Consider the following 72089-nt stretch of genomic DNA (forward strand, 5'->3'; position numbering starts at 1 on the left):
TATCATATCTTCTTAGTCATTATACTACATTTCTACGTCCATCATAATCAACACTACCTATGATCACTGATTATCCACCACACCTTATAACCTCTCCCTTACAAAAGTGAGCTGGAAGCTAAGCATAAGGAATGCTTTCTACTATTAAGCTGTCATTATCTTGTTTTTATTAAAACTTCATATTATAAAACATCTTTAGGTATTGTGTGGTTTGAGAAAAAATAAAAAATGAAAAAATAATGAAAAAATTATTTTATCTTATTTGAATAATAAAATTACAAACAAAAAAAAACAGAAATAAAAATGATAGGAACTTAAGTACAGAAACTCAAAAAATAAAAAATAAACAAAAAAAATTATAACAAATAAAGAGCTAAAATCCAAAAGACAATAAAATAGAAAATAATATATTGAATTCGAGAAAATCAGCTTAAATAATAGTACACTAAACCATTAAAATTGTACATAAGTAGGTAGAAGATACATCACCAAATTATAACTCTCTCATCTAATATATAGAACTACTACACCAGTTAAAAGAGAAATTACTTTTAACCCCTTCTTTTTATTATACTTTTTTTTATATCCTCAATATCCCCCTCCAAACTCAAGTTATGTCGAGGAACAATTCTGAGTTTGGTCTTAAATCTTTCAAACGATGAGGTTAAAAGGGGTTTAGTAAGTATATTAGCTATTTGCTCAATTCCTGGTATTAGGGATGTCAATGAGGCAATGGGATGCCTCCCTACTCCTCATCCTCGCCCCATATTTATTCTCCGTCCCCGTCTTCGTTTTCCGTCGTGGGGGAATATTGCTCCACATCCCCATTTTCTACAGGTCCCCATTCCCCGCAGGGACCCCATTTGCTAGTTATCTGATAATTCTAACTAATTATTAATTTCCATATGAATAGAGGTGTAAGTATCCATTCTATACAAAAACAACAAGATTTTATACAAAAAATCTAAACAACAAGATGGTGACTTCTTTCGAAATGACGCAGTGGGGGGACGCAACGGCGAGCCAGAGGATAGAGAAGTGGACAAGGTGGGAGACGCGGCAACAAAAAGGAGAATGGACACGACGACAAAGTTATGGAAAGGAATGCCACAAATAGAGAGCACGACGCGGTGAGGATCATGACACGGTGAGGTGTGACGATGCGATGAGAAGGGAGAGCGGCGAGAGGGTGGCTATAGAGAGGTTGAATGGAGTATGGACAGCGTTAGGGATTTCGAATTGAAGAAGAGTTATTCAAATGAAGATTAGGAGTTTGGGGTTTCTGTGTGTATGTGTGTGAAATGACTAAAAAACATATATGAGAAAATAAACTATTAAGGGCAATTCAATAAATTTATGAACTTCGGGGATTAGCGGGGATGGGGCGGGGATCCCTGCTTGGGTCCCCGCACCTGCCTCGGGGGAATTTCGTCCCCCGTCCCCATCCCCACAGAAAAAATTCTCCACAGTCGGATCCCCATTTGGGGCAGTCTCCGCAGGGATCCCCGCGTCTCGAGGAGTTTTGCCATCCCTACCTAGTATATGGACAATTTGTAGTTGCTTCGAATTGACTTTGTCTTTGACGAATTGAATGTCTACTTGAAAAGGAAAAGTATAGGTAAACAATGAAAATACTAAATAATGTAAACAAAGATATATCAGATGTTCATTTCACTAGGTGTGCGGATAGTTATTCTAATATTAAGATTTAGGTGGGTAATTTAGAGATGTAGTATCTTTTAATTTGATTGGTAGTTGTTCATGTTGTTCAAAAAAATTATTAATTACCTAGCATAACCCAATTGAAAATGCTTTTTTTATCATACAATATCAGATTGGTTGTGAGAAGCACAATGCTTAAATTGTTATAGTAAATAACTGGAACTGTAAGTATTTCAATCTATAATTCCAAAAGAAAGTTTTTGATCTAGACAAGTTCAGCTTCACATGCAGTAAGACTCTAAAACTCAATTTTAGTGGAGGGTCTGTTGATATTAGTTTACTTTTTGTATGACCATGAGATTAGATTAGTACCTAAGAATGCACAATAACTAAAGATTGATCCTCAATTCTTCAAAAATTGGTTTCGAACTGCTGTCAATACTTATTGTTGTCAAGTCTTGTGATTTCTTTTTCCTAATTTGTCACTAATCGGAATAAAAGATCGGGAGTTGAACAACTAAGATGAAAAAGAAAAGGAATTGAAATTAGTAAAAATATTATTGTTGTTGTTGGCAAAATTTTCAATTGAATTGTTATTGTTGCTAGGAGGTGAATTGCTAGATGAATGTAGAAATGCATCCATGATTAAAAAAAAGTCAGAAGTTTTTAATATCATATAAAAACGTAAGTACAAGAGCTCAAAAAACAAGAAATGAACAAAAAATTCATAACAAAGAACTAAAATTTAAAAGACAATAAAACAAAAGAGTATATTAAACTCGAGAAGATTAGTCTGAATAATAGTACACTAAATCATTAGGGTTGTACATGAGTAGATAAAAAATATACATCACCAAATCATAATTCTCTTTTCTAATATATAGAGCTGCTACATCAGTTAAAACATAAAATTACTTATAACTCTTGTTATTTTACTTTTCTTTTTATATCTTCAATAAAAATATTATTTTTTACATATTTTTAATAATATCCTTAATTATATTGTTATTAACGATTATTAATATAAATTTAGTTTTAATATATTATTATAATAAAAATTCACATTTAAATATTATATATACTAGATAAATAATTTAAATTAAATATATAAAATTATAATATCTTATAATATTTGATGAGTTTGGAAAACTTCAAATTAATTTTTGTGATGAACAAACATTATTAAAATATTTAATTACAAAATTATTAATTCAATCTTGATTAATGTTAATTAATAATTTTGTGATGCAGGTTTTTATATGGGCCGAAAATAAAATAAAATGTTGCAGCCCAAGTGTGAATTTGCTTTCCAATTCAGCATTAATTCAAAAATATTCAATGGCTGAATTATTGTGATGATTAACTGGGCTAGATTAATATTGTTGCTACAAGCCCAAAGAAAGCTTCCTATGTTTGATCCAAATCCATCAGGAAAGCAATTGTTACTAGTTGGGCCAAGAATAATCCTTATTGCAACCAAGCCCAAAATTATTGAATGCTTCCATGCATTACCCGAATCCATGAAGCTTCCAACGGATTCCAACTCACTTTTGAAGGATTTGAAATTTAATTAAACTAGCATGGGGAACATGAGAGAGAAGGTGTGATTGACATGATGGTGATCATAATGATACACGCCACTCTAAGCTAGGGAAGTGGGACTTTAATTTCATTTTGTTATTACCCATTAGTTTGAGTTCAAACTTCTCTCTCCTCTCTCTTGTCTTTGCTTCTTCTCTTCGGTTATTACACAGGAAGCCATGGAAGCTACTTGGAGCTACCAAAAGGAAAGAAAAACAAGGCTAAAGACCATCGAATTGATGGCACGAAAAAGAAAAAAAAAAGTATGTTGTGGCTGAGATAATCACCAAATGTGGTAAGATTTGGTGAGGTAATCTCGGATCCTCCATACACAAAAAGAAGGAAGAAGATTCGGCCAGTAGGGAAGATCCTTGGAGGCATGGCTTGTCTTTGATTCTGCTCAACCACCACAGGGAGTAGCTAGAGTGGCGAAGTGATGGTTGAAGGCAGAGATTGAAGCAGATGAAGTCATCATCATCATGAAGCATCAAGGGCCAGAAATCCATCTTGGAGAGGAAGCCAAGGATGGAGCGCTCGGATTGATGAAGAGTGATGACCAAGGAAGGACTAGAGGTATTTGCATGTTGGTTCTTGAATTAGTTACCTCTTCTCTCTGTGTGGCCGAACCGGTTTTTGTTGAAGGAAAAGAAGCTGAGCTTGGGTTTGTGTTTCAACTGTGAAGGTTTCACTTCTCTATAAAAGAGGTGAACAGTCATGGTTTGATTCAAGGAGTAAGATTTGAGAGTGCAAGGCACAGAGTTCTCAGAGCTACCTAAGCTAGCAGTTCTCTTCTCCTTCAATGTTTTATGTTTTGTATTTTTCTGTTTAATTTTGTCATGTCTTGAGTCTCATGGAAAAAGGCAAACAGTGAGGTTTGTAGAAAAAGCCATAGAGCGGAAAAAGGCAGAGAGTGCAAAATTAAAAGAAAAAAAGCCATAGATGTCTTAGAGTTCCTTTGTACATCTGTGTTGTGTTTCATGATTCTGTGGGAATCCCCTTGTAAGTTGGGTTAGCACTTTACAAGTTGTAATCTGGATGATTATAGTGAAATTCCATCATTGTTGTGATGGAGACTGGATGTAGGCTGCACTGCACTTAGCAGCTGAACCAGGATATATCTGGGTGTTATCTTCTCTCTCTTCCTACTTCAATTCTGTTTTTACTGTTCTGATGAAAAATAAAAAATGTCTCGTGTCAAGTGACGAGACAAAATGAAAATGTCTCGTGACTAGGGACGAAATAAAACAGAAAAGTCTCCTCTAAAATCCAGCAAGTGTCAGCAAGCAAAAAGGGGGCTAAGATTCAACCCCCCTTCTCTTAGCCACTGAAACCATCAATTGGTATCAGAGCTTGGTCTCAAAGAGATCAAGCTTTGCAGCTTGGAGTAAAGATCCTCATGGAAGAAAACAGTGGCGCAAACGTGGTGTCTTACAATCTGGTTGAAGGTCAATCAAGCAATAGACCTCCTCTTTTCAATGGGAAAAACTATACCTATTGGAAGGAAAGGATGAAGATATTTGTACAAGCCGTGGATTACAGACTTTGGAAGATCATCTTGGAAGGTCCTAAATTTCCAACTACCACAAATGCTCAAGGAGTAACCTCCCTTAAACCAGAAGCAAGCTGGACCGAGGAAGATAGGAAGAAGGTGGAGTTAAATGCCAAGGCAACCAATCTGCTCAATTGTGCTATCAGCTTTGAGGAGTACCGACGAGTATCACGATGCACAACGGCAAAGGAAATCTGGGACAAGTTGCAAATCACTCATGAAGGAACTACCCTTGTAAAGAAAACTCGGACTGACATGTTAAACAGGGAATATGAGATGTTTGCAATGAAGGAAGAAGAGTCCATTGATGAACTGTTTGAACGGTTCAATATCATCACCGTTGGCTTAGATGCTCTTGGAATCACACATTCAGAATCTGTGCTAGTGAGAAGAGTGTTGAGATGTCTCACAAAAGAGTGGGAAACAAAAGCTTTAATCATTTCTGAGAGTAGCAACTTAGATTCCATGACACTTGATGATTTGAGAGGAAATTTACTTGCTTTTGAACACTCCTATTTGAAAAAAGATTCAAAAAAGAAAGGAATTGCATTTTCTTCTGTAACTAACCCTCTGGATGATGAATCCAGTGATAACTCTTCTGAAAATGAGTTTGTGTTGTTTGCAAAAAAATTCAGGAAAATGGCAAAGTTTAAAGGCAAAGGCGGCCGCTCAAGGAGGATAAAGAAAGATCTTAGCAAGGTAACCTGTTTCAATTGCAAGGAAATGGGGCATTTCAAATCTGACTGTCCCAAGTTGAAGAAGGAAGAAAAGCCGAGAAAAGGAAAGAAGAAAGGACTAATGGCCTCATGGGAAGAGTTGGAAAATGACTCAGATGATGATGATGAAAAATCAGAAACCAAGTCCCAACAGTGCCTTATGGCAGATCATGTAAATCAGGTAGTCTTTCATAACCCTGACACTGAAGATCTTCATCTTATGATAGACCACCTTTCTGAAAAAATAAGATGCTTTCTGCTGGAAAATCAAGAACTTGAACAACAAATCACCATTCTTCAAGCTGAAAACAGTTTTCTAAAAGAAAAAGTGAGAGAGGCCGAAACTGCTTGTGATCTTGTTGAAGAGAATAAGCAGTTAAGAGCCCAAGTTAGAAGTTGTGAAAGTGACCATTCAGTCCTTGCATATGTGAATTGTTTTAAGCAAAATGAAGAGTTGGTTAAAGAGGTTAAAAGACTTAAAGAAGACTTAGCCAAGTTCACCCAAAGTTCTGAAAATTTGAATCAAATCTTGGCTAGTCAAAAATCTCTTTATGATAAAGCTGGGTTGGGTTTTTATAAATCTGAAAAATCACATTTTGAAAACATTGCTTCATCTTCAAATGATACAAAGTATCAAGACCCAACTTGCTTTAACAAAACAGCAACTCCAAGATTTTGTAGACTATGCAATCGAAATAGACACTTTCCTATCCAATGTTTCTTTGGTGAAAGAATGATTGGTGACAAAGTTTGTAAAGTTGTTTTTGATTACAATGGCTTAGGACATAGAAGATGGTTTAACGTTAAAGGATCCAAAAAGATTTGGATACCTAAGGTCTCTTAAGCATTGTTTTGTAGGTGCCTAGCATCCAAAGAAAAGAGAACACGTGGTACATGGATAGCGGATGCTCTAGGCATATGACCGGAAAGACAGCCTTCTTCATAAAGCTTGATGAATATGATGGAGGATTTGTCACATTCGGTGATGATGCAAAAGGAAAAATAGTAGCTGTTGGGAAAGTGGGTAAAAATCTCTCATCTTGTATAAATGATGTCCTTCTTGTACATGGATTAAAACATAACTTGCTTAGTGTTAGTCAATTGTGTGATTTAGGTTTTGATGTTATCTTTAAGAAGTTTGTTTGCTTGGTTGTTTGTGAGAAAACTGGGGATGTTTTATTTGAAGCTAAAAGATGCAACAATGTGTATGGATTAACTTTTGAAGATTTAAAAGAACAAAATGTAACATGCTTTACATCTTTTGAATCTGAAAAATGGCTTTGGCATAGAAAGTTGGGTCATGCTAGCATGTACCAAATTTCTAAGCCAGTCAAAAAGAATTTGGTTAGAGGAATTCCAAACATCAAGTTTGATAAGGATCTTACTTGTGATGCTTGCCAATTGGGCAAACAAGTAAAATCCTCTTTTAAATCAAAAGATGGAATCTCAACCAAAAGGCCATTGGAAATGTTACATATTGATCTTTTTGGTCCTACTAGAACTCAAAGTTTGGGAGGTAAACACTATGGTCTTGTGGTGGTAGATGATTACTCTAGATTTGGTTGGGTACTTTTCCTTGCTCATAAGAATGATGCATTTTATGCCTTCTCTACCCTTTGTAAGAAAATTCAAAATGAAAAGGATTTGAAAATTGCCCATTTGAGAAGTGATCACGGAAGAGAATTTGAAAACCAAGACTTTGAAAAATTCTGTGATGACTTAGGGATTTCTCATAATTTTTCATGCCCTAGAACCCCCCAACAAAATGGGTGGTTGAAAGAAGGAATCGAAGCCTTCAAGAAATGACTAGGGCCATGCTATGTGAGAATGAAATTCCCAAATTTTTATGGGCTGAAGCTGTGAACACAGCATGTTATATTTTGAATAGAACAATCATTAGAAATGGTTAAAGAAACTCCTTATGAGCTATGGAAAGGAACCCCTCCAAATCTTAAGTACTTTCACATTTTTGGATGTAAATGCTTTGTACTTAACAATAAAGAAAACCTTGGAAAATTTGATCCAAAATCCTATGAAGGAATGTTTGTTGGATATTCCACCACAAGCAAGGCCTATAGAGTTTATCTCAAAGAGCATAGAACCATAGAGAAATCCATACATGTTACCTTTTGTGATTCTAACTTAATTCCCAGTATTGTAAAGGATAGTGATTCAGATGAAGGATGGAACAAGTAAAGAAAATTCCAAAACTGTGGAGAATGAAGAATCTGTCAGCCCTGTTTTATCTCGTCAGATTGAAGAAGAAACTTCCATTTTGTCTCCTGAGCAGACACGAGAAACTGAAACAGTGAGACCATCAGAAGTTCATCAAAGCTCAACACCTGTCCGAAAGCCTAGAGAATGGAAGTCCATGAGGGGTTATCCTCATGATTTCATCATTGGTGATCCCTCTCAAGGTGTAACCACAAGATCCTCCACCAAAAGGCAAACCGAACCTAGCAACCTTGCTCTCTTGTCACAAATGGAGCCCAACAATGTCAAACAAGCTCTTGAAGACCCATCATGGGTCAAGGCCATGCAAGAGGAGCTTGCTCAATTTGACAAGAATAAGGTTTGGACTTTAGTACCTCATCCGGATGGTAAGAAGGTAACGGGTACTAAGTGGGTATTTAAAAATAAACTTGGTGAGGATGGACAAGTTGTTCGTAACAAGGCTAGATTAGTGGCCCAAGGTTACGATCAAGAAGAGGGTATTGATTTTGATGAGTCTTTTGCTCCGGTAGCTAGAATGGAAGCAATTAGGTTGCTTCTTGCCTATGCTGCCCATAAGGGTTTCAAAATGTTTCAAATGGATGTTAAGTGCGCTTTCCTTAATGGCTTTATTGATAGGGAAGTGTATGTGGCTCAACCCCCCGGTTTTGAACATAAAGAGTTTCCAAATTATGTTTTTAAACTAACTAAGGCTCTTTATGGCCTTAGACAAGCTCCAAGAGCTTGGTATGAAAGGCTTAGTGCCTTCTTGTTAGAAAATCATTTTCAAAGGAGAACCACCGACACTACTTTGTTCATTAAAGTTTCTAATGATGACATTCTTCTTGTTCAAGTTTATGTGGATGATATTGTGTTTGGATCAGCCAATGAGGCCTTGTGTGAAGAGTTTGGAAAACTCATGACTAGTGAGTTTGAAATGAGTTTAATGGGAGAGCTAACTTTCTTTCTTGGCCTCCAAATTAAACAAACTCCTAGTGGTACATTTATTCACCAAGGCAAGTCTGCAAAAGAATTGATAAAGAAATTTGGCTTAGAAAATTCCAAATCAATGGGAACACCAATGCATCCTAATACTAAACTTGATAAAGATGATGATGGCCTAGATGTGGATGAGACACGGTATAGAGGAATGATTGGTTCACTAATGTATCTTACATCCTCTAGACCGGATATTGTTTAAAGTGTGGGTGTATGTTCAAGATTTCAATCTCACCCAAAAGAATCCAATTTAACGGCTGTTAAACGCATCATTAGGTATATTAAGGGAACATGTGATTATGGTTTATGGTATCCAAAATCTGATGATTTTTGTGCAGTAGGGTTTTGTGATGCAGATTATGCAGATCGAGTGGATAGAAGGAGCACTTCGGGCATGTGTTACTTCCTTGGAAGCTCACTCAACATGTGGTCAAGCAAGAAAACAAGCCACAGTGGCTCTATCCACAGCTGAAGCTGAATATATCCGCATCTGCTTGTTGTTCGCAATTAATTTGGTTAAAAACTCAATTGGAAGATTACAAATTAAAGATCAAGCATACCCTTATTTTGTGATAACATGAGTGCAATAAATATTTCAAAAATCCTGTTTTGCACTCAAGAACAAAGCACATTGAAATTAAATATCATTTCATTAGAGAACATGTGCAAAAGGGTACTATTGATATTCAATTTGTAAAATCTGAAGAACAACTTGCTGATATTTTTACAAAACCCCTCTGTGAAGATAGATTCTGTTTGTTAAGGAAAAGTTTGGGAATGATTGATTTAAATCATGTTGAAAATTTGTGAATTTCTGATTCTGTCCAATTTTATCTCGTAGGAATGGACGAGATAAAAACAAGGCATGATGGAGGAGCTATGATTAAGGGGGAGGCTGCGCAGACTTAGCTTCTAATGGGCCCCACATAATCAAGTTTGACCCCTCATTGAATTTTTAATGGTTCCTCACTTTATGGTGATCAAATCTTTTGATTGTCATTTCAAATCTCATTGGAAGTAGTTATTGTCAAATCAAATCTTTCTCTCTCCATCTAATCCCTTGAAATTAGGAAACCACTTTTTCAAAAACCCCTTGGTTAATAACCGCACCATTATGGTTATTAACTTCCCCATCATCTCTCTCCAATCCTCATTAATTGCACCACTAACCTCCTCTCTCCTCACTCTCGATCGGACTCCCACCCTTTCATATTCAACTTCCTCACTCTCCTACCATGAAAAAGAAAAACGGCACAAAAGAGAAGTAACCGAACCCCCATTCCAAAAAGTCCACCATTCTCATCACCTCAAACTCATACACATATCCATCTTCATTCTACCTCCTCTTCTACACCATCACCTCCTTCCAAAAGGGCCGACCATGCGTCGCAAAGTCATTGCTCACAAATCATCCGGGAGGAAAGAACAAGGAGCCTAGTGTTCAAGAAGAAGAAGAGGAATCACATACTTCTCCACCTCCATCACCGCCGAAAAGACCAACCTCAACCACCAAAAGCTCTCAAAAAGGGCCGAAAAGTTTTGTTTTGCATGACACAAGGGAACCGGCAAATTTGGAGTCTCTCGACTTCAAGAACAAATTTCACAAAACTCACTCCCATTTTGATCCCTCCAGGTTTTACTCATGTGCCTTCTATGAATTTCATAAAGAGGTTTTGCTGAAACGCCCTCTTTGTCTTTCACATCTGGTAAATCTTGAGAAACTGGCAACCAAAGGAATCAACTTCTCTGCCATGTTTGATGCTCTGAAATGGACTCCACTGCTTCACATTCAGAGACTTGTGTACCCGGGGCTGGTCCGGGAATTCTATGCAAATATGCGTTTGATTGATGGCTCAATCCACTCCTATGTCAAACGTGTTTACATGACTCTCAATCCTCAAATAATAGGCGCTGCTCTTGGATATGAAGAAGAAGGGCCAAAAGTTTACATGGTTGACAAGTGGGATGATCAGGTTGGCATTGCACAACAAACGGTCTTACAACACATCTGTGCAAATCTCTCTGGTTTGGATGGCCTAATTCCTACTCATCGAGCACTAGGTCCTGAGAACTCTCTGTTGCACCGTATCATCACTCACATTCTCACTCCACAAGGCGGTTCTCACCATAGAGTAACAGTTTCTGACTCTGTTATTTTATTTGCACTTCTTACTTCTTCCCAAATTTCATTTGCTTATGTTATGATACGTCATATGTGGGAAGCAGTGAAAAGTACCAAAAAGGCTAACCTTCCATATGGCATGTTTCTCACATGTATATTTGAGTATTTTAAGGTTGATTTGACTAATGAAACTGTTGAGAACAAGATTTCAATGATTAAAGGAGGAGGAATTTCTGGCAAAAAGGGTAAGAAATCTGTTCCCTCTGAACCATCTCTCAGTGATCTGGAGAGCCATCCTGAACCCTCAAATGTTACTGCATCAATCCGAGAGGTTCTCAATGAGATGCGCAACATGTCAAAACTGATGTTCAAATCCCACAAGACTGCCAGAAAATTGGAACATGAACAGGAAAGGGCTTGGAAGAAATGTCATGATAGAGTTGGTTTCATGATAAAGACCTTTGATGAAGAAATGGGGATAGGAGATTTTGAAGTCGATTCCGGTTCAGAATTCAACCTTTCTGATGATTGATGGCTGTTGTTTACCTTTATTTTGATATTGGCTCCATTAGACTCAATCTATTTTTTGTATGAGCATGACTTGATACTCCCTGCTCTGTGACACTTTGATACACTCCTGTTATTTCTTGTTGTTGCTTTGCTATTATGGTTATTTTGTGGTATTCTTCATATTTTGTGCAGGTGCCCCTTGATGACAAAAGGGGGAGAAAAGCTGAAAATTGAAATCTGAAAAACAGGGGATGAAATCTGAAAAATAGGGGATGAAATTTTCTGTTGAAAATTTATGATCACCCTTGTTAAAAGATATATTTTGATATATTTTGATGCTTGATGATAGCATTGAAACTGTTCTTGCCTCATTATAATTGATGCTACTATTTTATAATATTTTTGACAATGAATAAATGACTGGTTGTTAATTAATCTTGATGAATATGCATGATTGTATTGAATATTCTGTTTCATCCTGGTTAACATGATTGATATTTTTGGCAGTTCCTCTAAATTGTATAAAGTATCAAAAACTGCCTTATTTTGCTCTACAAATATTTTCCTTCATGTTATTTTGCTCTGATATATTGAACAGGAAAATGTTTGGATTTTTTTTGAAGTTTGTAATTTCTTTTTGAGCAGAAAATCAGATTACTGATAACAAATAAGTTTTGATTATCATTCAAATCTGCTCATAAATCAAGCATTTAGCATTATGAATAAATATGCTAAATAACATTGTTATTTTTGAAGCTTGATTAAAATGTTACAGGTTTATGCTTCTTTTGGTAAAATAGCATATATTAAGGGGGAGCCATGTGACACTTTGAAAGGGGAGAAATTCAATTTTCAAAGGGAGTACTCGTACTCTAAACTTTAATTTCTTTCCATTTCAATTTAAAAATGTTTGTCATCAAGGGGGAGATTGATGAGTTTGGAAAACTTCAAATTAATTTTTGTGATGAACAAACATTATTAAAATATTTAATTGCAAAATTATTAATTCAATCTTGATTAATGTTAATTAATAATTTTGTGATGCAGGTTTTTATATGGGCCGAAAATAAAATAAAATGTTGCAGCCCAAGTGTGAATTTGCTTTCCAATTAAGCATTAATTCAAAAATATTCAATGGCTGAATTATTGTGATGATTAACTGGGCTAGATTAATATTGTTGCTACAAGCCCAAAGAAAGCTTCCTATGTTTGATCCAAATCCATCAGGAAAGCAATTGTTACTAGTTGGGCCAAGAATAATCCTTATTGCAACCAAGCCCAAAATTATTGAATGCTTCCATGCATTACCCGAATCCATGAAGCTTCCAACGGATTCCAACTCACTTTTGAAGGATTTGAAATTTAATTAAACTAGCATGGGGAACATGAGAGAGAAGGTGTGATTGACATGATGGTGATCATAATGATACACGCCACTCTAAACTAGGGAAGTGGGACTTTAATTTCATTTTGTTATTACCCATTAGTTTGAGTTCAAACTTCTCTCTCCTCTCTCTTGTCTTTGTTTCTTCTCTTCGGTTATTACACAGGAAGCCATGGAAGCTACTTGGAGCTACCAAAAGGAAAGAAAAGCAAGGCTAAAGACCATCGAATTGATGGCACGAAAAAGAAAAAAAAAAGTATGTTGTGGCTGAGATAATCACCAAATGTGGTAAGATTTGGTGAGGTAATCTCGGATCCTCCATACACAAAAAGAAGGAAGAAGATTCGGCCAGTAGGGAAGATCCTTGGAGGCATGGCTTGTCTTTGATTCTGCTCAACCACCACAGGGAGTAGCTAGAGTGGCGAAGTGATGGTTGAAGGCAGAGATTGAAGCAGATGAAATCATCATCATCATGAAGCATCAAGGGCCAGAAATCCATCTTGGAGAGGAAGCCAAGGATGGAGCGCTCGGATTGATGAAGAGTGATGACCAAGGAAGGACTAGAGGTATTTGCATGTTGGTTCTTGAATTAGTTACCTCTTCTCTCTGTGTGGCCGAACCGGTTTTTGTTGAAGGAAAAGAAGCTGAGCTTGGGTTTGTGTTTCAACTGTGAAGGTTTCACTTCTCTATAAAAGAGGTGAACAGTCATGGTTTGATTCAAGGAGTAAGATTTGAGAGTGCAAGGCACAGAGTTCTCAGAGCTACCTAAGCTAGCAGTTCTCTTCTCCTTCAATGTTTTATGTTTTGTATTTTTCTGTTTAATTTTGTCATGTCTTGAGTCTCATGGAAAAAGGCAAACAGTGAGGTTTGTAGAAAAAGCCATAGAGCGGAAAAAGGTAGAGAGTGCAAAATTAAAAGAAAAAAAGCCATAGATGTCTTAGAGTTCCTTTGTACATCTGTGTTGTGTTTCATGATTCTGTGGGAATCTCCTTGTAAGTTGGGTTAGCACTTTACAAGTTGTAATCTGGATGATTATAGTGAAATTCCATCATTGTTGTGATGGAGACTGGATGTAGGCTGCACTGCACTTAGCAGCTGAACCAGGATATATCTGGGTGTTATCTTCTCTCTCTTCCTACTTCAATTCTGTTTTTACTGTTCTGATGAAAAATAAAAAATGTCTCGTGTCAAGTGACGAGACAAAATGAAAATGTCTCGTGACTAGGGACGAGATAAAACAGAAAAGTCTCCTCTAAAATCCAGCAAGTGTCAGCAAGCAAAAAGGGGGCTAAGATTCAACCCCCCTTCTCTTAACCACTGAAACCATCAATATTTATAAAATATAATAAAAAATAAATAAAAATATTTATATTTTATTTTATAATAAAAATAAATTTATTATTTCACATATAATGCATACTTTAATTTAAATATAATATAGATAAAGGTCTTAACGTAACTTTGTTGTATTATAATTTATTATCTTTTTATTTTTTTTATTTAAACAAAAAAATCTTCGCTTCATTTTTTTATTTATTTATTTTTTCATTCAAATAACATAAAAAATTTACTTTTTTTTTCTTTCATTTTTTAATTTTTTATCATCTATCTAAATAAAGTATTAGTCATAAATTCATTAAGCGTGATAATCAAAGAGTTTTAGAAAAAGATCTTCTCTAATGATATGATATGAAATTGTCTTGCCCATATAATGATTTAGAACATTACCGAGAATAGAGATCTTATTATTAAAATTTTTCGATTTAACAACTACACTAAATGTATTAAAAAGATTTAATTCTGTATTACTTATTATAAACCTTGTAATTTAACATGCATTCTTAAAATATAAATTAGCTAAACACTTTAAAAATTATTAACCAAAGTAATGATAGTAATAAGAATGATATTCGATAATGTGGATAATAGTTAATATGTTTTCAAAACATAATAATTATTTATTATTAAAAAAAGCATGACAATGATGAAATATAATTCTTTTAAATAATCAATTTTTTTAACTTTAGAGTAAAAACTAAAAATAAATTAAAAATATTTAATAATTAAAAGGAATTAATCTAAAAAATTTAAAATTTATCTTATTTAATATTTATTAATTATTATAAAAATTAATAAATATTAAATAAAATAAATTTTAATATTTTTTTTGTCTTTCTAACTATACCCAATTAACAAATATATTTGAGCTTAAGAAAATAGAAGGAAAGAGAGTATAGGTGTTAAAGACATGTAATTGGTCCTCGTGGGGATGCATTAAAGAGAAGTGTGTCAGTTATTGAGGGCACCAAAAGTGATGCCAGAAACAAATATGTGACACACGCAGATCACATATTGATTTTATTGTCCTCTCTTCTAACTACTAACAACTAAGTAGCATATCTTACTTTATTTTATTTTTATGATTTAAAATTTTAAAACATAAATTGGGACTCTTAATACTCTATTTTATGACGTGTTTTAAATTATCGTTATGCTCATACAGAAAAAAATGGAAGAAAAAACAGTTTTACTAAAATAAGGAATATAAATTTCGAATTAAAAGATTATAGGAAATATTATTTGTGGTTAAATATTAAATTTTAGTAACTGTAACAATGTTTTGTGATAAATACAAAATATGTTCATTTATTTTTATCATGATTCAATGTTAAAATATGGTGGCTAAATTTTGTTTTTTGGTAGAACAAGTGTAATTTTATTTTTATAAAGTCTAATTAACTATATATATTAATTCAGAAATGATAAAAAAATATTGAATTAAAATAATCTAGGTATATATATTTTGTAGCCTTATTTAAGTATTTCTTTTCCTAATTCTTTTGATAAGAAGGATTTTTTTTTAAAGAACATAATTGATCTTGTTTAAATTTGTTTTAGTACACAATTATTTGTAAAGATTTTTGTTTTAGAAAATCCAAATTGAATAATTATTTTACACTGCTGGATGTAAAACATTACAATAATGAGATCAAATAATAATTCTAGGACAACTATTTCTTATTTAATATTTTTAGTGATAATGGAACAAACATCTTAATTATTTTTTCAAAACCTCACTAATTTCAAACTCCAAAAAAAAAATCTAAATATATATATAATGGCCAATGTACACTTTGTGATTTGATACTTTCCAAGTTGCCATGCAAAAATTGTCAGAACAAAGATTAAAAGTACAAATTATTTTGAACCAGTACACCATGGGAAATTAATTAATTTCACTATTTTTCAAATTAAAAGCCAAAACAGATTCTTTTTGAGTTCTTACAGCTTTAATTTCTATATTCACAACTATGCCCATTAAAAATTACAAAGTATCTATTGAAAGTAGGGTTTCTCAGGTTTATGTTTGAAATTTGAAAATTAAAGACAATTAAAAAGAGAATGCTTGACTGGTAGCTATAGATTGTTCTTTCATTTCGGTAATAATAATACTAATTTCTTTCTTTTTCGTTTTGTAACGTTATGGGAATATTTCTTAGTCAGTGCTTTAATGGTTAGTTCCAAGTAAGAATATACATTGATAAGAACAAAACATATAAAGTTTTTTTTTTTTATATCCCTAATTAAAAAAACACAAACCAATTTGTTGGGTTTACTTTTGGGGTAGTATCTGGAAATATTTTGGTGTCCTTTTTTCTGGTGCCTGAAATTTGCAGAGGGTAAGATTTTCAATTTGTCTCATTGATAAAATGAATCAAAGACTTGTAGTTGGAAGATTCACACTTTATTCTTAGTTGGTAAGGTATCATTTAGCTTTCACTAAGTTTGTGTTGACTTATAACTCTGTCATGCAAACATGTACATTAAATTTTAGGATAATGTTTGATTCTTATCTCACATTTAAGTTTTAAATTTACCAATTCCCCTCCCCCTTCCAAAAAATTTTACAAAAATATTTCTTACTCCATTTTGATTGTTAAGAGGGAGAATCAAATCTTTTACTACCATGCCATATAGTTCACTATTGAAAAGGACAACTTAATTTTAAGGGTAAATTAATTATAATTGAGGGCTCAGAATTTTAATTAGTTATGAGTATTAAGTTGGTTTATATTTTTTATAACTGAAATTGTTTCCTTGTAGCAAAAGTTGATCATTTATTCTTGATTTAGTAAAATTTTTTGAAAAAATATTGTAATTTTTTTTAAAGCATAAATATTATGTTTTGTGTTTGGTAAATATAAAAAAAATCATATATTTGTATTTGTAATTTTTAAAAGTTAGCAGTAATTTTGGAAGCATTTAAGAGAAATATTTCAAAATTAAATTGTACTTATTAAAATAAAAAAGTATAATATAATCTCATACATTAATAAATATCTAAATTTACTCTTTTATATATATATATATTATATGATATATCTATTGTGGTATTTTTAATGTTTTAAAAGTTATTTTATAAAAAATAATTATTATTGTTTATATTTATTAAAAGACATTTTTAATTTGATTTATTAAATATAGATATATTTTTATAAAGATATCTTTTAAAAGCCAGGTTTAATAAGTTACTTAAATAAAGTTTCTTTTTTAGTATTAAAAGGGGCTAAATCCCCATAAGAGAACAAAAGAAAATAAAACTAGATTCAAGTTTTTTTTTTTTTTTTTTTTGGTATACAAAACTAGATTCAAGTAATTCGGAGCAATGTGTTGTTTTTTTTTTTTTTTTGGTATTAGCAATGTGGTCTTTTTATCATCCTCAAGGAGGATCCTAGTAATTTCCTTGGGAGAAGAGTCCCATGACAAAAAACCACCCTCTAACTCCAAGCCCAAATGCATTATCAGAGCCCAATATGGAATGAGTTTATTTTGGGCCTAGAAAGAAGAAAAAGCGACAGACAACTGAGCGAGCCCATATCTATTGGGCCCACGAGCCCACTGACAAAAAAATTAGAAGCCCACGAGAAGATGGGAGGAGGATAGTGGGAGCGCCAAACGAGCATTTTCGTTTCCTTTTCAAAATTCTGGGTTTCTTCTTCTTCTCCGTTTACAGATTGGAGTGCTTTGGATACCTTCTTCTTCTTCGTCGTCGTCGTCATCATCATCATTATCAACATTGTCTTCTTCATAGATAGGATAAAGTTACCACTTGCTTTTTGAGTAGTCGAAAATCAATGGAATGGATCCGTCGAAATAAGTAAGGGGGTGTTCCCTTCATCAGCATGCGGCGGAGATTATTGCTCCATGGATGGGAAGGCTAACCTTCCGACCAACTCCGCCACTGGAACCGCAGCAGCCACCACCACCACTTCCACCTCCACCTCCACCGCTACCTCCTCTTCATTTTCCTCTTCTTCCAACTCTCCTACTGACTTCCTCCGCCATGTTCAAGCTGCCTTGAAGCGCCACCGCCCTCTCGGTAATCCTCTTTACTATTCATTGTTTAATTGAGCAGTAGCTTCGTTGATTCTTAAACTTCAAATTTTTTTTCTCTCTTTGAGTTTAATGTTACTAGAGGTTAAGTCTAGGGTTTATGTTTTTCTGTTTTTTTTGGGGGAATTCTCTCAGGTTCAATGCAGTCCAATTGCATAAGGCCGAAGCGCTCAGTGCTTCCGCAACAAAACTTGTCTGGAACTGCAACTGCTGCTGAGGATGTGAACAAGCCTTTAGATGTGTCGTCGAAGCAATTGCTTCCGCGCAGAATAAAGAAAGCAACTGCTGCAGCTGAAGGTCAAAACAGCGCCTCTATTACGCCTCCTTTGATTTCAGGGCCTTGCAACGATACCTATGATGGCGAAGGTTGTAACTCGTTCAATGCACATGTGCAACAACATCAGGGGAAGGGTGTTAACACTGCTGGTGTGGCTTCCCTGCTTGCAGGATCTTCAAATGTGGATGGTCTGAAGAAAGTTCAGTTTTCGATTGACACCAACACTAGCGTGCAGGGTAATTTTTGCTAATTTTTCCCCCTTAAGGGATTGTTTTTTGGAAAGTTCATTTTTGCAGTGTCAAAGAATTTATTTTTCTTTTTCGGGTTGGAATTAGTTTCTGATGTTGTGCATACACCAAACATGTCGGTATTGCCTGCCATATATTTTCTCCTCGTTTAACATGCAGGGGCCCATGTTGCAAAGGGCACTGAGTTGGAGAACTTGTCATCTTATATGAGTTCACTTGGATTGACAGAAATGGATTGGGTTGAAAGCAGCCAACATGATCCACCAGTTGGATTCAAGCAAGATTCGAATCACCAAAGGGTAGAATGTGACATGAATTTGAGATCCGAGGGAGGAATAAGTTCTATGTTGCCTAAGAGAACTACTGTTTCTCAGGACAATCTCCAGCAATTCAGAAACTTTTTAAGTCAGCCAGCAACTCAATCTTCAGTTGTGGGACCTTCTTGTGCTACAACTACCTCAGTCCATTCAACTTCTGCTCCCATGCTCAATTCAACAACTCGTTATTCTCATTTGCTTGTAGATAGTGGTTCATGTGGAACAGCGGAACCTATGGGGGAGATTAATGTTAATCCTAAATCTATAGCTGAAGGGGTTATTGAACCTCCAAATACTTCCCTGAAGGACATTAACAGAATGTCAATTGATAAGGCAGCAACAGCTGCCCAAGCTCCCCGTTCTGCTGATGCAGAGTTGGGACTTCAGGAGCACAACCAATCTAAGGAGCAACAGGGAGGCAAGGTAAAAGAAAATAACATTTCAAAATATTCGTCATGTCTTGACAATAAGTCAACTATATCAAAAGAGCCTGCAGAGATTTCCAATCCACAAACCCAGGCTCCAGGTCCCCAAACTTCATGTTCAGATGTGAAGTCAGAGTCTTCTAACTTAGAAAAACGAGAGAAGGGTGCAAGTAGTAAAGTTCCAACATCTCGGAAAAGGACCTATGACCCTGATTTGTTTTTTAAAGTCAATGGCAAGCTTTATCAAAGGCTTGGCAAGATAGGCAGTGGAGGAAGCAGCGAGGTACATAAGGTGATCTCTTCAGACTGTAAGATCTATGCGCTTAAGAAGATCAAGCTCAAGGGTCGGGATTATGCTACAGCATATGGGTTTTGTCAAGAGATTGAGTATTTAAATAGGCTGAAAGGAAAGGATAACATTATACAGCTTATAGACTATGAGGTACTCTATTAAATTTTTTATTTTTGAAATGTGGCCTGCTTCTAGGCTTCTAGCTATTGCTATTGATGTTTCATATATCTCCAGATGTCTGAGTGTATGACAAGTTACAGTTGATGATTTTTGTGATTTTACAATTCTGGAGTTGGGTTTGTAGATATTATCTTATTTGTGTCCTGATGTATGCTGTATTAACTCAATCTCGTAAATAGGTGACCGACAAAGCTTTGCTAGCAGAAGTCATGAAAGGATGCTTAAGTAATAAGGATGGGCGAGTCAAGGATGATGGATATATATACATGGTACTTGAATATGGGGAAATTGATTTGGCTCACATGTTGTCCCAGAAGTGGAAGGAACTGGATGGATGCAACCAGACCATTGATGAGAACTGGCTGCGATTTTATTGGCAGGTTTCAAATCCTCACTAGCACGTTTTATAACTACTTCTGCTATGCCCACTCACTAAATTTCTGAATTATCTAAAACAATGTGTGTGCAACTGACTAAAGTGAGAGATATTGCAGAGGGTATGATAACATTGCTTATGTGCATATGCTTCAATCTCAATTTGTTCTTGTTTGAGAGTGTGATAGATATTCAATCATTCATGTGTCTATGGTGATCCATCTAACGTTTTGGGATAGAGTTTGTATCGTTTTGGAGCTTTCCTATGCTTGGCGAGTTACCTAAGGATTTTATTGAATCCTTTTTGCAGCAAATTCTTCAGGCTGTCAACACCATTCATGAGGAGCGTATTGTGCACTCTGATTTGAAGCCAGCCAACTTCCTCCTTGTCAAGGGTTCCCTGAAACTAATTGATTTTGGCATAGCCAAAGCAATAATGAGTGATACAACTAACATCCAACGGGAGTCACAGGTACTGCTTACCTTCCTTTTTATTCACGTGGTATGCCTGACCTTTATTTTTCTTTTATTTATTCTGTTCGTATTGAGCTATTCCTACATGCGGTGAATACCTGCATACTTGTGATGTTACAAACTTCTTAAGCGGTTTTATTAAAATGGGTAAAGTCCGTTTTGGTCCCCAAAGTTTGGAGTGAATCCTATTTTGGTCCCTAATGTTTTAATCGTCCTTTTTTATCCCAAAACGTTTAAAATGGCATTAATGTTATCCCACTGTCAAATCCCTCACTAACACTTAACGAAATTGATGTACTATTAACAATGCTTTTGTTAAAGCTATATTTGAGCAAACTTAGCTTTAACAAAAGCATTATTAATAGTACATCAATTTCGTTAAGTGTTAGTGAGGGATTTGACAGTGGGATAACATTAATGCCATTTTAAACGTTTTGGAATAAAAATAGGACGATTAAAACGTTAAGGACCAAAATAGGATTTACCCCAAACATTGGAGACCAAAACAATACTTTATCCTATTAAAATTTAGGTCATATTTTATGAGGTCTTGATTGCAGTTTTTATAAAAATTTACTCATATAATCTTTATAGACTATGTTCCAAATTACACCTTTTTTTTAAAAGAAAAATAAGAGAAGGGGGAGGGGGTGTTTAGGGGGTTTAGGGGGAATGTCAGTAATTGTTTACTGAGTTGTTCAACTCTTGTAGGTGGGAACTCTTAGTTACATGTCTCCAGAGGCATTTATGTGTAATGAGACCGATGCAAATGGAAACGTAATTAAGTGTGGACGGCCGTCAGATATCTGGTCCTTGGGCTGCATCCTTTATCAAATGGTATATGGGAGAACACCTTTTTCTGAATACAAGACATTTTGGGCAAAATTCAAAGTCATAACTGATCCAAACCATGAAATTACCTATGAACCTGTCCCAAACCCATGGCTTATGGATCTTATGAAGAAATGCCTTGCATGGGATCGCAATGAAAGGTGGAGAATCCCTCAGCTACTCCAACATCCTTTTCTTGTTCCTCCTGTACCAAGTATTCCATCTTTGTCCCAAGACCAAGGCTGTAACTTGCTTCAGCTTATTGCTGAAACTTGTAAATATGACCCTGTAACATCCCAACTATGCTGTCAGCTCCAACAGGTCCTTGATGATCCCGCAAATTTGGTAACTCCTCAGTCATTAAATTCGCGAGATCAACAAGGAAAACTGCTATCCAGAGCATCAGAATTGTGTATTCAGCTGCAGGCACGTTTGGCAAATTCGGATAACAAGTAGATAATCAAGAAAGGTAGAGATTTTCATCAGGGGCAATTAAAAAAAAATTAGGATTTGTTAAACAAGTTCTCTTCAATCTACTTGTGAAAAATGCAGTTGTATTGGTCAAGCCATATTGTGTGGAATTGTGTACTTTATACGTAACAAGCAACTCAATTTATTTAGTACAGGATTTGTATAAAATTTCAGTGTAGCAGCAAGAATAGGTTCATTAATTATTGCTTTAAAAATGCAAATTACACTTAACACTTTGCTATTAAAACCTAATAATATGAAGTATTGGGGAATCACAGTTGAATCCTACTATCCTACTCTTTAGAGGAAGATTTATAAGATGCTTCAGCGCGGGCTTCTTCCAACTTCATCAAAAGTTCCTTCACAAAATGTGTGTTTGTCCCATGAGTAATCCTTAGTATATCCACTGCCTTGGTCAGTGATTTCACGGCTTCCTCTGTTTCTCCCAGATACCTGTATATTAGGTCCAATAACCTCGCTATCAAGTAAAAATTAACAAAGCCTTTCACCCGCTAGGTAGACCAAAAGAACAGAACAGAGTTTCTTGCTTAGAGATATCTTTTCCCTAAACCCTACAACACATCTCATGATATATAAGACTCTTGCAGATGCTCCATCAAGTTAAAAAAGAAAAAACTTTAACACAACCCTATACCCAGTTTAAGACTAAAAGAGTTTAGAGTTGAAGCTTCAGTTGAGAGATTCTAACCATTCAAGTTTTCCACATGTATAGTACTGCAAACCGAGTAGAGGGTGAATAGCTGGATATGCACCTGCAATGGAGTAAAGTAGTTCAGAAATGGATATAAGCAATTAATGGTAAACTTCATACCTAACAGGCAAAGCAATTCGGGAAGCCGAACTATGATAAATATAGTTAAGATGGTTTAGGTTTTGCACCATTCTAGTCACTTAAATTATACATAGCACATGCACATACTTTGATAGACTGGTATGGTCAATTTGCAGTATGCTAAAGCCTCACTCCAATGTTCCAGCTCCATCAATGACTGCAGAGTACAAAAACATCATATTATTCCATCCATTATTTCAGAGTTGTAACATAAATTATTGAGCAAACATTGTTACATCGCGTGCCAACAAAGAACAAGCCCTTTAATGTAGAGATATGAGATAGCACAAGACCAGAGGTTTTTAGTTTTTATTTGGCAAAGAAAAAGAAATCACAATAGAAGTTATGCAAGATATTACATAATAAGCAAATAATAGCAGAATAGACAGCGAACTAGAAAGAGGAGCCAACCTTCAAAATCTTCTCTCGAGTTCGCATCAAGCTGATGGAGAAAGGATGATAGAGTTTTGTTTGCAGTTTCTCAATCATTTTATATATGGAAATAGCTTCTTGATAATCTACAAGTAGTGAAGGAGTTGACTTCTTGCCTTAATATTTAAGGTGCTAACTAATTGCATTATAAGTTTTTCTGTTTGTTTTGATAAAATAATGACACTGTAAGTTCTTCTTAGAAACAATTAGAGGATACAGCCGGCAGATGAAAGCTTAGACGCTTCTTCCTCTGATAGTGAATTTATCTCGGTTGCAGTTTTCTTTATCTCTTCCTTTTCCCTAACCAGACCACATTGTTGGCATTGGAATCCTTTTCCATCTTCAAATTCAGCAAATTATTTGGAAAAAGAAGAAATGTCATTGATAAGAAAGATATAAAACCACCAGGCAGGTTGCCTATCACTCTCTATCTTAGATCTCATTCTTGTTCATAAGGGGAAGATGTAACATGAAATTACAAATTTAATAGCCAGTAAATGATGATAATGTTTTTCTTCAACATATTTGACATTTATGATGGCCATAGTCAGTCACATACCAGTAGTACGAAGCAAGAAACCATCACATTTTTCATTTTTACATCTGTATCCTTCTAGAATTGCACTTTCTCGGATATCATCATACTGGCCCTTCAAAACTAACTTAACTGAATTAGCCAATGACAGCATGTGAGTTTTACTGAAATATACCATGCTATGAATCAAAGAAGAAGATCTTGTGTGTAAATGATCTAGCAGGTACCAGTTTAGAACAGCGAGGACATGTACAATTGAATAGGTACTGCTCTTTGAGAGCTTTCTGTCGAGTCATAGTGCTTCCAGCAGTCTCTATGTAACTTATTAGTACCTTTAGAAATAAAGAAAACCGTAAGCATTCAATTCGCTGGGCAAATACCAGTAATTCATATTTGTACCAAGGCAAGACATAGCAATACATACCTCACTACCTTTGGGAACATGTTGCACAGCTCGAACTGACGCTGACCTTCCCTCAAAAACCAACACAGAATTGGGCAAGCAGCTATATGGCATAGCCATCATTAGAAGACTAACAAGAAAAAGTAGGATGACAGTGCTTTTTATTTTATTTTAACCCCACCTGTGATTGATAATGGAAATAACGGGATACAATCCTGTTCCCAATGGTCTCAACTCGCTGTCACAAATGGTATGTGCATTGCATGCAAACTGCAGGATTAGAAGGATCTGACCTTAGAATGGTTTCATCAGAGTCTCAATTCTACATAATATATGTAACACATAAAGACTACTTTTTCATCAATCCAGAGTGCTGTAAGTGATTTTTCCAAGACAACAACTTATAACAATTACATAAGCAAAATTAGGTTTTGAGGAACAACCTTAGAAAAATTTTCTGCAATCTCTTTTATATTGATTTCAGGCCACTGTAGTATCACGTTTACTAGATTAGCCATCTGTGCATACAGCAGCAGTTGCTCCTTGGTGATGTCAGACATGTCTTCATGGAAGAGAATGTTAAAGAGAACAATGACTATGGAAATGTTATAAATGAAAAAAAAAAGTATATATAAAAAAAATCTAACTTCATTACATTGAAAGTTAGAAGACAAGATAAATATTAAAAGGATACGAGACACTAAAGCCTCCACCAAGTTGTAGTTGTCCATAACAGTGCTTGGTATGATCTGGCAATAAAATGAATAATAAACCAATTTCTCTTAGCTGACCAATGTTCAGATCAATGGTTGAAAAATGCTTTCCAGATCACAGAAGAAAGTTACTGAAGGCATAAATAGGAACTTTAGGCCTAATTAAGTCCTCAAGTGCATTTGAAAGAAGCAGAATATATCACCAAGGTAAAGAATAATGGCATTCTACAATTTGTAGATAAAGCAAAACAATAAGCAAATCTAAGCAGGGATAGATTCTAGCAAAGCAATGTCCACTGCTATTCAAAACTAACTTCTTAGTCTCCAATTACTAACTGCAGTGATTACCAAACAAATTACTAAGATTCTTACCAACAGAATACTATGAAACATATTACCAGAAATGATGGCCTTTTACTTTGACATCACTAATAAATTAGGAACTGCGAATACCGGTACGTCCATAAAACAAGAAAAGGAAGTATAGGCTACATAATGTCAGTCACCAGTTGTATACATTCACCTTCTCATTTTGCAGCTTCCTTCGAAGATAAAGTTTAACCATCAATCGAATGGATGGTGTGACATATTTTTTCTTGTCGTTGTCTAGCCGAGAGAGGACCTCACATTCAAGACGATGAAACTTCCACTCTAACTTCTGCAATTCATAAAAAGAAAAATGTACATAAAAGTTAAAAGTTGAAGCAGCTATCAGCTGAGATAAGAGATGAAGCCATCAGTTAACAAAAACCTGATATTCCTTATAAGTAACAAGAATTTCAGCATCATCAAGAGTTTATACCCTAAACACATTTTAATGCTTTTCTGACCAATGTCAAATTGATCGAAAATGAAAAATTTTGACTAGAAAAACAAAACCTTTTTAAGTTTAACTGAAGCATGAGGGGCAGCAAAACATGGAAGCTGTGATTAAAATACAATAAATGCAGCAAACCTGACAAGAGGTTCCACAGTACCACACAACTTGGCACCGTGAGCATTTCTTAAGGTTAGTTGTTGTAAAACATCCTTCGCACCTTTTCTGAACTGAGTTGTTGTTTGGAACACAAACATAAGGCTCTTGACTTATGATTACCTCCCCTGCAAACACCAAAATCCCGCATTTAAATTCCTAACAAAACAAAGAGAAAAAGTAGCAAGCAAGTACTACAATACAAACTAGCAATACAACTCAGCTTGGAGAGAGAGAGAGAGAGAGAGAGAGAGAGAGAGAGAGAGAGAGAAGCTCACCAGGGTAAAAATCCTTTGTTACAAAGAGGGAACGACCCTTTTCTGGGACACTGGAAACTGTTAAGTTGCGATCCACAAGAACACTCAGCAAATCCTCCATTACTCTCTAGAACCACCTCTCTTTGCTTTCTGCTTTTGATTACTCTCTCCGCTCCAATTTCGTTATCGACGCCTTGGGTCAACCCGACCCGAAAATAAAACCCCCATACCCAATTGATATGATCCTATCAAAACCGGGTCTTGTTTTTAACGAACTTGGAAAAAAAAGAAACGTTTCGACAAAGTTGAAGACTTGAAAAAGAAACGGGGCGTAGGTTGATGCTGTTGCGGCTTCTTCTCTTTCACTCTCTGCTGCGTTATCCTTCGTTGAGATCAAAACCAGTGAACAAAACAAGGGTTTCTTACTGCTACTGCAATAATCTCTCTGCATCCACGTTCATGGCGTCTTCAGGTTCGGTCACCATCGCTTTCTGTTCTTACAAAAACGTTGCTAAACATTTGGGTAGTTAAAAAGTTTAAAGCTTTGCAATTGGGTAGTTAAAAAGCTCAAAGCTTCACTGTATCTAATTTGAGGGGTGATATCAAACTCTTATCATTCATTGAGCAATTAAGGATGTGTTTATAGTTCGGATCTTTTGATACAATTGAAGAAGCTAAAGTTTGAAGCTTTCAATCAAATGAAGTAACTTTCCATACTTTTTTGCTCTTTTTTTTAGTAGTGGATTGCAGCACACTGGTTTTATGCGGTAAATCATTGGCAGAGATAGAAGCTGCTAAAGCTGTTAAGAGCAGTAACACTCTCAAGCTCCCTGACAATGAAGAATTATCAATTGTTTTGCAATCAGAATTGGATGGTGAAAATGTTATGAGAAGGTCCTTCAATGTTGATTCTTTCATGAATTCTCTTTGCACTGATACATTTGGCAGGCTTCTTGTTTGGTCGCCGCGGTTAGCTTCTACACATGATGTAGTTTCACAGTACGTATCTACTGAGCAATCACTTCGGTTGCATTTTTTGTACTGTGTTTCATAGACTATGCTTTGGTTAGACTTTGAATGATCAGCTGAAAAATTGTGATGTATCTGAATTTCTATACTTTGTTTGTGTCTAAACTCTTAACCTTACTTTTATCAAGTTTCTATCTTGTTTTCTACTTGCTGATTTCCATTCTCATTGTATCATCCTAAATATTGTACAATTTTTGTGTAGCAACTTTTGTGAGCTTCCTATTGGATCAGTTTGTCTTGCTGATGTTCAGACCAAGGGGCGAGGTTTGATACAACGTTTGAGTTTTTGTGATTCTTTGTTCTGTTTGATCATAAATGTTATATGTTGCGCCAAGATTGATCTGAGCGCTTACTCTCAGGTCGGTCAAAGAATGTCTGGGAGTCTCCGTTAGGTTGTCTCCTGTTTTCCTTTACTCTGCAAATGGAGGACGGGCGAATAGTTCCGTTGGTGCAGTATGTGGTTTCCCTTGCTATCACAGAAGCAGTGAAGGATATTTGCAACAAAAATGTAAGTGATTAATTTTATAGTATTGGCTTAATTCCTAGTCTGCCCTAGAACTAGATAGGACCCATCTGCTGCAAGTTTTCTGAAAGAAATAGGAAGATCAATTTTCGGCATCATAATGTTACAAAATCTGAATGAGTTTCTTGGTTTAGAAAAGAACTTCTACTTTGTGCTTGGTCAGTTTCTCAAATCAAAAGGTGCGATTTTTTGCAATATTAATTGTTTTCAGATTGATACATATCTTAAAATGTTTTTTACTCCACAACTTTCCATTCCAGGGATTACCCTCTGTTGACGTCAAAATCAAGTGGCCAAATGATCTTTATTTAAACGGCTTAAAAGTTGGCGGCATTCTTTGCACCTCAACCTATAAGTTGAAGAAGTTCAATGTCAGTGCAGGTAGCAAGACATTCTTGTATAGCAAAAGCTAATAAATTATGACTGATTGTACTTCCATGTATTATTAAATCCCTATTCTCTGTTAATACTCTAATTTTCCTTAATGGAGATTGGATTGGAGTAGAATTTTTTAAAGCTTATGCTCATGATGAAGGTTGATAGCCATCCCATGCTTATAAAATTGCAGGTATAGGCTTGAATGTCAATAACGAGAAGCCAACAACGTGCTTAAATACAAAACTTAGAGAATTGTCAGTGGAGGCTTACCGATTTCAAAGAGAAGATGTTCTGGCAACCTTTTTTAACAAATTTGAGACATTTTATCATCTATTTATCGATCAAGGTGCTGTGCTAACTATCTCAATTAATTATTGTTGTTCTTGTTGTTGTCCTCTCTGACATTATACCCCAATTATGATATTCATCTAATACCCTCTGATCCTGAAAGTGACACCAAAATGGTCCTAAAACTAACAAAACCGAGACTAACTGATAGATCGATCAAAGACTGATGTGATGTCACTACAATCTGTGGAGGAACAAAATAGATACTTTCTCAGAAAAAAAAAAGATACAACAAATGCAGTTAAACTTTTTCCATTGACTTCTTCTGGATTAAGTTTTCTTGAGTTTGCTCTATTTTCCGTTGACTTCTTGTAAGTTTAACCAACTGCTTCCAATAGTTTGTATCACTGCGTATTCCACTAAGTTGATTTTGAATTTGGCCTTCTCATTTGAATGCAGGATTTCAAAGCCTGGAGGAGCTATATTATAAGACATGGTTGCACAGGTGACTTTCTCGAATTCTCGAGTTACCCCACTAGTATGTCAATATAGGAAATTTCGGATTTTTAAAAATACAAAATAGAAAGAATATTCACTTCACTGGTTCAAGTAAATCTAGGACTGGAACATCTGGGATTCGGAATGCCGAACCAGTCTCTATAATGATTATCTGGTTATAATATATCCGATGCAGGAGCAAATAGTTTGATCTAGTCTAAAATTTGTTACTTTTGATTTTTATTTCTTCCTTCTGCAACTTCAGTTTCACATCAATACACCTCACTCAAATCTTAGCGCATTTTGCCGTCATTTGATCCGTATAGCTGACTCCACCTAAGACAAGGCTTAGCTGTGTTTAGATACAGCTTATGCTTTTATCTGGATAGAAATATGGCGTTCATTCTTATACGTGAAATGGTTTAACGGCCGTACATTCATCTTTATATTCCAAATGTCATGCAGTGGACAGAGAGTTATTGTACAAGAAAAGAACGACGACAATGTGGTCGAGCATGTGGTAACTATTCAGGTATGGCAGATGAAAATATTTCCCCAACACACTATAGAATTGGATAGAGTCTGCAACAAGAAAACAAAAAAGAACTAGACGATTTATATGGTAACTATTAACAATGATGATTTTCAATAATATAACTTAAACAGTGTGTGATACTAATATGTGAGTATGCATATCATGATAATATAACTTCAACATTGTGTAATACTAATATGTTGTTAGAAAGTAATGTAAGTTTCAATTTCTTTAATTATCTGCATTTGTAGGGTTTGACATCTTCAGGATATTTATTGGCTGTTGGTGATGATAGTCAGTTGTGTGAGCTCCACCCTGATGGTAATAGGTAAGCAACACCATAACAATTCAAATTTGCACTTACATCCCTTATATTTTTGTGAAATTCTCATTGGCCCCTCTCTAGTTGTCTGACCTACGCCGAACTCCCCTGCAGTGGTCTCTCATTTTGCGCAAGCATTTCATGATTTTAACAGGGGAGGCCGGTGTTGGTCAGAAAACTAGAAGGAAGACATGATCAATGAACATTTCAAATGTGTTATTGCATTGCCATTTTTATAACATCCATTGAGATTGAAATTGAAAATAATTTTCTATTTTGGTGACAGCTTTGATTTTTTCAAAGGACTTGTGAGGAGGAAACTTGAGTGAAGAAGCTTCCTTAATGCAACTACTATAACGCACTTTGTATATATTACCAAGGTGTTTGTTGGTTTTATAGCAAATTTTTTTTCCAGTTAATTAAATTTTGTTTTATCATATGTCATTAGAAGTTTAGAGCCTTTTGTATTGCATCTGCGAATTTCCTTCAAACTTGGTAGCTTTCAAATATGTTTGATTGAACCATGTGAACCATCTAATAATTCATAATGTCATCTTTATGTGAAGATGTCATCATGTGAATATTTTCATTTGTTTTAATTATTTGAAAGTAGTTAGGTGGTTCTTCGACTATAAAATGATTTTGAATAATAACAATAAATTATTGTGATAACTGGTTGTGTTCTCAAATTAGATGCTTAACTATTATTTTTACCCATAATAATATTACGGAAATATAAATTTTTTAAAATTATGTTGATTTTGTCATGATATTATAAATTCTGGCACAAATTTATAAAATTAAATTATTTTTATAAAAAAGTTGCATGGGACAAAAGGTCCCATGAGTTGAGAAGACACGAGTCTTCGTAGATAAAAAAAATCAAATAATAAGATTTTTAGTTATTATTTTTATGTGAAAGGTTTAATTTTTTACTAATAATTAATTTTATTTATTATATAAAATTTAGAAAAATTTAATGTATATACTCTTACATTTGATTAGGTGTTAAATCTGTTGTACAAATAAAAATAATTAATTTTTATGCTTGTTATTTAAAAATAATATTTTTTATGTATATAAAAAATATAATTAGATATTAGCATAAAAATATTTATATTGATAGTTATAAAATTAACACAAATTTTTTTTTAAACAATTGAATTTTGATTCTAATTTTTAACCATAACATTAGTATTCTATTCAAATTATATGTAATAAATATTTGAAAGAAGAAAAATGAAAATATAGATTAGAAAGATAAACATTAAAAATTTGAAACTAAATAAAAAATATGTATATAATAATAATAATAATATTGTTAATTTGAATTATATTATCTTTTTAATTTTATTGAAAAATGGAGAATGAGAGAAAAGAGAGAGAAAGATAAATAAGAAGAATGAGAGAGAGAGAGTTTGTTAATTTTGGAAATGAAAATTTTATTTTAATTGTAATGAAAAATATCTAGTGACACATTTTGGTTTGTCAAATTATTAATATAAAATATAAATTATAAATTATATATAAAGTGAAAATGACAGAGAGAGAAGATTATGTAGTGGAAGTGCCGTCAAGGTGTACATGCCCTGCTAGGGTTAACATGTTCTGTTAGGGTTTATTCTAAACAGAATTTCAGTGCCGTCAAAGTCAAAGTCTTTTCATTGATCAATTCACAACAAGCACAGAAGGCAATCGATTACGTGAGATTCTTCATTACTTTTATAAGCGAATGGCTGACACAAGGAAACAAGGAGGTGATGAGGAGACTGATAACCTGATCCAATTGGAAGAGGAGGACATAAGGGGCGGTGTTAGCTCTTGCATAAATAGCTTGATCGGAAAGCTGTTCGCGGATAAACAGTTTTCAGTAGGAACAATGGAAGGGGCATTGAAAGCAATTTGGGGACGTCCGAAGGGACTTAGGGTCACCGAAATTGGAGGAAATAATTTTCAATTCTTCTTTGACAGGGAATGGGATGTGATAAGGATTGAACATGGTGCACCATGGTTATTCAAGGAGTATGCTTTGTATGTCCAACAATGGAAAGAAGGAGTGCGTATGGAAGATCAATTAATCAAAACTCTGCCTATATGGACACAGTTCTGGGGAGTGCCAGAGTCATTCAAAACTTTGGAGGTTGCACGTAAGTTAGGTGCTGGAATTGGTAAGGTAATGGAGGTGGGTTTATTTGATATGAAAGGAAGGGAGTCTAGAATTATCAAGGCAAGGGTGGAGATAGAGGGGAACAGTTCAATAAAAGACTCCCTTAGGGTGGCAGGCCCTGATAAAAACCCAATTACAATAGTGGTTCGGTATGAGCGGATGGGGACAGTATGCTCTTATTGTGCTACAATTGGACACGAATTCAGAAATTGTATAGGAGCTATGGAGGATATGAAGGATAACCGGCTACAGGAAGATAAAATTGGAGATTGGGTAAGGGCTGACCGAATAGGGACAAAGGTGGAAATAAAGGAGAGTCACCAACAAGCAGGGAAGCAAGATGATGCCAACTCTCGGATGCAACGTCGTAAGAAACCAGTACCAGACTGCCTCGTTGAAGGGATGATGGGACTAAAGTTAAAAGCTAAGGATAAGCCAAGGTCTTTGAATAAAAATACTATGATAGATACGAAGAAGTGGGAGAACAATAAAGGAGGTAATTGGCTGCAGAGTGAAAGTTCAGATTTGTTTAAAGGCAACAAGGGACTGTCAAGTGAGTCAGATAGAACTTTAATGACCATCACAGATGAAGCAAGTGCTGAAAATCTTCCTGATAGTGCTACACGTATAGACTGTGCAAGAAAGTTTAAGAAAATTAAGCAAATGGCCAGAATCGGGGATGGAGGCTTACAGCAGGTTGCTGGTAGCAAAAGAAGGGCAGAGGACGATGTTGAAATGAGTGGGGATAGGGAGGAAACCGGAAACCAGAAGACGCTTAACTTGGAGATGGTGGAGGGTGCCAGCCGACCAATGGCACCCACATTGCCATGAGAATCCTCATGTGGAATTGTCGGGGTTTGGGGAGACCCCTGACAATCCACAATCTCAAAGGGATGTGCCAATCCCACTCCCCCGAGTTGGTTTTTCTCTGTGAAACTAAAAACCAGTCTCGAAATGTCGAACGAAAAATCAGATCTTGTGGATATACAAGTTTCACCATTGTAGATCCAAGTGGATTAGCAGGGGGCGTTGCATTAGCATGGAAGGATTATATGGAGGTGAGAATACTCTCAACAACTTCTTACTCTATTGTTGCTACAGTAAAGGATGAGTGTAAGAATCTGGTTTGGGGGCTAGTCGGGGTGTATCTCAGCGCTAACGAACAAATTCGTGTCTGACAATATGAGGAACTATCAGGCCAACTTTCACAATTTGAGGATAACCTCGTTATTATGGGTGATTTCAACGCGATATGTAATCAACATGAGAAGGAAGGGGGCAATCTTCGCACGTCGGGTTCCATGGATAACTTCAATGGTTTCATTAATAATAATAGATTGATGGATCTTGGGATGATGGGTTAGCCGTTTACCTGGTCCAATAGGAGGCGTGGAGAGCATCTAATCAGGGAGAGAATTGACCGCTTCTTGACAGGACAAGGGTGGATAAGTGCTTATACTTCGGCAGTGGTAAGAAGGTTGACTGAAAATGGCTCTGACCATGCTCCATTATTGCTGGAATCTGATCCCCCAACCTGGTTCACTAAGAGAAGATTCAAATTCCAAGCTCGGTGGTACGAAATGGAGGAGGTTCGACAGATTATTACTGAAGCCTGGAAAACAGAAATTCATGGCTCTCCTATGTTTTCTTTAGCTCAGAAACTGAAGATATGTCGCCACCGATTAGTCTTATGGCAGCAGCAAGCTAGAAACAATTCAAGAAAAGAAATTGCGAAAATTTCGGCCAAACTAGATCAGCTTCGGGAGGACGACATTCATGGGGGTATAGAGCTGAGTGAATTAGAAACAAAATTGGAGGTTGAACTTAATAAGGAGGAGAGCTATTGGAGGGAGAAATCCAGGTGTAAATGGTTGAAAGAAGGGGATAAAAATACGAGGTATTTTCACCAAAAGTGTCAAGGCAGGAATCGGAAAAACAAAATCTGGGGATTGACCTCCAGTAATGGTGAGATGGCTTCGGACCCTGAGGGCATAGCCAAGGTAGCTGAACTTTATTTTAAAGATATTTTTTCATCTTCGAATCCTGAAGACCCGAGTTACTTGTTTGATGAGTTCACACCTTCGGTTACAGCTTCCATGAACCGAAGATTGGTAAGGCCAGTTACTATTGGGGAAACAAAGAGAGCTACCTTCTCTGTTTGTGCTCAAAGTGCTCCTGGAGATGATGGTTTTACAGCAAAATTTTTCCAATGCTACTGGGATATTATCGGTGGAGATGTGTTCAAAGCAGTGGGTAGTTTCTTTAGTGGTGGACGGATGCTTAAAGGATTCAATCATACTCAAATATGCTTGGTTCCCAAGATACCAGATGCTAGAGAAATGACACAGGTTAGACCTATTAGCCTATCTTCAGTTTTCTACAAGATTCTCTCAAAAATTCTGGTTCATAGACTTCAAAACTTCATGAATAAAATAGTGAGCTCAAATCAGAGTGCTTTTTTGAAGGGGAGGCTTATTTCTGATAATATTCTCATTGCTCATGAATGTATGCACTATCTGAAAACTAAGAAGACAGAATTGGAATGTGAAATGGCGCTCAAATTGGATATGAGTAAAGCTTATGATAGGATAGAATGGAAATTTTTATGGTTTATCATGGAAAAGATAGGATTTGCCGCTAGGTGGATTTCTTGGATTCAAGAGTTAGTCACCACTGTTTCTTACTCTGTTCTGGTGGAAGGTCAACCATTTGGCTTCTTTAGGCCAACAAGGGGTATTCGTCAAGGAGATCCCTTGTCACCGTATCTTTTTCTTCTTTGTGCAGAAGGTTTTTCCTATCTGCTACACAAGGCAGAGCAAAACAGGACTATTTAGGGGATTCAGATTCACAGGAGGAGCCCAAGTCTTAATCATCTATTGTTTGCTGACGATTCTATCCTTTTTTGTAAAGCTTCAGAGGAGACATGTTCTAACATTTTGACTCTTCTCCATGACTATGAAATAACCAGTGGTCAGAAAGTCAATCTCGATAAATCTGCTATTTTCTTCAGTCATAACACTTCTACTAATACGCGTCAAGAATTGGCAAGTTCTCTTAATATTAGACATGTGGGTGCCCAGGATAAATACCTGGGACTGCCATCAGTGGTCCAACGTTCGAAGAGAGCGACTTTTGGAGCCATTAAAGATAAAGTTCAGAAGCGAGTTCAAGCGTGGAAAAGAAATCTCCTATCAACAGGTGGAAGGCATGTACTCATTAAAGCAGTTGGTGAAGCGATTCCGGTGTATACTCTTTCTTGCTTTCGATTACCAGATTCATTATTGGAGGAGATCCATCGGATCTTGATGCAATTCTGGTGGGGTCAAAAGGGTTCAGAGCGCAAGATGGCTTGGGTTAGCTGGGATATGATGTCGAGGCCTAAGAAAGAAGGAGGACTGGGTTTTAAAGACCTAAGAGTACATAATTTAGCACTGCTCGGAAAGCAATTTTGGAGGGTTACCATCAATCCAAATTCTCTACTGTCCAGAATGCTAAAAGGAAAATATTTTTGCTATGCAAACACACTCTCAGCCGATAAAGGATCACAGCCTTCTTGGGGTTGGCAAAGTCTTTTAGAAGGAAGAAAAGTTGTGGAAAAAGGTATTAGCTGGAGCATAGGTTTGGGTTCTAATGTTCGTATATGGACAGACCCTTGGTTACCTCCCCCATACCCATTTATTCCTAGTTTCAGCAACAACATAGGTACAGAAGTCTACTGGGTCAAGGATTTACTTACAGTGGATCGGCAATGGAAGAAAGAGCAGATAGAAGAAATTTTTCCTCCGGAGACAGCAACTCGTATCCTCTCTATTCCGGTGAATGCTGATGGTGTTGACAAGCTACAGTGGATCTGGAACAAAAGAAAGCAATATGATGTCGCTACTGGGTATACAATCGCCTACAATTTCTATCATGTTCCAACAGCACAGCTTTCCCCTTTGTTGCAAAATCAGGTAATTTGGAAGCAGATTTGGGGATTAAAGATTCAAACTAAGCTACAGATATTTCTATGGAGGGCTATTCATGAAAGGTTACCTGTGATGCATGTCATCCACCGCAGATTTGAAAACACCTCGCCCCTGTGCCTAAGATGCAGAGTGGAAGATGAAACAATCACCCACTGCCTCCATCGTTGTGGCCCTGCAGCAGCAACCTGGAACGCCCTCTTCCCTGCTGAGACTGTTGCTCGAAATGGGTCTCCTGATTTCGCGACGTGGTGGATGCGGGTCATCACTAAAAACCAGGGCACCGAGACACTTGTTCGAATTGTGATTATCTGCTGGGAACTCTGGAAAGCTCGAAATAGAGAAGTGTTTGAAGGAAAGAAGATGACGGTGGAGGAGATAACTGAGGTAGTAGCTCGGTACCGTTGAGTTGTTACTAAGAGTTCAGTACGTTTCCTAATGTTTTGTTAATCATCGCAATAGCCATCTGTTTTTGCTATGTTATCCTGAGTGGGAATTCCCAATTGCTATGTGTATGTCCCTCTTTGGACAATATTGTTTCTTTTCTGAAGAAATAAAAGTTAACTTACCTTTGGAAAAAAAAAGAAAATGATAGAGAGAAATAGAAAAAAATAGAGAGGTAGATAAGAGAATGTAGGAAGGGAGTTTATTAATTTTGGAAAAAAATATTTCTTTTCAATTTTCATAAGAAAGTGTCATGTGACGCATTTTTGTTATTAAATTAGTTAGTAATATATAATATAGTTATGTTTCAATTTTAATTTTAATATTTTAATTTTAATTTTAATTTAATTTAAATACAATTAGAGAATGTTATGTTACACGTTATAGTCAACTTTATAATTAGTCATTGATAATGATATATAAGAAAGATAAAGTGGCGAAGGAATGAGGGAGATAAAGAAAGAGAGAGGATGGAAGAATTTTTTAATTTTGGAAAAAAAAATTGATTTTAATTATAATGATAAAGTAATATGTGATATATTTTAATTATAAAATTAATAATATAAAATAGATATTTAATTAATTAAAAAATATATAAGCGGACTAATATTTTTCTCTTGTATTTATTTTATATTTAAGTTAATACTAACTAACTCTTTATTTATTTCTATTAAAAATATTGGTCTCTAACAATTTTAGAAAAAACATTTGTTTTGTCAATTTTTTGCTAAAAGATATGTTGTTTAAGCTCTTGAGAAGATGTAACCTTCTTCTAAAAGAATTTTATTGTCTATAAATTTAAGAAATACCTTTGCACACTTGCTAATCAATATAGTTTTCTTGTTAGCCCATCTATAAAAACTAATGTTCTAAAAATCAGACTGGACTGGCCGGTCGAATCAGTTCAACCGAAAATTGACATAAAAAATGGTCCGGTCTTCTCGGTGAAACTGCTGATAACAAAATTGCTAGGAAACCGTTGAATTGGCCGGTTGGATTGGACCGAAAACCGACTGTTCGTATGAAATGCCGCCGTTTTGATTTGTTAAGGAGAAAAATAGGGATGACAATACCACCCGAACTCGCGAGTACCTATCTTGCGTCTACCCACTCGGGGCGGGTTTTTAGCGGGACGGGTTCTTGAGAGGGGCGGGGCGGGGCGGGTTTAGGTAATAATCGCCCCTACCCGCTCCGCTATATATATAATATGTATAATATATGTAAAATAATTAGTAAATAATTAATAATATTATATCATATTTAAATTTTTACTTTAATTTATGTTATGTATGTGATGATGGTTATATAAATTTTGAAATTTAATTTAATTTATTGGATTTAATAATTATCGGGGTGGGTAGAGGCGGGGCGAGTTAGGGTTCAACGTTTTACTACCCGCGGGTAGAAGCGGGGCGGGTTTTATACAGGTTATTGTACGGCGGGGAGGGTCGGGTAGAGCAAAAACCTGTCCCTACCCGCCCCGTTTCCACTCCTAAAAAAAATGAAAATCCAGCCACCCCCCGCGTTACCCCCTCAGTCCTTCACCCCACCAAACACCCCCTCCTTTGAAAGACAAACACAGAACACACAATATTAGAGCAATAGCAAGCCCTTCTGGCCTAGCTCCTTCCAAACCCAAAAATCCAGTTCCCTGGACAGAACTGCCGTCGCCATTCGTCTGTGTCGACGTCTTCGTAGCCTCTTCCTTCTCCTTCTTCGCGGCGTCTCCCCTTTCTAGCTTGGCACGACTTCCATTTCCAGGTGAAATCGCTGCTCGAGGCCTCCAGCTGGTGCGTTGTGGTGTCACCGTCGTCTGGCCGTCATGTCTTCGTCGTCCCGCCGTCGTGTCTTCGTGGTCTTTGATGATTGGATTTTTGACGGTTTAGAATTTCACAAATGAATTCTCGTTGCAAGTATAGTCTCTAAACCAATCGCTAATCCTTTCATACAAAAATTTGTTTGTCACAAGTACAAACCCCTAAAATTCATAAACCGAAGTATTTAAACCTCGGGTCGTTCTCCCTAGGATTTACAATAAAGTGTCTTGTTATTGGTTGTGAGTTATTTTGGGGTTTTTGAGATTATAGACAAGAATTATAAATGGCAAAGGAAATAAACTAACAACTAACAAAGCTCTTGACAAGATATGAGAACTAGAAGTCCTATCCTAGTTATCCTTCTCAATTGTGATGAGAATTGTGTATTGCTCCCACTTAGTTAACCTCTAACCATGGAGGAAAGTCAAGTGGATGAATCAATTTGATTCCTCAAGTCCTAATCAACTCCTAAAGGAAAGACTAGCTTTAGAGGCATTCAAATCAATTAGCAACTTCTAATTATCAACCAACAAAAGAATTAGATAACTCAAGAGTCACTAATTACTCTACCTAGGCCAAGAGGAACAAAACCTATACTAAAATCCAACCAAGCATTTCATCAAACACTTAGAAGGCACAAAAGAAAAGCAAAGCAAATTGACAACAAGAAGAGAATCTAACAACAATTATTGAAAGAAATTAACAACAACAATAAAAAAAAACACAATTATTATGAATTACCTTGAATTGAATTGAAAGAAAGTAGAAGGAACAATACTAGATCTACAACAAAATATAAGAACAACATAAAAGAAATTACACCAAAAGAATAGGAGAAGAATGAATGTAACTACAAGGAATTGAGAAGATAGAAGTAGAAGAAGATGAATCTAAATCTAGATCTAAGAACTAAACCTAATCCTACTCCTAATTCTAGAGAGAAGTGAGAGCTTCTCTCTCTAGAAACTAGTTCTAAAACTAAACTATGACTAATGGTAACTAACATATGTTTCCCTCTTCACTCCTTGGGTTAAATAGCATCAGAAATGAGTTGGATTGGACCCACAAGGCTTCTAAAATCGCTGGCCACGTGTTGCATTAAGTGGGTCATGTGCCACCATCGGCGCGTCCGCGTACCCTGCACGTGCGCGCCCCTATGCGCGATGCAACTATGGCAAATCTTATATCGTTTCGAAGCCCCGGATGTTAGCTTTCTAACCCAACTGGAACCGCATCATTTGGACCTCTGTAGCTCAAGTTATGGTCGTTTAAGTGCGAAGAGGTCGGCTTGACAGCTTTCCAGTTCTTTCATTTTTTCATGAGTTCTCCAACTTTTCATGCTTCTTTCTTCATTCCCTTGATCCAATCTTTGCCTTCTAAATCTGAAATCACTTAGCAAACATATCAAGGCATCTAATGGAATCAAGGAGAATTAGATTTAGCTATTTTAAGACCTAAAAAGCATGTTTTCACTCTTAAGCACAATTAAAGGAGAAGTTATAAAACCATGCTAATTCATTGGGTAAATGTGGGAAAAAGGTGATAAAATCCCCTAAATTCAATACAAGATAAACCGTCAAATTGGGGTTTGTCAACCTCCCCACACTTAAACCAAGCATGTCCTCATGCTTAAGCCAAGAGAAAGCAAAGGGCATCAACATCTATTCTATGTAAATGAGCTATATGCAACCTAAACTATATGCAACTAAATGCAAAATGGTTTTACCTACTTGGTTAAAAATAAATCAATCCTCCAAGTCATACATGCACAAGTAGGGTCAAGATCATATAACGATTCATGAATCCTACCAATTCAAATATAAAAATTGAATTTCAAATAGACTTGCAAGAAGAAAGGTTATGAAAGCCGGGAATCATGGAATTGAGCATCGAACCCTCACCGGAAGTGTTTACACTCTAGTCGCTCGGTGTTTGGGGTTGATTCACTCAATTCTCCCCCAATCATGCTTTCTAAGATTCATTTTTCATCTAACAATCAACAATTATTCAATGCATGCATACATGTATCATGAGGTCTTTTCTTTAGGTTGTAATGGGGCTAGGGTCAAGGTAGGATCATATATGGCTAGTGGACTTAGGATTTGAATCTTTGATTAACTTAAACTTTCCCACCTAACCTATATAATGACCTATACAATTAAGTACTAACCTAACTACCCATTCCTCACTTTTTCACATACTCATGCATTTTCTTTTCATTTCACAACACTTATGCATTGATTCTTATTGAGCTTCACTTTGGGGCATTTTATCCCCTTTATTGCTTTTCTTTTTCTTTCTTTTTTCTATATACATTTTCTTTTCTTTTCTTTTCTTTTTCTTTTTTTTTCTTTTTTAACTTTTATTTCTTTTTTTTTTAAAACTATATACAAGAACATCAATGCATAAGGTCTATACATTTAATCAATACATGAGCATGTACCCAATTCCCCAATATAAAAATACAAAACACAAACACCCTTTTATCCCAACCAATGTCCCAAAGTCTTCCCACTCTTGGATGACACTCACACTCACTAGCCTAAGCCAATCAAAGATCCAAATAAAGGACATTCATTGTTTTCCGCTTTAAGGCTTGTAATGTGCTAAAATAAGAATAAGTGGGTTAAGCGTAGGCTCAAAGTTGGCTAACAAAAGAAGATAAAAGGTAAGGCCATTTGGGTAAGTGAGCTAATGAAATGATGGCCTCAATCATATAAATGCATGAATACACAAAATAATGGATATAAAGAATCAAACAAATCGAAGATTACAATCATAGGAAGAGAATAATGCACACAAGAAGGAAGAATAAGTGGTTATAAGATGTAACCACACCATTAGGCTCAAATCTCGCAAGCTTGTGTTCTTAGCTCAAAAACCATGTTCCAAAATACATTCTTTCAAGCAAGTTCAACAAATTTTCTTTTTCAAATTGGTAGGTTACCCTAAAACGGTTTCTTGGGAAAGAAATCATCATCCTAACCAAGTAGTCCTAATAAAAAGAAGTGGTAAAAATATGTACAAATTCTAATTAACATGCAACCTATCATGCAATGCAATAGCTAGCTAACATTGGTGTTGAAAAAGGAAATTGTTACCCATGGAGATCGGTCGGACGACCTCCCCACACTTGAATATTGCACCGTCCTCGGTGCATGCAAAGAAAAGCAAGGTGGACGGGTTGCTACAATTGATGAGTTTCTTCAAAGAGTTGTGCGGATGAACTTGTTTGTTGCCCCATTTAGAAGCTTTCTCATTCCTTTCCTTCTTGGTGGCCAACCTAGAAGGAGAGAAAAAGAAAGAAAATTAAGCCTATAACAAAGACATCAAAGCAATTAGAACATAGGCGGGGGCTAATGCCAAATAAGAGTATGGTTCTCTACTACATGGTAGCTACAACATGTGAGTAAGAAAACAATATAAGCAAAGGGCATATCAACTAATACTTGATGCAAGATTAAAGTCAAAGCATGAAAAGCATGTTGAGCATCAAGATCAAACAAGAATAGACACGAACAAGATTTGTGGTAGCATGAGAGCATTTGGTCCCATCCTAACTCAATGATGAAGAAGTACAAAAACAAAGGATAATGAATTAGGAAGGACTAAAGCACTAACCTTGTGTATTGACAAATATTACAATTAATGTAACACAAGTCATGAAGCACCAAAACAAATGCAAGAAATTCTCAACAATTGAGTGAGAGAATTCAACACCATTATTAAAATGAGAAATTTAGAAAATAAAATGAGAACAAATTATAGAAACAAAATTAAAATGCAAAGAATAAAAGTATGCAAATGTAATAGACAAAAGAAAATGGAAGAAGAGAAAAATTTTTTTTTATATTTTTAATTTTTTTTATTTTTTTAGTATTTTATTTATTTATTATATTTTTTTTATTATTAAAATTTTTTTTTTCTTTTTTCTTTTTTTTTTTATATTAAAAGAGAAAAGAAAAAAAATATTTCAAGAGAGGAAGAAGAAAAAAATGAGAAAGAAAGAAGAAGAGAAGAGGAAAGAAAGAGAAAGGAGGAAGGGGAAAAGCAGGGAGCAAATCCGCGCGCGCGCACAGCGCGCTTACACGTGGATGAGGTTGGGACAATCCGCGCGCGCGTGCACAGCGCGCTCACGCGTGGATGCAACAGGGACGATCCGCGCGCGCGCGCACAGCGCGCTTACGCGTGGATGAGCTTGTGCTCCCAGCACAATGCTGGCACAACGCGCGCACAACTCTCTGGTTTTTGTACCAGAAGTTGCAGAAGTGCAATGTGCGCGCGCGCGCACAGCGTGCTTGCGCGCCGATGGCCTTTTTTTTTTTTTTGCCCAAAAAGCAGAAAAAATGCCCAAGAGCTCCCTATAATGTCCAAAACTCTTCTTTATTCAATCAAATATCAAACAATTCACAAAAATGCAATTTGATTTTAGAATTTATTCATCTACTACTAATGAATACAACATACTAACAACCAATCTTTACAAACAAATCAATATGAAATGAAAATCTACCTACAATGGCAACTCAAATCACTTATTAAACAAAACTAAAAGAGGATGGAAAGAGTTTACCATGGTGGGGTGTCTCCCACCTAGCACTTTTAGTTTAAGTCCTTAAGTTGGACATTTTGAGAAGCTCTTTGTCATGGTGGCTTATGCTTGTACTCATCCTTGAATCTCCAAGGATCATTGTTCTTCAAATGGTTGACAGAAATTCCAACCAAATTCACCATCCTTGGGCGAAGTTCTCCCCAAGATATGAGCTCCCATAGTTGGTTGACATGCTTCGATCCGGGATCCCATATCTTATTCTCACACCCATCTTCTAGTTGATTATCATGATTCTTCCATCTGGGTGGTTGAGACATAGAATTCTCTTGAGTATACCAAGTCTTCCTCCTAGACCAACACAAGGTAGCATGCATCCAATCATAGTTCCCACATTTTGAAGCTTTGACCTCAATGAGCTTAATTCCAAACTTCCAACCACTACACAACTCATTCTTGCTTTTAATTCCACAAAGAGCTCTAAGTTGTCCATCCGTTTCAATCAAACCATATTCAAGCAAGAAAATAAAGCTTATGGATAAGAATTTTACCCACTTGAATGTTGTGTTGGATGGTAACTTGGGAAGGGAGGCTTCCCCACACTTAGACAATGCAAGGTCCACTTCCTTGTGCTCTTCTTTGTGTATTTCCACCTCTTTGCGAGCTTCCTCGATTTCAACCTTTCCCCTTTTATCACATGGCTTGGTGTTGTCTTCAAGAACTTTGATTTCTTGCCTAATGGGAGGTGACTCAATTTTGGATAGAAATTCATTGATGAATAAATCCATCTCTTGATCAACCTCTTCATATTCTTCAATCTTAACAAACACCGTGCCAACGTTTTCCTCTTGGTAGCTCTCTTTTTCATTGCTCCCCAAGGGTATGGGAGGTTGTGCACACTCTTCTATAACTTCAAATTCATGTCCAATGGGAGAGGATTCCATTGTAGAGAGAAATTCATCCATGATTGAATCCATCTCTTGATAAGCTTCTTCCAAGTCTCCAACGATGACATGCCTTGGAGGTTGCGCACCCTCCTCAACATCAATATCAAGCTTCTTGGAAGAGTTCTCCATGATGCTACATTCCCATGGACTTTCAACATCTCCTAAATCTTCAACCACGTCTCCCTTTTCTTCAATGATCATAGGCTCCTCCAATTGTTCCAACACAAAATTTAACTCCTCCTTTTCCACCGAATTTTCCAATTTCTCCTTCATGCTTTGCTCTTCTTTTGACCTTTCACATGTGGTCACGGAAGTACCTTGAGTATTCAAGCATTGGTAGGCTAAGGTAGACACTACCTTGGTCAAGTTGGTCACAAACTCAAGTGTATCCCGCTTCATGGCCTCTTGTCCTTGAAGTAACAAAGTGAGAGGATCGTCTATTGGGGCTTGTGGTGGGTAGGAAGGTTCATCATTTTGGAGAGAGGGTTCATAATAGGAAGGTGGTTCTTCTTGGTAAGGTTGTGGAGATTGTGTGTATTGAGGTGGTTCTTGGGAGTAATCTTGATAGGGTTGTGGTGGTTCTAAGGGTTCTTGCTCATAATGGTCATAAGAGTATGGTATGGGGGTTTGGTCATATGATGGATATGGATCATAGGGCGGTGTTTGGTAATGAAAGGCTTGTGAGAATGGTTGAGGTTCATGTTGAGGATAGGATTCATAGGCATATGATGGTGGTTGTTGAGTGTCACAAAAAGAATCATCATAGCCGTTAAATTGGCATGCATTAGGATGAAAATTATACCTATAAGTATCCGGAGGTTGTTGCCAATAGGAGTGATCAATTCCTTGAGGCTCCTCCCATCTTTGTTGGTTCCATCCTTGGTACATGTTGCCATTAAAGTTCACATTTCCTACAACACAATTAGAATCAAACTCAAAACCAAAGTGAGAATTCATAGTGAGAGAACAAAATAAAACTAACAAGAAATTAAGAAACAAACAAAAGATAAACCTATTCACAATATTCACATATGTACAATAACCAATAACACAACACCATTGCAAATCCCCGGCAACGGCGCCATTTTGATGATTGGATTTTTGACGGTTTAGAATTTCACAAATGAATTCTCGTTGCAAGTATAGTCTCTAAACCAATCGCTAATCCTTTCATACAAAAATTTGTTTGTCACAAGTACAAACCCCTAAAATCCATAAACCGAAGTATTTAAACCTCGGGTCGTTCTCCCTAGGATTTACAATAAAGTGTCTTGTTATTGGTTGTGAGTTATTTTGGGGTTTTTGAGATTATAGACAAGAATTATAAATGGCAAAGGAAATAAACTAACAACTAACAAAGCTCTTGGCAAGATATGAGAACTAGAAGTTCTATCCTAGTTATCCTTCTCAATTGTGATGAGAATTGTGTATTGCTCCCACTTAGTTAACCTCTAACTATGGAGGAAAGTCAAGTGGATGAATCAATTTGATTCCTCAAGTCCTAATCAACTCCTAAAGGAAAGACTAGCTTTAGAGGCATTCAAATCAATTAGCAACTTCTAATTATCAACCAACAAAAGAATTAGATAACTCAAGAGTCACTAATTACTCTACCTAGGCCAAGAGGAACAAAACCTATACTAAAATCCAACCAAGCATTTCATCAAACACTTGGAAGGCACAAAAGAAAAGCAAAGCAAATTGACAACAAGAAGAGAATCTAACAACAATTATTGAAAGAAATTAACAACAACAATCAAAAGAAACACAATTATTATGAATTACCTTGAATTGAATTGAAAGAAAGTAGAAGGAACAATACTAGATCTACAACAAAATATAAGAACAACATAAAAGAGATTACACCAAAAGAATAGGAGAAGAATGAATGTAACTACAAGGAATTGAGAAGATAGAAGTAGAAGAAGATGAATCTAAATCTAGATCTAAGAACTAAACATAATCCTAATCCTAATTCTAGAGAGAAGTGAGAGCTTCTCTCTCTAGAAACTAGTTCTAACTACTTCTAAAACTAAACTATGACTAATGGTAACTAACATATGTTTCCCTCTTCACTCCTTGGGTTAAATAGCATCAGAAATGAGTTGGATTGGGCCCACAAGGCTTCTAAAATCGCTGGCCACGTGTTGCATTAAGTGGGTCATGTGCCACCATCGGCGCGTCTGCGTACCCTGCGCGTACGCGCCCCTATGCGCGATGCAACTATGGCAAATCTTATATCGTTTCGAAGCCCCGGATGTTAGCTTTCTAACCCAACTGGAACCGCATCATTTGGACCTCTGTAGCCCAAGTTATGGTCGTTTAAGTGCGAAGAGGTCGGCTTGACAGCTTTCCGGTTCTTTCATTTCTTCATGAGTTCTCCAACTTTTCATGCTTCTTTCTTCATTCCCTTGATCCAATCTTTGCCTTCTAAATCTGAAATCACTTAGCAAACATATCAAGGCATCTAATGGAATCAAGGAGAATTAGATTTAGCTATTTTAAGACCTAAAAAGCATGTTTTCACTTTTAAGCACAATTAAAGGAGAAGTTATAAAACCATGCTAATTCATTGGGTAAATATGGGAAAAAGATGATAAAATTCCCTAAATTCAATACAAGATAAACCGTCAAATTGGGGTTTATCAGTCTTCGTCGTCATTTCTGATTTGAGGTTAGTGGAAAGTTGATTCTGTAACTCTGTTTCAGGGATTTGAGGTTGAATTTGTGATTTGTGATTTGTGATTTCTTGGATCTTTTGTAATGCTGGTGATTTGAGTTTGGAATTTGTGATTACTAATTTACTGATTTGAGGTTAGTGGAAACTAAAAAGTTGAGTCTGTGCTACTCTGTTTCAAGGATTTGAGGTTGAATTTGTGATTTCTTGGGTCTTTTGTAGTGCTGCTGATTTGAATTTGGAATTTGTGATTACTAATTTACTGATTTGAGGTTAGTGAAAAGTTGAGTCTGTATCACTCTATTTCCGGATTCAAGGTTGAATTTGTGATTTGTGATTTCTTGGTCTTTTGTAATGCTACTGATTTGAGTTTGGAATTTGTAATTACTTATTAGTGACTTGTTAAGCTGTTGTTGTTGTTATGCACTTATGCTGCTGTTTTGTTATGGACTTATGGCATTGAGTGTTTTGAATTTTGAATTTATGATAAGTGATTTATTATGTAATTACATATTTTGAAGATTGATAAATCATTAAATTTTCATGATATTTAGATATTTTTTTATTATTTAATTGTTGAGACTGTATTTTGATAAGATTATATGAATTTAGTTGACATTTCATGTAATCTTTTAAATTTAGAATATATTTAAAATTTATATTAGATTATAATTATATTTTATGATATTTATTTATAATTTATTTATTATTTTATTTTAAAATGGTTCTTTTGGTTGAATCATCGATCAAATCGGTTAGATCAATAAACCAATAATTAGAGCAGTTTGATAATTGATCCGATTTTCCAAACTTTGATAAAAACAAAAGTTCATATAATGAATAATGAATCATAGTTAATACATAAACATTGTAATAATTTATTTTGCAAACAATATATACAAAAGAATTTTTTTAATTATTCAATTATATATTATCATACCACCAAAAATATTTGATTCAATCAGATATTTGTCTCAAGACATAAAAATGCAAGTGTTTGATTAAATTATAATATAAAAGATTATAAAATTCTGAAACCCTAAAACAATGATGATAGTAGGTTGTTTTTTTTTGGTCAACTATAGTAGGTTGTTGACTTTTTGAAAAACATACTTGTCATAATAGATGGGCCAAGGCCCAAAAGTTTGTTATCTATATAAAATTTACGTTTTCTTCATTTTTGGGCTCATGGCCCATTATAAACAAAAATTCCATCTGACCCAAAATTTTCCCTTTGTTGGGGTTGGAGTGTTGGACCCGAAGCCGCAGCTGTCTCCGACTCCAAGCTTCCATTTTCCATTTCCATCAACACTTGACAGCGTCGTCGCCGGCGACTCGACGGAGGCTTCATTTAGTAATCAGTAGCATTTGCAGTTCAGATAAGGTCGTGGTTTAATGGAGCCTGCAAACGTAGTGTTCGACAAATTGAAAGCTGTCGCTAAATCCGGAAACGAATTCTTTCATGGACTCTTCGATCCTCGTCGCAATCCGGTACCTTTTCTTCTCCTTCTTATCTCTTGCGTTTAGGTTTGTCTCTTCTTCGTTCATTCATTCAACTTTGTTGATTCTGTTTAACCTGTTGCATTCGCTTATTTGTTGTGGTTTCATCTGAATTGGATAACGTTAATCCTATTATACTACTACATTCGCACTATGCTTCTTCCTTTTATGATTCAAAAGAAGAACCGCTGTGAAGGTATCGGTGCTAAGCCTGAAAGAGAAATGTAAGAGAAAAGTGTGAAGAAAGTGTTTGATGATTTTACTCACTGAAATAAGTGTGCATGAATAGTCCTTATACACATTTTTGTAAATGATAGAAAATAACATGAAATTTGTGTTCTATAAACATATTTTTGCTTCTTTTTGTCTCTGTATTTGTGTGTATCTAATTTATCAAACACAACCTTGCATAACAGACTATAAACTCAGTTACACAACAGACTATAAACTCAGTTACACAAGTGACAGCTGGCATAACAAAACTAACTCTTAAGCTAGTTTTTTGTCTGTTTCGTATTGTTAACACCAAAAGTTGTGCCTGTCAAATGGATGCATAGTTCTTCAGTGATACTTTATGATTGTTTGATGGTTGCTTCCACTATGATCATTCCAGATTCAAATCCTCAAACGTTTAAACCGAGAAGCATTCTCTGACATTATGAAACTCAGAGACAGACAAGAGAAGGTTGAGAGATTGCTTTCCTTCTATAAATCATCCAAGGGAGGTCCCTTCCAGGAATCTACCACTCATGTAAGAGGAAGGGTCGATATGCAGGATGCTTTATTGATCATGGATAGCCTTGATCAACAGAGCTTAGATGCCATTACTACGTCCAGAATAAGAACTGGCATTGGATCAAAGTTCATTTTTGAAACCAACATTGGGCAAGATACTCTTGCTGCAGAGTTTGTGACAAGTCAAAACGGGAAGGAGCACCCCAATGATGTCCTTGAAATGCCACTTTCTCTAGCAAAACTCAGTTATACTAAAAATGTTAATGATTGGTTATCTCTGATGGCTATCCCAATAGGAGCTAAATGTAGAGATGTTGGAATTGCTTCAAATTCTTCCGATGAGGTACTATTTGATTCTGTGCCTCTCTTTGATGAATTTAGTAATGTTCACAGTTGGAATGTGATGGAACTACCATTTAGTGTGATACTCTCCTTAAAATTCAGTATTAGAAGTTTCAAGGATGGGCTGAGCTCTCAAAGTTTTTAAACATGTGTTTTCTCTACATGAATGTGGTTTGTCTTGGGAAGCTGTTATACACTAACCCTGAGGTTTACCAGTGTATATCTAGAATCAAAATGAATGGTTTATCTTACATCAGTTTTATCCGATTGATAGATTTCATAACTTAATGAACTAGACTATTGCTCACTTTAGATATAATTCTTATAATATGAGGCACTAGATAAATGTATTTTGCATAGAGTAGAAAAACACCACCATGATTCGTGTATACTGCCAATGTATATTTTTCTTTTCTACTTTTTGCTAGTTAGATCCCTGACATAATAATATCATATTTCTGCGCATTTACCTTGGAAAGGGCCTTACAGACTTCTCCTCTTTTGGACCTCCCCTTCTAAATTTGCACAATGGTAGTGGTATTGGCATAACTGTGAGGAAGTCAAATATAACTGCTTCATTGGCTCAATTTGTTGCTGGACTTGGAATGCCAACTGGGACTAATACAATGGAGAGTATATCCAGCACTTTTGGGAAAATTGTATCTGAATTTTCTTGGGGGAAGCTGTCTCTTCTGGGTCTTCAACGAGTGCCTTTACAATTTGCGCAATTTAGAAAAGTTGGAGCTCATATGATTCCAATAGTCTTGTCCAGGCAACATAAAGTATCCGAGACAGTACCTGAAGTATCACCATGGGTGGAAGCAAGGACACAGGTCTCAACTGGTTCCATTGCTCTGATGGCGGAGTCTGAACTTGCCGACTTTGTAAAATTGGGAGGCTGGATCGAGATCAAAGATCCAAATTTCAATTCTGTTCAGTGGGCTCTAACCATGTCTGATGTTTCTGAAGATCCACTTGGCTGGGGCGTTAGTCTCAGTGGGATGATTGGAGATTCAACCAGTGATCATTTTCAGGCTGAATCCTATCTAAAATTTAACATGGGTAATAAACTTTGCTTGAAGCCTGGCCTTGCATATGTCATGCATGGGGATTCCATGGTAGCTGCTTTAATGCTTCGCTCTGAATGGTCCCTGTGATGATTGTCCTCTGCCTATTGCTATCTATATACCATGCAGTTTTTTCAGGTTCTTGCTACACTTCCATCAAGATGTATAGGTAAACCATTCTTTGTTTAGATTTGTTTACTTGTAATTATTCGAAGTTCATCCTCATTACATTCTTACAAGATCCCTTGAGGACTTTTAAATACAGAACACAATTTTGTTCAGTTAAATTACAGAAATTAAATATCAATGGTTTAATAGTTTTTTAGTTCAAAACTTGATTAGTTCAAGTGGTTTGAACTTGTTTTCCCAAATTAGGTTTTGTATTGAAATCCTAACAATTGCTTTAAAAAAACATTGGGGGGCGGGTGTGTTGAACTGAGATGAAAAGGATGTTGTATCCTCATATTAGTCAGCTCGATGATCTCACTCGAGGCAGGCTATTTATTATTTAAGTACACTTTGAATACCATGGTTTAGAGTTTGAAAAATTAAAGGGAGTAATGTCTCTATTTGAGCATTCCTAGCAATATTATTATTTAAAAAATAATAAAGAGTCATTTTATTGATTTGGATTAGGTGCTCTGGCAGCTTTTCTTTACAAACAAGTTTGAGAAATTTTATTATTCTATTTGTGAATCAAGGTGCTGAGTTAATCATCTCAATAAATTGACTGCTGTTGCTGCTGTTGTTATCCTATGATATTGTACCCAATTATGACAATCATCTAATAGTTTCACACCTATGTTCATTTCTCTCTCTTTAAGCAAAACAGTGAAACACACAAATACATTAAATTTCTAATAATCTGAATCAAACCGGTTGTCAGGAGTTTTGTAGTTTACAATTTTTAACTCATTTTGTTTGGTATTTGTCTATTAACACATACCCTCAGAAAGGAGAGAATGATAAAGGGGAATAATATTGATACCAAATTGGTCCTAAAATTAACAAAACTGATTGGTAATAAGTCAAAGGCCAAACTGGTGTCAATACATCTTCGGAGTATCGAAATAACAAATGCGGATAAGTTTGTGGATTGTCTTCTTAAACTTGATCTATTATCTGTTAATTAATAAGAAATAGCTCCCATTACTTACCATCACTGTTTATACCACTTAATGTAATGTTGAATTTGGCTTGTTCCTTTTTAGAGCAGGATTTCAAACCCTAGAGGAGCTTATATTATATGACATGGTTGCATATGTTCGCATGCATGCATGCACCACGTTTTAAGTGTTGTAGCAAGCCTCTTCAGTATATGTACAAAATAGTGATCATTCACGTGATTGGTTCAAGTGAATCTAGGGCTTGAGCATTTGGGAGAGCAAAATGGATCTCTACAGTGATTATTTGGTATAGTTTAGCTGATGCAGGGGCAAATAGTTTGATGTACTTTACATAACTGCTAACTTTTTCCCTTTTTCCAGTTTTGGTTTCATGTCAATATACCTCAGTTAAATCTTAATCCATGAGTCCAAATTTGTTCCTATATTTGACAAGATATATAATAGTTAAGCAGAACAAGGAATGAGAAATAACCTTTTGCTGTTGAGATGAGAAAACACTCATGCGTGGAAGATTAAATTGTTATAAATAGGAATTCTACAGAAGATTCCACTGATTTCAGGTGATTTGAGCAATCTCTTATGCAGAACAGTATTTATCTTTTCTTTATATATTGTGTAAGGAATTCTTGCAAAGAGAATCCCAGTTGGTTACAGATTTGGGAATGATAATGAAGCATAACTATGATTTCTTGCGAGCATGGTAGAGTTAGGGGTAATGATTGATATTGCCATCTTTAAATTTTACCTAACAGAAACCAGATAACTGTTATTTCAAGAGATTCTTCAGGGAACAAATTTCAATCCCGTGTGGCTACATACTACGTTGACAATCAATACTATGATTGAGTAACCTCAACCCTACTACTCCCTAGCTTCAAACCCAAATGAACTTTAGGTATCAGTTCAAACTGTAGTTTTAAACATTATGTCTATTCACATCCTGTTAATGCATAAATGTGAAATGATTTAACTATGGTCATCTATATACATTCAAAATGCCATGCAGTGGACAGAGTTGTTGTGCTAAAAAAGAATGAGGACAATGCATGTAGATTTAGAGCACATATCAAGTTTGTACTTACCTTCAAAATTTGTAAATACAAAACACAAATTTTCAATTTATGCTAATGGTTGATGATTAATTATGATTAGATTGGAATACTTTCAAAAATGGAACTAACTTAAAAGACCTAATAAATATGTATATGTATATGTATATGTATATCATTGACCAACCATTTTCAATGGCATTATGATGGTTTAAATTCTGTTGTCAGTTGTCACCATTGTTAGAAAGTGATGTAAGTTTCAAATTTTTCAATTCTCTTTGATATGTAGGGCTTCAAATCGTCAGTATAATTGTTGGCTGTCGGTGATGACAATCAATTGTCTGAGCTCTACTCTGATGGTAATAGGTAATCAACAAATGAACAAACATAAAATGTCATTTTCCTTCTAACTGCATTATTTGGCCATTGAAGGTATTGAACAATTCTCTTCTGTCTAAAATATATATAACATTATTCATTAAGATATTAGAGACCGTTTTTCTTGGGTCATTGGTGCTATACCACTAATTAAGATTCCACAAAATACTGCTGAGCAACCACTATGCACAGTTTATAAATGAAATGAACATTTCAAATTTGCTATTGCATGACATGTCTGTGATACCAATTTTGAAATTCAAAATAATTTTATATTTGTGGCGACAGCTTTGACCTTTCCAAAGGACTTGTCAGAAGGAAACTTAACTTGACTAAAGAAGAAGATTCCTTGATGCATTCACAAGCCAACAACAGCAATAACACACTTTCTATATATAATTGTTTTATTTTTTATTATTATTAAGGTCTTGGGGCCTTGGGGGTGGCTTTTCTAGCTAAATAATTTTCACATATTATCACATTTTGTTTCATAATATATCATCAGTGAATTTCTTTCAAATTTGTTAGGCGCCTGCTTTGCTATATATAATTATATATTGATAGGTCTTTTTGCTTGAACCAATCATTTGCAAGGAGTTAGATGGTCCTTGGCCAGCAATAATAAAATTATCTGAATTTTTTTCTTTTTATTTTAAATAATGTGTATGTGATTCATTGTTGTGCTCATTAATCACCTTTGCTTCCTACTAAAGTGTATGCTTGAATTAGATGCTTAATCAATCAGATTTTGTTGACTGCCTGTCATCCATCTACCACTCCATCATGACCAAGGTGTCATATTCTGTAATTTCGAGGTTATGTCGCTTTTTCAAATGGACTCATCTTGGGTCATTATGACATATTAGATTTTGCTTCAAAGTTCAAACATGCATTGCATTAGGCTTTCAATAATAAGTTATATATTGGAGTGGATCTTCTAATGGTTGTTACCCAAATCCATGAAAAATATTCAATTCATAAATATATGAGAGAAAGTAATTCTCTAGGACCAAAAAGTGTTTTTAGTAGTGGCGAAAAAACATGATTCAACATTACCAGAGTAAAAGTTTGTCACTCAACAAAATTGCTTTTGGCTTGTAAAATTTTTTGGATATCTATGTCTTTATATTACACCATTTTAACATACATTTTAGTAAAACATCATTTTTACCCTCATTTAAAAAAAAAATAAATAAATAAAAAGTGCACATATGCATTCAGCATTTCCCTCTCTATATGGTGGGGAGTGACATGTTCTATGGTCGAGGAGTACTTGCTCTTTCTCTTTCAGGACATGTGTCTCTCCATTTGTTTGTATTTCCTGAAGGTTACGTAAGATATCACACCACTCACCCCAACACATGGACACTCTTTCTTACCATTTCAACAAAATTCCTAATCAATATGTTAGATGATGCCACTATAAGCATGAACTCTAATGTAACATCCAATGTCCCCATCATATAGTATAATTATAGAGGTTTAGTCGTTCTCAAAAAGGATGGCAAAAAGAGTCTAGTGATAGGACCTCAAAGAAACTGCATTTATTTTTTACTCCCTCCTTTTTGAGAATTTGATATTGCCAGCATGCCCTATGGACAAAGCTGTATCTTCTTCCGCTAAATTTGGGTTTTCTTTTTCAACTTTTAGGTGAAATGGGGCATTACTCTCCATATGAGACAATTTTTGCACACCGTTTTTCTCCCGTGCTAAACTAATAAATTTTCACTCATTCGCTTAAATAAGTGTCGCGAACTCAAATCTCATTTTGTATATACAGCAATCTAATGGTAATAAAAAAATATATATATTTAATTCAAACTAATTGAGTCATAAATCTCTTCTGAAAATATTTTCATAAAACACACTTCTTTATATGTTTAATTGATTTACTTTTATCTATCAAACTGAAATTAATTTAATGGTATACTCAATTCAATCATAAAAATAAAAAAATAAAAATAATAAATGCATATTTTGTGAATTACAAGTGTCGAGTGGTCAGCTCACTCGTTCGCTTAAGCAAGTGTCGGGAGTTCGAATCCTACTTTGTGCATGCAGCAACTCATTGGTCAGCGGCAAACCCTTAAATACAGCTCAAATCCGCGACAGATTAGTTCTTAACCTGTCGGGTTGGGAGATACCGTGAGAAATAAAAAAAATTAAAAAAATAAATACATATTTTATGAACTGCAATTGGCTATTGCTACTAGCTCTATTATTTGTCATCACTTCTCGAGCCACCCTCCCTCCCCACACCCACAAATGGAGTTCTTTAGGCATTGGTTATGGAAAACATAGCTGGTAACACTAAATTTGGTACATGTCGCTATCAGACATAATATCTGTAATATTCTGAACATGTTTATGACAATTACTATTAATATTAATTAACAATTAATAATGAATGTAGTAGGTCCTAATAACTTAATTAGTCTAGCTGTCTAAAGTACCATTTGGTTTCTTGGCATTATTATTAAGAGGGTCTGGGATCAGAAATCAGATAACTTTTAACTGTAAATTGTGTCACTATATTACAAGAGGCTTCAGGAAATGAAGATTCTATATATGTAAATAAATTGTACCTTCAAGATGTTGTGTAAGATTATCATAAAAGGGAAATTATATGTGAAAGTGTGAAGAATGATGGTGTGCTTTCCAGGTTGGTGCTATATTCACAAGTAAAGTGTCCATGGATAGTACTATGCTGTTGATGACGTTTTCAGCAATCATCATCATCATCATGTGAGTGAATGAGTTAAGAAACAGTTGTCAAAGACTCAAAGTAATTTCACGGCTGATTTTTTTTATATGAAAAAAATATTGGTATTTTTTTTAGAAATAAAATTATTTGGTGTAATTAGATATGCGTGAATTTTGTAGGTGAAAATGTGGAGAGACGTTAGAGAGCATGTTGAACACGTGACAACATATTGGCCAACACATGGAAAGCATGTTAAAACACGTGGAGGACATGGTAAATAATTTCCACTAATATACTTTAAATATTAATATTCAATCAAAATACCATCTCCATTTTCATATTAAAAATAATTTCTGTACACACCACTGAATTTCAAACTCCTTGCATGTTCTCATGTCTTGGAAAATTTTCATTGATAATTAAGGCAAATAATAACGCCTAATATTTGAAGACAATCGTTAATAAAGTTAGTGGATGTCACAATCATTTGAGTATGTTTATATTTGGAACCAAATTGAAGAGATTTATTTTTATTGTACATATATTTAAACATGAGATGTTATATTTATGTCCATATTTTGCACCTAATAGTAATATTTGTATTTGGTTTAAAAGCTGTTGGGTAAAGTAATAAAGTATTACCCAAAAATTTATATTTCTGAGAAAAATAATATCAAAAATACGAATCATAAATAAATTTTAAAAAAAATCATATATATTCTCAAAAATAGTTTTAGATATTGAATTTTGATATAATTTTTTGTAAGTATGATTAAAAAATAATATTTTTATTCTTAAAATTTAATAATTTTAAAGTTTATACAAAATAAATTGTTTTCGTGATTTTTTTTAATGATTGAAAAAATTTTAAAAAAATGAAAATGTGGTCTAGTGGTTGAATTTTTCTCTAATTTTTCGCATGCTCCTTTGAAATAAGTATTCAAATGTTCTACAAAAATGTGTAAGTCGTATGTACAAAATATATTTGCTACTAAAGAGAAAAATATTTTTTCATCACATTTTTAAATTTTTCAAAAATTTATTTGTCTCTTATATCTTTTAGAATTATTTTTGTTAGCAACATAGAGTTTTTATGTACTATTTTAGTCATTTACACAAAATTTTCTTATAATATAGACACATTGAAAAAACAAAAACTTTGCTATTTTTACTTTTTCAATACTTATCTTTCTATACACAATTTTTTTTATCTCATTTTGTTGAGAGTAAATTATAATTTTTTATCATAAAAGATTTGAGCACTACTAATTTTAACTATGAAAAATAAAAATTAACTTTATGTCTATAAAAAATTAAGTTAGTTCAATAAAACTATTCAAATAGATAGCTGATTGAATATTTTGGATATTTTGTCAAATTTACCCATCATTGATTAATATCGAATTAGTTTTATTTTTTTATGATTGAATTGTTAGTGATTTAAATTTTTACTGTCAAAATATTTTATTTGAAAATTATGCAATAATTTTTTTGTAAAAGCATACATTAATAAAAAAAAATTATGCCATTTGAATGTTGATGCTTATGTATTTTAAAAATATGGCACTATATAAACATGAGGGAAAAAATTAAAAGTTTTCTTTTTTTATTTTGTAATCCATTCTTGATAACATTTCACATATTTCTTCTGAGGCAAATTTAATATATGTATATAATATAGGAAGAGTTTTAAGTATATCAGAAATATTAGTGTTCCAGTTATTTTAATCGTTGATCTGAATTATAAATATATATATATATATATATATATATATATTAATTGAAATTAATAGTTAAAATAACTAAAACACTGGTATTTTTAATATATTTAAAAAATTTTTTATAATATAAAATTATTATTATTATTGTGTACAAATAATAGTACGACTCTGATCTTGCATTGCACAAGGTACGATTTACACGTCTGCTTCCAATGAAAATTGGGAAGTGACGACAAATAAGAAATGGCGGGTGAAAATGTGAAACAATTAAAGTGAAAGAAATTATTAAATAGGTTAATTAAGAAGCATCTGAGTGAAAGACAAACACAACACAAAAGAGAGAATGGGATATGTATGCCTGAGAATTCAGATCATGAGACAGGGCCTGCAGTGTATGTTATGTTATGTTATTTGTAATAAATTTGGTGAGCCATAATAATTACTTATGATTAATGGAAAAAGAAACACAAAAGAAGATTAGTCAAAGATCCTTTGGTATGATCACATGGGGGAGCAGGCCTTTGGTGGGCCTAACTTAATTACTTGTGACTTCAACACAACAATAAAACAATATTTATTTATATTTTATATGGTAAGAAAGTTGGAGTTGGAGGCCGAATAAGACACCATGCATAGTACATTCACTATTACACTTATCATTAACCTTATGTCCTTGTTTATTAAAGATGCTTTATCTTTTCTTCCTTTTCTTCTTTGTCTACAAAGATTTTCATTTGAACTACTTAATGGATGAAATTTCACATCATTTATTTATAGAATAATTCTTCACATACAAGTATTTTTTTTATACAAGTCTTTATAAATTATAACGCACTTCGAACCGTACTACACATTTTCACTGCACCTTCTTCTTTTTCTTGCTGTACGTTCTTCTTCCTCTTCCTCTTCTTCTTCTTCTTTTCTTTCTTTTCTTACCTTCTCTTTCTTCTTCTTCATTTACGTGTTTTTCTCTCTGTTTTCTTTTTTCGTTATTCTCAATTTCCATTATTTTTTCTTTGCACCTTCTTCTTCTTGTTGCTGCACGTTCTTCTTCCTCTTCCTCTTCTTCTTCTTCTTCTTTTCTTTCGTTTCTTGCATTCTCTTTCTCCTTCTTTATTTACGTGTTTTTCTCTCTATTTTCTTTTTTCGTTATTCTCGATTTCCATTATTTTTTGACATCAAACTCTGAAATCGTTTTTGAAAAAGAATAAGCAGCAGAAGATGAGGAGGAAAAAGAGAAAGAGTTCTGAATTATGCATAAGGTGTACTTCAACGAATTTTGGGTGTATTTCTTAAATCCTTTGGGTATAGTTTTGTAATCCTTTGGTGTATTTATGTAATCCTTTGAGTGTATTTCTATAATTGTTTGGGTGAATTCCTGTAACCGTTTGGGTGTATTTCTGAAGTTCCATTATCTTCAAATTTGGCAAGAAACTCGTTTTCATGGAGGAAGAAGAAGAAGAGTCGTTCATAATGTATGGTGAGTAGTGCGCTTTGGAAACAGGAAGTGGTTGAATAACGTGCGTTTATTTATTCTTGAATGTGGGAGTGTAATGCGTGTATTTTGTTAGACTTATGCCAACTTATAAGACTTGTAAGCCAAAAAGACTTGTATGTGTAGTAGCCCTCTTATCTTTATATGAAATTAAATAATTTAATATATTTAATTAAATTATTATTTAATAATTTATAACTATTAACTTCATGCAAAAAATTTACATGTGAATTTTTATTTAATTAAAATCATTACTTAAACATAATTAAATTTGGCTATTTTTTGTCTAAATTTGGCTCATTTAATCTTATAAAACAAAAATGTTAGCTTGTAAAGTGATCAAGAATATATTAAAATTGATGTTTAATCATCACACAAAAATTTCAAACTCCTTTTTCTATAATATATATTTTATCAGAAATATTTAATAATAAAAAAATTAACAAAAAATAACTAAATTTTATCTTATTTAATATTTATTAAATATTAAATAAAATAAATTATAATTTTTTTTCTAGCATTATAAATATTTTAGATTGTTGAGTGAGCATGAGTGTTGAACTAATTGAACCAATGAGAAAGTATTATTTAATTAATTAGAGTAGCTTTTATTAAGATCTTAAGCATGGTTTGAATATATGATTACTAAAGCTCTTTCATATATTCTCAATCTTGTACAATAGAAACACATGATTATCTTGCCATTATCGAAGTAGATATGACTAACTGAATCATTAAAGTTAAATAATCATCAAAAGAGAGTGTTCACAATCATTGATTTGATTAGCCCTTGCCAAAACAACAGTAGCCAAAAGATAAATAATAAATAAATAAATACGCATGAGAAGTGGTAATGGCTGTTTTGTCAACCCACTTTCTTTACTTTATTTCTTTCTTTCTTTAGTATATCTTCTTTGGTTTTAAACTTGTCATTCTCCCAATTAAGCAACGACAAATGAAAATGTGATAACTTTAAAGTCTAGAGTGGTAGAAATTTTGGGATGTCATTACAGTTACGTTTTTTTGTATCTCACATTATTTCTTAGTTTAAAGGATTAAAAATTCAGATTAAAATTTTATTTAAATATTTGTTATTAACTAATATATAGTATAATTAAATATTTTTTAAATATTATTTTTTATTCAGTTTTCAGAAAAAAAAAAAGAATAAAAAATAAATAGTTCTTTTGATTTTGTAAGCAACTAATACGTAAAAATGAATATTTATAAATTAATTAAATAATAATAAATTTTTAAAAAAGCTGGTTAAAAGCTGAAAGTTAAAAAACAACTAACATTTTTCATAAATTATTACACACACAAGTTAAAATTTAAATTTATAACACTTAATTAAACGAACGAGTTAACTAATTATTATTGACTAACCTAGTTAGACTTTTTTTTTTTTAAATAATGCCATCTATAATCACTTAAACACCCATTTTTAAAAAACATATGTGAATATTAATATATGAATATATGATCAACAAATTCAACATTATTGCTTATTAATGATTAAGCTTATTAGTGTATGTAGATCCATTTGTTAATGTGATAAAATAATTAAGTAATAAATAAAGTGGATATATTTTTTTTTTGTTTATAGTATCCCTTAACTCAACAGGTGAAGGACTAATTTGTTGCGAATTTAAACTTCATTTAAGGATCTGTCACTAGTCAATGAGTTACTGCATATACAAAGTGGAATTTCAATCCTCGATACTTAATCGAGCAGACGAGTGAGCTGACTATTCGACCAACCTTAAAGTGTATATATATTTATATGTGGAAGATGGAGGGTGATGAGAGGCATTAGCAGCATTGCACCATTTTGGACCATTATGTCACATGAAACTAATGAGGCTTCTTGTGAGAGAGATCGGAACAAGACACAAACCCACTCTGTATTATATGCCGTGGCTTCTTTTATATATATATATATATATATATATATATATATATATATAGGTAAAATTTAGTCATGCATTAAATATGATGAAAATTAAGGAAATATCATCCTTTTCTTGAAAAGGATATATGATATGTCAATACTCGCATGTGTATATATCTATATTACATACATCAATATCAATGTCCGTAAAAATATTACTCATTTAAAAATATTTTTATATGAAGATTATGTTAGAAAATTATTTTAATTTTTTAATTTATTTGTGAACAATACATATATTAATTATAATCACAAATTATACTATTTCAAATTAAATAATTTATATAATGGTGATCTCATTTATTGTTATAAATGTTAAATTGAATAAGTTATTATTATTCTTGATTTGAAATTAAATGAGAATAAAATCATATATTATCTTTTATTCTTTAGATAATTATTTTTTAGATTTTAGATATATTATCTTTTGGACTTTATATACTATTTTATTTGAGTTTTGGGGTTTAATGGGTGTCATACTCAAATATAAACAGTATTTTCAAGGTTTCGGTTCCCAATATACCAAAACCGCCTTTATCGCTTTTTTCCCATCAAAAGACTACAAGATCCAGACTCTTCCAATCATGATTCATGTTTATGAATTCAAGTACGCTTCTGCATTAAAGTGTTTTATTTCTTAATGATTTAACATGGACGATATTTGGGTTAAAGAATTTTAAAAAAAATTCCAACAGATTATAGTTAATAATAATTTAATATATTTGTTGTTTAATATAACATGTATTTATATTTTAATTATTATTTATTTATAATTAAATGTGATATTAGAGAAATAATACTCATTCTTTAAAATTTTATCCTTCACTCAATTTTTAAATTTAATTAATAAAATAATTTAATTAGCTTTTTATAATGTTATTTTTCTAGTTTTAGAACAGATTTTTCGAATCTAATATATTTAATTTTTATCCCTAAATGCTAGAAAGAGAAAGAATATCACATTTATATTTATTTTTTTTTATAAAAAAATGATTAAAAATAGAAGAATTTAATGGATGGTAAAAAATGAAAACTTATATGTAGTTGACTTAATATAAAATTGACAGTTGGGAATCGATAGATAACAATTTAGTTAAATATGTTAAATTATCTAACGACTTTTAACTAATAACTTTATGTAAAGACAACTGTACGTAAATTTTTTCCGATTTAAATTACCAAGTGGTTGTTTCTTTATTTTCCCCTCCTTTGGAAGTGAAATAACCCTACACCTCAAGTTAGAAAGTAGAAAATAAAAATGGCAAACAGATACAGAGAATAATGCCAAATAACAAGTGATCGAATGAGTTTGAAACACATATAATAATAAACGACATGAGTTCAGGCGTTTGGAGAATTTCATGTGACATAAATGTTAAAAAGTAAGTTGTATAGATGATATGTTTAACTATTTAAAGCAGTGCCAACAAGGAAGATTTAGTACATTGTATATTATCTGTTACAAGAAGATGAGAAAGGTTCATTCATGTTTAGAGCTGAAACACACTTAGAGTAGTAATAAGCTTTAATTTGTCGTGATTTTAATTTTATCAACTCAATGTTGTCCTCTGTCCCTAAACATGTTTAATAATGAATGAAAAAAATTAATTAAAATAACAAACTTTTTAATAGATATGAGAGTGAGATATATATAAAAAAAAAAAACGTTTTACACAGTTATATAATATCTATTCTTTTGGATAAATAATTATTTACACAATCAATATAAAAGATAATTAATTTTTATTGATATATAACGTTATATAATTAAATATACATGTAAAATTTCTTTACACTAATTGTGTATCAATTAATATATATTATAGTAGAATGTACTAATAGGTACAGAGTTATGTACCTATTAATTTAATATATATTATAACTAACAAATATGTGTGGTTAATCAAAAGGATGAAAATTTAATCTTAATATATTTTATGGTTTAAAAAAAATATATAGAAACTAAATCATTTTTATTTATAATTCTAGTACACAAATAAATCTTATCTCAAATTATGCTTATCATATTTTGTTCCCAACAATTTTTTTCCTTACAAAAACGTTCTTAAGATTTAATTTAATTTTAAAATCGTTATTTTTACTAAAATTTTAATTTTTATTACTAAAATATTCCTGATTGAAAAAATACAAAAAAAAAAAAAAGGGAACGGGATAAGGGAAAAGGAGAAGGAAATAATTCTGGAGAGTGTTTCCAAGGAAGAAGAGGGGAAAGAGAAGGTGGGAAAGAGAATGGGAAGGGAATCCGCCGCCGCTGTCGTTACCGTTTCTCGTCGTTCGATCCTCGCTGCCACCGCTGCTGCCGCTGCTCCTTATTGTTCGGTGCTCGCTGCCAGATCCCGCTGCTCCTGTTCTTCACAAGCGTCGCATTGTCTGCCCAGTCCCTCAACAAGCGTCGCATCGTCGCACTTTCACCCTCTTTGTTGTTGTCGCCGCAACAACGGCGTCCTCCGCATCTGTTACTTCCACATCATCGCATCATCGCACTCTCCGCCCTCTTTGTTCTTCTACTTCTGTTACTTTCACATCTGTTTCTAATTCTTCTGCTTCTGATTCTACTTCTGTTTCTAATTATGCATCTGCTTCTGATTCTGCTTCTGTTTCTAATTATGCATCTGATTCTTTGTATTTTTAATTTTGATGCTTCTGTTACTTCTGTTTTTGCTTATATTTCTATTTTCAATTTTGCTTCAACTTTTGTTTTCAATTCTGCTTATGCTTCTGCTTCATTGTTGTTGCTGAAGAAGAAAAAAAAATAAGAGATGGCTTCATTGTTTTTGCTTTTAATTCATTTTTCTTGTGCTACAGATTCGGATTCGGATTCATTGTTCTTGTGCTTCATTAATTTTTCTTTTGATTCATTGTTGCTGATTTTATTGTTGTTATTGCTGGTGATTTTACTGTTGTTGTTGCTATTGATGGAGAAGAACGAAAGAGAAGAATAGAAATTATGTATTTTGGTGAAGAAGGAGAAGCATATTTTGGTCCGAAGGACGGTTTTAAAAATAGAGTAAAGTATCATTTATGTCCCCAATGTTCGGGATAAGTCTTAAACATGTCCCTAACGTTTTAAACGTCCTATCTGTATCCCAAATGTTTCTAAATCGAATCAATGTTGTCCTACCGTCCAAATGACTAACATTTTGTTAACGGCGTTGCATACGTGGACATTAGTATACATGGTGGCAGGGCGTTTGTTTGTTACCGTTATTGAATTAAAAAGAAAAGAAAAAATAAATAGATAAACAGCAAAAAAGGGTCCTCTTCAAAACCCTAATTGCAAAATCTTATCTCCTCCTTGCTGCTGCACCTTCTCTGAAGCTCGATTTCTTCTGCTTGAAAAAGGATGGAGTATGAAGCATGCCAATCTGAAGCGACGTAAAGCAGCAAGCAGGCGACATAAAATAGAAACTAGGCATGTCGAAGGAGGACAACTTGCTACTGTGGTGAACGGCCTGTGCTCGCCACCTCATCGACAGTAGAAAATCTTAGGCGGAGATTCTGGGGTTGTGTTAACTTTGAGGTGAGGTTTAGCCATGTGTTTATTTGTTGTTGAGTTATATGTTTTGACAATCTGTGGGTGTGACTCGGTTGTCTCATGTTTGGCCTAGATTGGAGAAGAATGTGGCTATTTTGTATGGACAGAACGAGAGGAAGATTCCCCACAAGTTTCAAGGTTAAGAATGAAGGTAAAAAATTTGAAGGGCAAATTGGATAAGGTTGAGTTCAGGTTCATGGTTGCAGTGGGAGTTGTTTTAGTTGGATGGACAGTTGCACTAATATTGGTTTGTGAAAAAACAACCACCACCATATTTGGGAGACTTTTACTACAATGATGTTGTTGAAGATGATGAGGGTTAGGAGAAAATTATTAGATCCCTAACTTGTGCTCTGTATTTTGGCTTAGAAATAGCAGTGATGTTGAACTGGTTGGTGTTTTGTTGAACTCAATGAAATTGTAATGAAATGATATTTTGTTGAATTAAGTTTGATGAAGGGCTAGATTGTGCATGTGTAATTAAATGCAATGATAGATTGTGCAGCAGCAATGTTGTTTTATTGAACTCATCTGAATTGTGAAAATGAATTGAATGAAATAAAATGTTATATTTTACATCCTATTTAAATCAAGCAACTCATGAGCATAACAACAATCTGAACTCTAACATATTACTTAATCATTAACCATAATATTGTCATTGGCTACAACCACAACAGATTCACAGCAAAATAACAAAACAAGAGCTACACATTTTGCTCCACAATAATGGTCTGAGATAACAAACTATAGTCTTTAAACTAGTTTCACACATTATAATGATACTAAAGAGAAGTCTTTTACTCAAAAATAAAGTTTCCAAAAAATATAAAACTGCACACATCATAATCATCACATTTTTTTCCATGCTTTGGGAGGTGTCCTAGCCATGAACTTGAGTTGGAATATGCTGACGAGCTTGGATGGGCTTGGCAGCATCCTTCAGTTATTGTCCAGAATTATTGTTGGATGGGGTCAACTTAGCCTTCTTTGAAGTAGCCTGAGATTGTTGGGAACTCACATCATTGGCAGATGATTTTCTCTTTGCCCTTGACATTGTGGTCTTCTTTGAAGCAGCTTGTGATTGCTTAGAAGCCTGACTAGAGATAGTACTAGAGATAGTGCTAGAGATGATTCTTGAAGCTCTTCTTGTAGATCCAGCAGGTTTATTTGCCTAGTTAACAGCCACAATACCACATTATAATCTTTAAATGCAATCAATAAAAATGAAGCCCAAACCAGAAAAATCCCAAGCAGAGTACTTACCGACATAGTGGCAGCTACTTTGCACTTCTTTGGACAGGTCCATTTGTTGTGGCCTCTAGTAAAACAATAGGAGCACTTCTGATTCTGCCCTTCACGAGATACTCCTCCCCTAGTTGGGTTCTCATCCGCAGCTTTATTCCGTTTCAGTTTAGGCCTTCCAGTAGGTTTTCTGTAGATTGGTAGCAAAACGTCATCAAATTGTGTCTTCTCCCACAGGTTGGGGGCCATTCACGGGATATACCATATGTTGGTAGCACTCAGAGTAAGTTGCTTTCTTGTAATAGTTTGCAACAAAATTGTCCACATTGAAGCACATCTTTCTAATTCAGGTCATTGCATGAGCATAGGGGATTCCAGACAACTGAAACTTCCTGCACAAACACTCGTGAGTCTTCAAATCAACCACGAACTTCTCTTTGCCTCCATGGATACTAGTTACCTCATATTTGTCACGACTAGCATATGTGCTCACCCACTTACCACTTGCATCAGCTTATTTTTCAACCTTAATCCTGATACGGGGCAACACCTCTCTTGGGTATTCAATTATCCGATCTCTATTATCAGCCCAACGCCTCATTATGTATACTCTGATGTTTTCAAGCATGCTGACTATTGGTTCCTCTCTGGCGTCCACAATCACAGAGTTAAATACTTCACATATATTATTTACCAAGGTATCACACTTAGACCAAGTCCCAGACTTATGCCGGCACCAATATCTGGTTGGTATCTCTATAAGGTGGTTGTAGGCTCCATTATCAACCTTTTGGATATCAGTCATCATTCTCTCCTACTCTTGTAAATAAGTAGCTTTTGCAGCATTTCACATCATCAGTTTTAGTTGCAGTCTTGGGAATCTCTTCCTGAAATTGCTGTAAAAATGTCTAACACGAAATCTATGATCCACTCCAGGAATGAGCTCATCGGAGATTGGAACTAAACCCTAAACCCACCATACACAGTTGAAGCAGTAATTAAATCGGTATGATATTTGATAGGTACAATTAAATCAGTAACTGAATTGGGCATGCATAGTTCAAATAATAACTCATACAATTCAAACACTAGGATCACCAGGGCAGCAAGTCTAACACTAACATTAAGATCAATAAAGTAACTTTTAGTTGAGGTGAGTGTAGAAATAAGTACCTTCTGTTAGTCAGACATAAAGATGCATCTCCTTATCTTGTCACAGCCAAAGTCATCACATAGATTGGTAAGAAACCAAATCCATGTGTCCTTAGTCTCTGCTTCAACCACTGCATAGGCTATTGGCAATATCTGATCGTTCGAGTCCCAGCCAATAGCCGTGAGAAGTTGACCTCCATATGGTGTCTTGATGAAGCACCCGTCAAGGAAAATTATTGGTCTGCAAACCATAAAACTCTTCTTGCATGCATCAAGGCACACATAGAGTCTTTGAAACTTTGGCCTTAAATCTACACCCGATTTTGGTCTCTCAGAAGCAAACTCAGGTGGTCTCTCCACTTGCAACTTAACTGTACAATCCGGGTTAGACCTCAGCAATTCATGACAATAGTTATAAAGTCTCCAATACTGCTCTATGTACGTTCTTTGTAATTCATCAAGTGCAAACTGTTTAACCCGGGCAGCTTTAGACTTAGTTAGCTCTACATTCCACTTGCTGTATGCTTTCTTCATTAGTGTGGAGAGATTTATCTTTAGATTTTCAACAATCTTTTTTAGAAACACCTTGCTCAACTATTTTGCATGCGTAATCCCAATTTTCAATTCTCTAGAACAGCTATGCTTATTGTGGCAGCTGGTTAATTGCCATGTTTGCTCATTCTTCATCTTCCTACAGTATACAAACTAGTTACAACCCTCCACACAAGTAACCTTCACTCTCCGAAGGTCAACCTTATTAAACCTCAAACCCTTCCGAGTGTATACAGCATAGGCAGTGGCACAATCCTTAAACTCCTCTCTTGAGACATAAAGAGTTCCAACCTCCCACTTATACTCACTCATGTCCTTTAACTGCTTGTGCAACGGATACTTCTTGACAACACTATTATCATCCTCATCATCATCAACAATAGGCATATCTAAAAAATCTTCATATTCGTATCCTTCTTCCTCATCACCTAAACCTGCAACAATCTTCTCCTTACCTTTGTCACTCCTACTTTCTTTTTCTGCATCTGTTTGGGTTTCAGTTGATGCAGCCTCGAATCTATCTCCTACCCTGATGTTGACAACTACTAAACCCTCTGTCCTTTCCTTGTCATCATCACTGTCACCAAACACAACTTCGGCAGCACTATCTTCTAAACAATAATCATTTCTAGAATCAGAACTCCATGAATCACAACTATCATCTTCACCATCCTTGGGTTCATAGTCCTTGTCCTCAATGCCATCACTAACCTCTTCTTCCTCATCTGATTCATTTGTTCCATCTTTCTTACCCACAATTTCTTTTTCCACATTTGGGCCAAAATTTATCTCCACTTGTCCAACTACATGGGCCTCAAATGTAACCATTGGGCCTAGCCCATCAGATCCACTAGCCTTCACTTACATGGTAGTTTCAGTACTCCCTAACATGTCTACATCCTCAACCTCTTCATGGATATCACTAGTTTTGTGAACTACTTACAGCTCCACCATATCCTCCCTAACCCCAATGTTAACCATATCCATTGCATCTTTGTCAGTTTGCAGCATCCTTAAGCCTTCTTTTATATTCTGATCTTGTGATTTGTACCACATTGCTGTAATATCTTTCTTTAAATATCTTTGTTTGCTCACTATGTCATAAACCTCAATCAGACTCCACTCATCTTTATTGCAGTAGTCTATCAAAGTTGTCTCCCCACCCAAATACTTCAAAGGCCATCCTTGAAGTCCAAAGCTACCTTGGTAGTAAACTTTGACACTAAAACAACTCATCCTAAACAACAGACCCTGTTACATCAGGTAAACATAGTGAAACAACATCAACCGCAAGCACACATTGAATCACCAAAAAAAAGTAAATTCATGCCCTAACTAACATAAGCAAGGAACATTTTTCTGGGAATACAAAAAATCAACTAAACCCTAAAATGCAAACAATCTCATATATGGTCATCGTTCTTCGTGAAACTACTCAATAAAATCCTAAAAAATAAAACTTTTTTCTGGTACATACCTTGTCGAACGAAACCACTCTATCACCAGAACAAAGGTGTAAGCTTTCATGCAACACAACCAACAACGATCCGCCAACTACCTTGCAACCCCTCCATGTGATCAGCCTCGAAGAAGAGTAAAACGTGTGTGGTAAGGAGAACTGGAATGGAAAACGTTACGTAGAAGTGTTCTGATTCTTCAACGTTTTGTATTTGCTACAATGAATGGTATATTGGGCGCGAAGAAGCATATGTATCTATGTTAACCTTTGGACTTACTCACTTAACCTCCACGTATGCAATGTCGTTAACAAAATGTTAGTCATTTGGACGGTAGGACAACATTGATTCGATTTAGAAACGTTTGGGATACAAATAGGACGTTTAAAACGTTAGAGATGAGTTTGATGCTTCTGTTACTTCTGTTTTTGCTTCTATTTCTATTTTCAATTTTGCTTCAACTTTTGTTTCCAATTCTGCTTATACTTCTGCTTCATTGTTGTTGCTAAAGAAGAAAAAAAATAAGAGATGGCTTCATTGTTTTTGCTTTTGATTCATTTTTCTTGTGCTACAGATTCGGATTCGGATTCATTGTTCTTGTGCTTTATTGATACTCCTTTTGATTCATAGTTGTTGATTTTATTGTTGTTATTGCTAGTGATTTTACTGTTGTTGTTGCTGTTGATGGAGAAGAACGAAAAAGAAGAATAGAAATTGGGTATTTTGGTGAAGAAGGAGAAGCATATTTTGGTTCGAAAGACGGTTTTAAAAATAAGTTAAACCTTAGTGACGATTTTGTAAGTAAAAAAAGATTGAAGACAAAAAAAATTTTTCACCCCCTACTTTAGGGATCAAGATCGTACTTAATCCTTAAAAAAGTTAAACTAAAATTCTGATTTATATACTATGGGTTAATAGTTAAAAGGATAGGTAACTATTAAAAGAAGTTTTTAAATATATTTTTTAACTATATTAAAAATTTAAATTTTATATTTTTTTATGAAATTTTTTAATTAAAAAAAAAATATATATATATATATATATGTCCTTACAATACATATTAATTAAATTTTAATTAAATAGCCTTTGAAAATGGCATGTGGATCATCAATTTAACGATCAAACACTTCAAAATAATTTTTGGAATATACCATGGTCAAATTAATCTTTTTATTAATTAAGATAAAAATTTATGTGTAATTATTTTTATGTAAAATTGATAATTAAAAAATATTACGTTAAATAATAATTTAATTAAATTTATTAAATTATCTAATAATTATTAACTATTAATTTTATATAAAACATGTGAATATTACTATTAATTAAATATGATTATGGGCACCAAATTAATTCATGCGGAACTATTTTGATTATTTATCACTTGTCATGTCATTTAGTAAAAAAAATGTCTTTTCTCTTATATTTTCGCAGCACACATTGTGAAAAGAAGAATAATTCCTCCACGTTTTTGCAGGTGATATTTGCAAAAACGAAAAACTTATGTTGTGCTTAATTTGTGTTTTTATTTTTAATATTTTTGTTTTTAAATTTTGTAAAAAAAATAATAAAATTTTATTTTTTTTATCTTTTATTTTTTATTTTTTTTATAAAATTTAAAAAACAAAAAATATTGAAAATATAAATATAAATTAAATACATTCTTATTTTCCTAGCTTTCATTTTTTTTTTTGCAAAAATATAATAAAATGTATAAAATAGTGTATTTTTGTAGCTGTATTTAAAGTGATAAATAATTAATTCTTTATTTAAATTAAAAAACAGCCAAATTTTTTAATGACAACATATTTTAAATAGCTTACCTAAAAACATAATATTTTATAAGATAAATATTCATATTTTTATATAAAATTAATAATAAAAAATATTAAATAAAAATTTAATTAAATATATTAATAATCCCAATTAACAATTTTATATAAAAATAACTATGTATGAATTTCTACTTAATTGTTTGCGTGTGAAAAAATAAGAATAGTGGTTGTTGCAGTTGCAGGTGAGATTGAGAAGTTGAAGAAACAATTAACACAAAAATTGAGGAGACAGGACACAATACAAGAAGCCATGGTGGCCCTTCTCAATTGTCATTCAGATGAACAACGTACGCTTCTGCACCAAACTCATTCGCAATGGGGGGCGCCAAACACGCTCTAACCCCGCCACGTGTCTCTGTTATCCTTGTCAGCCGCAACGCTGCGTTTTGACTCACACTTTTTGGTCAAACTAAAAACGGTTAGTCCCGTGATCCTCTGTGTCTGTGGTACACGTTAACACTTTTCTCTCTTACCTCCTTTTTGTGTTCAGACTTCTCGCCTCCTCTTCAACTTCAACCGAAAGTGACCCTTCGGCACGTGCTCTTTATTCACTCCATGCCAAATAACAAATAACACACGCAACAAATCTTTCTTTATACATTTAATTTAGAATTTAATTTTGTATCAGATTTATGTGTTTAATGGTTTTTTAAGTAATTATTGAGTTAAACTCCAGTATGTTCTTTTATATTGATATTGATAACATGCAATTTTATTTTATTGCACAAATTTCGTTTTTGAAATTGATAAAAGTATATAACATTAGTCTTTAATAAAATGAGGAATCGGACAAAAATAAAGGACTAATATACAGCACTTTTACCAATTTCAGAATCTAATTGGTATAGTTAGAATTTTAAAGATTATTAGAATCTTGAAGATTATTTTAGTGGACATAAGTATTATGGGTAATATTATTTTTTACAAGATAAAGATTTATATGTGTAATTATTTTTATATAAAGTTGATATTTAAAAATTATTAATTAAATAATTTGATAAATTTGATTAAATTATTATTTAATAATTTTAACTATTAATTTCATATGAAAATAATTTCATATGAGTTTTTAACTTTTTACAAATTTATGAATTTAAAATAAAACGATAAATAATTTCTGAAAATTCATTAAAAATTATTTTTTGACTCATTATTAGTATCTAAAAAATTATTACTAAAATTTTTAATATTAAAAAAATTAATATAAAATATAATTCTCTAAAATAATATGATAACTCAAACTTTAATTTTTTAGAATTAGAAATAATGCATGACACCATCAAAACGTTTGTTCCACATTCGATTTCACCAACTAAATGATAATTTGATTAATGTAATATTTTAATTATTTTTTAAATTATATATTATATAAATATAATTTATCTTTTTATATTGTATAACTATCTATTACTTTTGAATTTTAAAAAATTTAAATTTTAACTTCTATGCCACCTTAAAAAGTTATACACTATATTAACTTTTTAACATCACAAATCCTAATAGTAATTTTTTAAATGATAATAAGATAAAATATGAGTTTTAATATATTTTTCAATATTGCATTCCATGTTAAATTTATAAATTTATAAAAATATAAATTTTCTAAAATTTGAACTAAAACATAAAATTTGTGTAGTAAATATGAAAAATTTTTATTTATTAAAAAGCCAACAAATATTTCTTCGGTTTTTTTTTTCATTTTGTTTATACTTTAATTTTAAAATTTATTTTGATACAACATAAAAAAATTATACAGTTATTATTAATTTATGTACTTAAATTATTTTTTTAAATAATTAAACATTGTTATTTTATTGATGTCATAATACATAAAAGTTACGTTCTTAATTTTAAAACATTGCTACTGTAAAGAAAATATTTAAAAAATTCTGAGTTTAAA

General features: G+C 34.1%; 4 protein-coding genes across 14 annotated transcripts; 3 read left to right on the top strand and 1 right to left on the bottom strand.

Moving 5' to 3' along the window:
* Positions 1–17737: 17737 nt before the first annotated feature.
* On the top strand, positions 17738–22020 carry LOC130944315 (serine/threonine-protein kinase MPS1). 2 transcript variants are annotated; one of them, XM_057872589.1, is made up of 6 exons: positions 17738–18114; positions 18264–18641; positions 18813–19837; positions 20047–20247; positions 20553–20714; positions 21428–22020. In XM_057872589.1, the coding sequence occupies exons 1-6, from the start codon at positions 17940–17942 to the stop codon at positions 22001–22003; spliced, it is 2517 nt and encodes an 838-aa protein (XP_057728572.1). In that variant the 5' UTR covers positions 17738–17939; the 3' UTR covers positions 22004–22020. The 2 variants fall into 2 exon arrangements, with proteins under 2 accessions (XP_057728572.1, XP_057728574.1); XM_057872591.1 differs by having other exon boundaries at positions 18882–19837.
* Positions 22021–22248: 228 nt separating this feature from the next.
* Positions 22249–26440, bottom strand: LOC130944316 (histone-lysine N-methyltransferase ASHR1). 2 transcript variants are annotated; one of them, XM_057872593.1, is made up of 14 exons: positions 26206–26440; positions 25910–26055; positions 25478–25612; positions 24936–24990; positions 24685–24803; positions 24423–24511; positions 24263–24344; positions 24066–24170; positions 23863–23953; positions 23521–23643; positions 23283–23389; positions 22959–23028; positions 22728–22791; positions 22249–22471 (listed from the first exon to the last, which is right to left on the bottom strand). In XM_057872593.1, the coding sequence occupies exons 1-14, from the start codon at positions 26303–26305 to the stop codon at positions 22312–22314; spliced, it is 1446 nt and encodes a 481-aa protein (XP_057728576.1). In that variant the 5' UTR covers positions 26306–26440; the 3' UTR covers positions 22249–22311. The 2 variants fall into 2 exon arrangements, with proteins under 2 accessions (XP_057728576.1, XP_057728575.1); XM_057872592.1 differs by having other exon boundaries at positions 24685–24990.
* Positions 26297–30340, top strand: LOC130944317 (biotin--protein ligase 2-like). 2 transcript variants are annotated; one of them, XM_057872594.1, is made up of 10 exons: positions 26297–26656; positions 26922–27183; positions 27416–27477; positions 27573–27721; positions 27997–28117; positions 28305–28460; positions 28862–28907; positions 29366–29432; positions 29687–29763; positions 30044–30340. In XM_057872594.1, the coding sequence occupies exons 1-10, from the start codon at positions 26524–26526 to the stop codon at positions 30084–30086; spliced, it is 1116 nt and encodes a 371-aa protein (XP_057728577.1). In that variant the 5' UTR covers positions 26297–26523; the 3' UTR covers positions 30087–30340. The 2 variants fall into 2 exon arrangements, with proteins under 2 accessions (XP_057728577.1, XP_057728578.1); XM_057872595.1 differs by having other exon boundaries at positions 26925–27183.
* A 17234-nt stretch (positions 30341–47574) lies between these two features.
* Positions 47575–55213, top strand: LOC130943899 (uncharacterized). Of its 8 annotated transcripts, XR_009071912.1 has the most exons (5): positions 47575–47814; positions 48437–48901; positions 49380–51989; positions 52433–52509; positions 52810–53207. XR_009071912.1 is itself a non-coding variant. In XM_057871984.1 (3 exons), the coding sequence occupies exons 1-3, from the start codon at positions 47719–47721 to the stop codon at positions 50055–50057; spliced, it is 1239 nt and encodes a 412-aa protein (XP_057727967.1). In that variant the 5' UTR covers positions 47575–47718; the 3' UTR covers positions 50058–53210. The 8 variants fall into 8 exon arrangements, 1 of the variants encoding a protein (XP_057727967.1); XR_009071915.1 differs by lacking the exon at positions 52810–53207 and adding an exon at positions 55184–55213 and having other exon boundaries at positions 49380–52509; XR_009071910.1 differs by having other exon boundaries at positions 49380–52509; positions 52810–53209.
* Positions 55214–72089: the final 16876 nt, after the last annotated feature.

Source organism: Arachis stenosperma, chromosome 8 (assembly GCF_014773155.1).
Source record: "Arachis stenosperma cultivar V10309 chromosome 8, arast.V10309.gnm1.PFL2, whole genome shotgun sequence".
Taxonomy (NCBI): Eukaryota; Viridiplantae; Streptophyta; class Magnoliopsida; order Fabales; family Fabaceae; genus Arachis; species Arachis stenosperma.

What these genes read in the sequence shown, in the direction of transcription:
- LOC130944317 (XM_057872594.1), top strand. Translation starts at nt 26,524, where the DNA reads ATGCTGTTGCGGCTTCTTCTCTTTCACTCTCTGCTGCGTTATCCTTCG. An exon ending in AGGATATTTGCAACAAAAAT is followed by an intron (nt 27,722 to 27,996) that starts GTAAGTGATTAA and finishes TTTCCATTCCAG; the next exon opens with GGATTACCCTCTGTTGACGT. An exon ending in TATAAGACATGGTTGCACAG is followed by an intron (nt 28,908 to 29,365) that starts GTGACTTTCTCG and finishes AATGTCATGCAG; the next exon opens with TGGACAGAGAGTTATTGTAC.
- LOC130944316 (XM_057872592.1), bottom strand. Translation starts at nt 26,305, where the DNA reads ATGGAGGATTTGCTGAGTGTTCTTGTGGATCGCAACTTAACAGTTTCC. An exon ending in ACTGTGGAACCTCTTGTCAG is followed by an intron (nt 25,613 to 25,909) that starts GTTTGCTGCATT and finishes TATGAATTGCAG; the next exon opens with AAGTTAGAGTGGAAGTTTCA. An exon ending in TTGCAGAAAATTTTTCTAAG is followed by an intron (nt 24,512 to 24,684) that starts GTTGTTCCTCAA and finishes CTAATCCTGCAG; the next exon opens with TTTGCATGCAATGCACATAC.
- LOC130943899 (XM_057871984.1), top strand. Translation starts at nt 47,719, where the DNA reads ATGGAGCCTGCAAACGTAGTGTTCGACAAATTGAAAGCTGTCGCTAAA. An exon ending in TCGATCCTCGTCGCAATCCG is followed by an intron (nt 47,815 to 48,436) that starts GTACCTTTTCTT and finishes TGATCATTCCAG; the next exon opens with ATTCAAATCCTCAAACGTTT. An exon ending in CTTCAAATTCTTCCGATGAG is followed by an intron (nt 48,902 to 49,379) that starts GTACTATTTGAT and finishes TACCTTGGAAAG; the next exon opens with GGCCTTACAGACTTCTCCTC.
- LOC130944315 (XM_057872589.1), top strand. Translation starts at nt 17,940, where the DNA reads ATGGATGGGAAGGCTAACCTTCCGACCAACTCCGCCACTGGAACCGCA. An exon ending in CACCAACACTAGCGTGCAGG is followed by an intron (nt 18,642 to 18,812) that starts GTAATTTTTGCT and finishes TTTAACATGCAG; the next exon opens with GGGCCCATGTTGCAAAGGGC. An exon ending in GGCTGCGATTTTATTGGCAG is followed by an intron (nt 20,248 to 20,552) that starts GTTTCAAATCCT and finishes TCCTTTTTGCAG; the next exon opens with CAAATTCTTCAGGCTGTCAA.